At 45.6% G+C, this 64,914-nt stretch overlaps 1 protein-coding gene across 1 annotated transcript; it reads left to right on the top strand.

Annotated features, from left to right (window-relative positions):
* The first annotated feature begins 12,171 nt into the window (after positions 1 to 12,171).
* LOC115386802 (beta-1,4 N-acetylgalactosaminyltransferase 2-like) lies at positions 12,172 to 56,023 on the top strand. Its single transcript, XM_030089266.1, has 13 exons — positions 12,172 to 12,187; positions 12,247 to 12,584; positions 12,638 to 12,835; positions 32,034 to 32,158; positions 32,879 to 32,985; positions 33,409 to 33,446; positions 35,510 to 35,576; positions 51,106 to 51,219; positions 51,407 to 51,493; positions 51,902 to 52,083; positions 52,208 to 52,351; positions 55,499 to 55,727; positions 55,830 to 56,023. The coding sequence occupies exons 1-13, from the start codon at positions 12,172 to 12,174 to the stop codon at positions 56,021 to 56,023; spliced, it is 1,839 nt and encodes a 612-aa protein (XP_029945126.1).
* Positions 56,024 to 64,914: the final 8,891 nt, after the last annotated feature.

Below are 64,914 nucleotides of genomic sequence, written 5' to 3'. Positions count from 1 at the left end.
AGAGGGATCATTTGACCCTTTCATGGAATGGAGCATGTAAATGTACATGACGACCAGGGCTCAGGCGGTGCCAGGAAGTCTACCCGTGAGGGCATTAACGACTTTAGTTTTTTTTTTTTCAAGTCGACTTATCCGTCAATAAAGTCGAAGTCGAGTCGACAAGTCCTGATGACATCATCACATTGACAGGGGGGAACAACACGGACACACAGCTGTCCAGCAATGAGCAACTTGTATTAAAATTCACTGCAGCGTACTTGCTTCCGCGATTCAGAAACAGAAATAAAAGGCTAAACAAATTCTGATCCTAAATGACAATATATTGACAATGTACGTGATTCATTTTTAGAAACAATCTGTAATAAAGGAGCAGATAGACAGTTTGGAGTGCCGGAAAAGCTTCTCGAGGATGCGTGGATCCGTGCATCTGCATGGAACTCGCACAGCTGAGCCCAAAAATGTAGTGTGGGAGAAACTACCTGCGCATCGGCGGTGCACCAACGTGAACAAGACAAGTATCAACAGTCCTTCTGAAATTTTAATCTGAACAAAACAAAGGCTAACACCTAGAGTTTCTTTTAAATTTAACTGCACAACATAAAGTGCAATTACATCGGCAGTCGAGATGCACTCCATGAGTGTCCGCATCATGTTTGAAAAAAGGAGCTTGTTGTCTTAATGAAATAAAAAACAAAACAATCAAAACCCAATGCTGTCAAAATTGTAATTCAATACTGGTCTTGCTTGCACAGTTCACAGAACATTACTTAGACAACAGTTTTCAACGTGAAATAAATGGAAATTAAAAACCAGAACTGCAAATAGGCAGCAATCAGAAACCAACTTCAACTTGCAAAAAAAAAAAGAAAAAAGAAAAAGAACTCACCAGCCTCTAAAGCGAAAGGGTAAAAAAATTATCCTTATTGCTGTACTATTCTGAGATTACACTCAGTTTAGTAATCCCACTCTGGGTCATCTTCCCTCACATGGGCTTGTGCTTTTTTTTTTTTTTTAATGGAGAAAGATGAGCACATCCACATGGAGCGCTGTCGGGGGATCGGTTGAGAGAGAGAATAATCTGCGACTTGTCGACTCCTCCAAATTTACATCGACTTGTGCGACGGGAATCGACTAGTCGACAAGTCGACGGTTCTGTTAATGCCCTACTACCTGTCTCTCCTGTCATGTAAATGAGGCAATCACAGCTGCTTGAACAAGCTCAATAGTTAAGCATTGGTGTACAAAAAAGGCTATGAAAGGCTAACGATTTAATTTAAAGCCATTCAATTTCCCCTTTTGGTCTGGTGGGGTCGGGGGTCGAGCGCTGGGCCCCCAATATTAATGACCTTCGCCTTCTCCTGGTGTGAACGGCCCCACTGGTAGTGTTTTCCCACGATGCTTAGTGCCATGCCATGTCTCCTCTGCTGTGTGCAAATAATTCGGTGTGTGTGTGTGTGTGTGTGAGAGAGAGAGAGAGCGAGAGAGTGGGCGTGGACAGACACGTTCAAGTGCATATCTGGCTCAGAAGCAGCCTGTTCTGAGGAGGGCTTGTCAAAGCGACTTTTTAGACCGCTGAAACTCCAAAGGATGAATCAGGGGCAAACAAACTTAAATACTTTGTTTTTGGGCTTCTAAGACTGATATGATGTGACTGAAAAATAGCATAATATGCCCCCTTTAGAGGGAGTATTTCTTCAATGACAGGTGAAAAATGAGAATGATTTGAATAATATTTGTAGTAAAATCCGTGTATCATTCGTTCAATTGATATTCAATTAAGAATCAAAAAACTAAATATTGAAAAATAAGTCGTTTTTCCTTTTTTTTTTTTTTATTAAATGAAAACAAATAAATGAAAATTGGTTTGTTTTTCAATATCCCGTTTGTTAAGACAGATCAAATAAAGGAAAGTTGAAATACGGCCACAGAGCAGACTTTAATTTGATTTTTCAATTTCCTCGATCTCCGTGACCCGGAAGTTCTATCGTCTGTGTTTTGGTATTTGTCTGCGGGACAGTGGGCGGGTCACGTCAACCTGTGGGCCAGTTTAAGTCCAGCACACACTACAGGATGATCAGGCCGAATTTTGCCCCGATCTTCTCCTCCTGACCGAAGCCGACAAGGTCCGACAGTCGGGAGTATGCGGGACCAACCTTCGTGTAGTGTGCGGTGTGTTCCCAGAGATTTTTTCCGGTCGGAGCCTTCACGCGAGGCGTCAGAAGGGAAGATCATAGATAATGAACATGTTTAATATTTCTGATCGCAAATGCTGTGGTGTGTGGTGCTCTGAGAGGAGCTGATCAGCTCCGAGCTGACCTGTCCACTCCCTCGGAATAAAGCTCCCTGATTGGCTGGAGCTGCTGCTTAAAAAAATCCCCTCTCAGCTGTCAGAGATCGAGACATACGTGAAATATATTTACTATATGACAGTGAAAGAGAAAAGTCAGAACTCCTAAACTCAGCAGTGCAGAAGTATCATGAAACTTACCAAAGCTCAATGAGATTTTATTGTGGTGTGAACTATCCAATCTGGGGACAAAAAGAATGATTTAAGATCTTTGGTGATTCAAAAAAGTACCACAGACTGCTACCAATATACTGATGTGAATGAATGAACAGAGGGAATGAATGAATTTTCCCTTATTATTGAAAATGGAGATGAATGTAAACACAGGAATGAAGGGAAAGGCACAAAGTCACGTTGGACTAGCGAGATTTGGAAGACTGAGGAGCGATTTTCTGATGAAGAATCTGCTAGTGAGCGTTCTGCTCCAGAGCGACACCACACACTAAAGATCAGGAGAGGAAGATCTGGTGCGATCTGTCCTCTGTTGTCTTCTCGTGTGTGGTCTCTGAATCGAGGAAGACTGAAAAAATCCTGTAGTGTGTGCTGCCGAGTGGAGCAGTAGAATAAAGTTAGACTCTGACAAATGAAAGCTACTTTTTTAAATCACCAAATATCTTAAATCATTCGTTTTGTCCCCAGATTGGATAGTTTACACCAGAATAAAATCTCATTGAGCTTTGGTAAGTTTCATGATACGTCGCTCTGTCGCTCTGAAGGCACGGAGTCAGGGAGGTTTTTTTTTTGTTTTTTTTTTTCCATGTATTTTTTTTTCTCATTCTTCCGTGATGGTTAATAATGGAGATGAATTATTACTTTGGAATTATTGCAGGACTGGCGATGCAGATGAATGAATCAGATCGGAGTTTGGGTCTGAATGGAGGAAATACAGTTTATCCAGGAGCGATCCAGTTATTGAGGATTAACCCCTCATTATCTGCACTGTTGAGTTTAGGAGTTCTGACTTTTCTCTTTCACTGTCATATAGTAAATATATTTCACGTATGTCTTCATCTCTGACAGCTGAGAGGGGATTTTTTTTAGCAGCAGCACCAGCCAATCAGGGAGCTTTATTCCGAGGGAGTGGACAGGTCAGCTCGGAGCTGATCAGCTCCTCTCAGAGCACCACACGGGATTTGCGATCAGAAATATTAAACATGTTCATTATCTACGATCTCCCCTTCCGATGCCTCCCGAGAGGCTCCGACCGGAAAAAAATCTCTCTGAACCCCCGCACACTACACGAAGATCAGACCCGAACTCATTATCATACTCCCGACAGTCGGACCTTGTCGGCTTCGGTCAGGAGGAGAAGATCAGTGCAAAATTCGGCCTGATCATCCTGTAGTGTGTGCTGGACTTAAACTGGCCCACAGGTTGACGTGACCCGCCCACTGTCCCGCCGACAAAAGCCAAAACACAGACGATAGAACTTCCGGGTCACGGAGATCGAAGAAACTGAAAAATCACATTAAAGTCTGCTCTGTGGCCGTATTTCAACTTTCCTTTATTTGATCTGTCTTAACAAACGGGATAATCAAAAACAAACCAATTTTCATTTATTTGTTTTTATTTTAAAAACAAAAAAAGGAAAAACGACTTATTTTTCAATATTTAGTTCTTTGATTCTTAATTGAATATCAATTGAACGAATGATACACGGATTGTAGTAAATTTCTTCCTTATTGCACCTCTAAGTTCTAACAAAAAAAGTTTGCAATCATAAATTTGGGAATATATTCATATTCATGTATAGGCAGAGAGAGTGAGAGAAAGCATAAAAATGTACCTCTCAAAAGGACCACGGACTCTGTGTATCACTTGGAACATCAGGATGTCGTCAACAAGCAGAATCTTGTCTTCCAGCCTAGAAGCGCAGCGGCCTCAGGCAGCCAGCATTGGCCAAGTACTCCTGAAGTGGTTCTGTTTTTGCTAGCAGATCTTTGAATGATTTACAATCTGCAACCTTATAACAGGTAAACAACAAAATTTGTGCTGTAATAAAACCTCTACCCCTCTATGCTAATCAAGAGTGTATAAATAGATGCACATACCATAACATGTCAAACTGAGGAAAAAAGATTCCCCCCCCCCAAAAAAAAGCAACAACACACAAATCTATAACAAGAATGAATAATCACATTAGAACAGTCAGTGCATTCAGTGTCTTATGTTGAAAAAACACCTGAAAACCTTTTTTGTTGTCACTTGGACCAAAAATACACAATGACTGAACAGTATTAGGCTCAATCCAGTCTTTCAGTCTCGCTTTGACCAATGTGCCTATACTGCTAGCTCTAGTTTGGAGCCACGACTGCAGTGTTTTTGAACCACCAACTTCCCTCTCTATCTTTGACCTCTGTGTGCGTGGTCATTTACGGGATAAATGTATAAGATGACTAGCAGGCTGATATTTAGAAAAAAATAAAGGAAAAAAACAATGCTTCTTTTAAATATGAACTTCCCGTAAATGTCGAATGACAGAGTGCGCCTTACTATAAGCTAAACCCACTAATTGAACATGTATTGGCCGCATGTGTATAAAAGATAGGGTTGCCAACACCCAGAGGTTGAAATAAGGGACACCTCCCGTGGGCAGCTGAAAAAAATTGGGATTTTGGGGGGTCAAAAATTCATATATAACAGAATTTTGGCACAGTTATACTTATTACAGACTATGGAAACACATTAAGCTACTGCATTACACCTACAGTAACAAGATTGTAAGAACTCATGATCAGTTTAATCTGTTTGTATTTGAGGCATACAGTGAGACAGTTATCATTCAAGTATCATCCATCATGGACAACGGTTCTCACCCACTGCAAAGGACAGTAGAGGAGCTTAGCAGCTCCTTTAGTGGCCAGTGCAGCAAAGAGTGCTACAGAAGGTCTTTCATCCCCACTGCTATCAGATTACGGTGTAGAATATGTGCAATAACCCTGGACATTATAATATCCTGAACCCCCCCCCCCCCACCCCCCCCCGCCCACACACACACACACACACACACACACACCACCACCACCACCACCAAGAATATCAGCAACACTTTATAATCCATTCACTCTGCCGTATCCATTCACTCTATCATATTGTACATATTTGTGAGAATGCCTGAGGCATTCACACGATTACATTCCTCTTCTGACTTCTTAAGCCGTTTTTTGGCACGCTTCTCCTCCTACAAATTTTGTCCGATTTGAACCATTCAGATATCAAAATGTGCAGCTTTTTAAGGACATTCCGGCTATGTTCTGGCTTTTTAACATCTCTTAAACTTTTTGAAATATTTCAACTTTTGTGCAACTTTTTTCCCCATGTTAACGGATGGAGATTTTTTCAAACTTTGGAACCTTATAACTTCTTCAAATCTTAACCGATTTTAACCATTCCACTTTTAAAATATTCAACTTTTTAAACCCTTTCTTCAACCTTTTTCAACTTTTTCAACTTTGTTCAACTTTTTAAAATATTTCAACTTTTTAAAATATTTCAACTTTTGAAAATTATTTTTAACATTGAAGTCAATGGGAAAACCCTTCAACTGACCTTTAAACTCCTTCAACTTTGACCCCTTACAACTTTGTCATACTTTGACGTAGACACGTCATTTTACTTGCAAAATGTAGGCATTTCTGTCCTCTATTCAGGTGTGTTATATCATGTCCAGATCTTTTACCAAATTCAAACTGTGAGCCTTCAAGTACGGAGAGCATTTCAGCCGTTTTTGGAGTTTACAATGGGTGTGTATTGGAAAAGCTAGAGTGGGAGAAAGGAATTTAGAGTGCGGGAGGCTCTGAATTTAAACCGAAAAAATAATTCTTTTCTCGTCCCCCTGGCCACATTTCTAGCTCAATCTACACAATTACCTCTCTAAACATAGCCATTTTTCTTGTGACCCGTACAATTGAGTCACTTTGTCTCTATCTCAAACGGTTCTCTCTCCAGAGGCATTTCTGTGAGGAGAGCGCAGGATTTTCTCCCATCCACTCCAATGCATTTTGGAGAGAGATTTTCTAGCTCAAATCCAAAACTTCACTCATGTTCGCACCATCGCCGTGGCTGAATGGATGACCCTACAGACATGATTCCTGCACCATTGAATTCATGAAAGACTTCTGAATCTGATTGTGAAAAAATCTTTTTCAATGTCACCTCTGGGTTCTCGAGGAATGACATTTTCTCAACCATGCGCACTCCATAAGAACTGCTGGTTCACTGTCATGGCTGCTGTGCAGCTGGTCACCATAGCAACAGACACACCTGTTGTGCTGACTGCTGCTTGATTAGTCTGGATTTTTCCATTAAGACAGGAGCTCTATTGATCCTCTGTTACTCTGACACTGACACTACTGCTTCTTCAACATTCTTAAAGTTTTTTAAACTTTTTGCAACGTTTTCAAACTTTTTCAACCTTTTTCAACTTTTTTCAAGTTTTTGCTGCGTTTTTCAACTTTTCAACGATTTTCAACTTTTTGCAGTGTTTTCAAACTTTTTCAACCTTTTTGAAATCTTTTCAACTTTTTGCAGTGTTTTCAACCTTTTTCAATGTTTTTCAATTTTTTGCAGCGTTTTCAAACTTTTTCAACATTTTTCAACTTTTTGCAGCGTTTTAAAACTTTTTCAACCTTTATAAATGTTTTTCACCTTTTTGCAGCGTTTTTGACTTTTTCAACTTTTTACAGTGTTTTTAAACGTTTTCAACCTTTTTCAAGTTTTTGCAGCTTCTTTCAAACTTTTTTCAACTTTTTACAGTGTTTTCAACCTTTTTCAACCTTTTTCAACTTTTTTCAACTGTTTACAGTATTTTCAAACTTTTTCAACCTTTTTCAACTTTTTGCAGCGTTTTCACACTTTTTCAACCTTTTTAAACTTTTTGCAGCGTTTTCACACTTTTTCAACCTTTTTAAACTTTTTGCAGTGTTTTCAAACGTTTTCAACCTTTTTCAAGTTTTTGGAGCCTTTTCAAACTTTTCCAACCTTTTTCAACTTTTTGCGGTGTTTTCAAGTTTTGTCAACTTTTTACAGTGTTTTTAAAGGGACTTAAGGCAACTTTTCAAAATTTACCTCAGTGCTGCCGCGATAGGTGTTGCGGGGAACTGCAGCCACCAGCCAAGGCGGCACGGGAGCGCGCACAAACATTTTACAGAATGTCCGGCTTCACAGCGCTGCACCAGGGATGCTCCTGCTGTTTACTACGTCGCGGATTACTGCAGGACCACAGCGCATATTATGTGATTTTTGTAAGCATCCATTTTCACTCCCAAATGCAGCTGAAGTTCCCTCCATGAATCAAACGCATATCCAATATTTATTCGGGTGCCTGCCCTGCTTCGGTCATATTTTTATTTTTTTTTATTTATTTTTTTGACTCACGAGATAACGCTGATAATAGGGCTGCGTTAAACGATTACTTTTGTAATCGATTAATCTAGGAAATAGTTCTTCGATGCATTGATTAATCTAACGATTCATTTTTAAATCCGTCGCGGAGCTCCTCTCCGCCTCCGTGTTTATGCGGCGGGTCCCTGCGCGCTCCGCGGCCGGCACGGAGCGCGTCTCCGCCCGGGAGCAGAGATCCGGAGCTCTCCCGTCAGCCTCCGTGGGGCAGCTCCACTCGGCCCGTGGAAGCCGCCGCCTGCTTCACGCGCCTCCGTGGAGCAAGCCGCGGCGCGGCAGCTCCGGATCTCCGCTCCCGGGCGGAGACGCGCTCTGTGCCGGCCGCGGAGCGCGCGGGGACCCGCCGCATAACCACGGAGGCGCGTGAAGCAGGCCGCGGCTGCTGGAGCTCTCCCGTCGCCGCCGTGGAGCAGCTCCGCGCCGTTTACCCAATCGGCCCCAACTCAGCAGGGAGCGCTGCTGAGACTGGCCGCCTGTGAGTGCTTTGGGATGGGGGAGAGGCTCACGCAGCACCCGCTGCTTGCTGAGAACAGCGGAGACGTCCTGTCACGTCTCCAGAGCACCAGAATAAGCCGCTAAATTTGTCGCTAGTTACTTTTGACAAAAAAAGTCGAAAAGAGGCTTTGGAAAGTCACCAGATTTAGCGAGAAAGTCACCAAGTTGGCAACACTGCCCGCCCCTGATCCCAGCAGTGTTTGAGTCCGTGTCCATGGCGGCCATGTTCTTCCTGTTCCAGAGCTGTCGGCAGCGCGCATACAGCGTCAATTTACGTCACATCCCCACGATTGCGTGGGAAATTCGGACCCCGAACAGCAACAAATTATTTGGCACACAGCCTGTAAAAGGCAACAGACAGATACGTGGATTGGCCTGTTATTTTAGGTTTTTAATGCTTCACGACCCATTAGCATTGAATAAAGTGGAAATGCATGTGTAGTTTTTCACAAATCTTGCCTTAAGTCCCTTTAAACTTTTTCAACCTTTTTCAACTTTTTGCAGCGTTTTCAACTTTTGTCAACTTTTTACAGTGTTTTTAAACTTTTTCAACCTTTTTCAACTTTGTGCAGCGTTTTCAACCTTTTTCAAGTTTTTGCAGCATTTTTCAAACTTTTTCAACTTTTTTCAACTTTTGCAGCGTTCTCAAACTTTTTCAACTTTTTTAAACTTTTTACAGTGTTTTCAACCTTTTTCAACATTTTTGCAGTGTTTTCAACTGTTTGAACCTTTTCCAACGTTTTTCAAGTTTTTGCAGCGTTTTCAAACTTTTTCAACCTTTTTCAACTTTTTTTCAACTTGCTGCAGTCTTTTCAACCCTTTTCAACCTCTTACAACTTTTTTGCAGTGTTTTCAACCTTTTTTAACTTTTGCAGCGTTTTCAAACGTTGTCAACCTTTTTCAACATATTTCAACTTTTTGCAGCCTTTTCACCTTTTTCAAGGTTTTTCAACTTTTTGCAGCGTTTTCAAGCTTTGTCAAAATTTTTCAACTTCCTTTTCAACCTTTCTTCTTGAACTTCTTCTGCATTACAGTTTAGCATTTTCAGCTCAGCATTCACACTTGCAGTTTCTTCAGGAACTGCAAATTTTTCTAGTATATATCGTATTGGGTAATTATATTGCATCTTGTATTATATAATATATGAAATATATACATTTCCTGTTATATTTTTAAGATTCATGTTGTACATAAAGTTGTAGATACTTCATTGTCTTTAGCTTCTATTATCAATTCTACTACAATTTGCACTATTTCTTGTTCTTTATTGCACCATTCATTCTACTTCGTAAGTGCTTCGCCCGCCTACGGGCTTCGCTAGTGGCACTCCCCTTGGCGCAGCCAATCAACTGAGACAACAAAAGCTCAACGCACCAATCCCCTGCCGCCCGATGGCGCGGCTCCACGCCCCCCGAGGGTACACCCCGAGCAGGAGGCAGCCATTCTCCCTTCTTCTTCCTCAGCATCACTTGAGACATTAAGAAGCCACAAGTTTCTTCGGATCAAGATTCTTCGGATCAAGATGGATGGACCTGCCCGTGACCAGTCGCCATCGGGCGTCGGGCCTATCACCCTGCTCATCGAGCAAGATCATTTCAAGCGCTGCTTTGTCTGCGTCGGCTGACGGCATCACTGCCAGCGGCCTTCCTGCCTGCCTGCCTCACTCTGCCACTCGAGGTAACCCAGTGGCGAGCGGCCTTATGGGCGCCGTCTCACCGGTTCCCGCGCATGTGGCAGCAGCAGCAGCAGTGGCGTCCCCGCGTCTATGGAGCCCACGCAACGCGACTGCGCCTTCTCCACCTTATTCAGACCACCGTGAGACAGGTTAGTTTGCCCTACTCATGATGTGTTGTTGCAGTACTCCTGCCTGAGCCCCCCGCGAGCCCGTGGAGCACCTCGCGGGGCTCTTCACCTCCGCCGCTCAACGCGGCCTCGCGCCTCCGCCGTAGCCTCCGAGCCGGCACAGCGCGGCTTAGCACTCGGGCTAACAACCCAGTCACGGACTCGGTCCCGGACTGCGGTGCTGTGTCCCGCCGTGCCACCGGTCCAGGCCTGCGTGCGGCGTGTCTGGGACGCCCCGCTCACCGCCAAGAGGACGGTGAGGGGCTACCATTAGCACGGCTGTTGTGATACATCACTAAGGAGCAGCTAGCCTCCCCTCTTCCCGCGCAAGCTGGAGGGGCTCTCTCCCTCCCTTCTCTCACTACGTGATAAAGCAGAGAATGGCGAGCGGAGCGCGCGCGAAGCAGCCCGGACGCACGGCGCTATCACGGGCTCTCCCTCCACGTGCTCGCCGCACTGCTGCCGTGTAAGCGGGATGCAGCGGCGAGCTTGACCACTGGCTCTCCCGCCGAGCGCAAGGCGCAAACGGAGCGCCTTTGAGGTCCTGCACGGTGCCTCGCAACGCTCCAAACTACTTTCCGCCGGCTTCCGCCTGTGTTAAGCAAAGTGAGGCGTCAGAGCGGCGGAGCCACGCGGCCGGGTCCCCGCTGATGAGCGCCCCGCCCTGGTAGCATTACCGCGGCCGGCGGCCCGAGAAACTTCGGGACCGCACCGCCTCTGCCGGGTTCGCCCCCAACAAAGCGCTGGTCCGCGGCCCAGGAGCGGCCGCCCGCGCTCTTCATGGGACGCCCTCTCCACAGCTGCATCTCTCAAGAGCAGCTATCCTCCCCCTTCCCGTGCTTGTATGACTGAGCATCAAGCTCGGCGGGGCTCTTCCCTCCCTTCGCCCCGCTATGTGATAAGCGGCGTAGAACGGTGAGCGGACTGCACACGGAGCCGCCTGGCCGCACGCACCATCACCGGTTTTTCCTCCACGCTCTGCCGCGTGGCGGCTGTGGACGCGGGCACAGCAGCGAGCTGGGGCCGCTAGCTTTCCCCGCCGTGCGTGTCACGCAAGCGGAGCGCTGCCGATGTCCTGCCGGCACCCCGCAAACGCTCCAGGCTGCACTATCCGCCGGCTTCGGCTCATGTGAGTACGATGAAGCATCAGAGCGGTGAAGCTGTGACAGCCCGGGGTCCCCACCGTGGGGCATCGCGGCCCCGGCGGCACCCGTAATTTCCGCCGGCGTATGCTCGTGTTAGCACAGTGACGCGTCAGAGCGGCGGAACTTCACCGGCCCGGGTCCCCGCCGTAAGGCGCCCCGCTCCCGGCATCACACGCCACGCTCCCAGCTGCGTTTATCTGCCGGCCTCCGCTCGTGTTAGCACAGTGAGGCGTCAGAGCAGCAGAACTTCACCGGCTCGGGTCCCCGCCGTAAGGCACCCCGCTCCCGGCATCACTCAATGCTTCCAGCTGCGTTTATCCGCCGGCCTCCGCTCGTGTTGGCACAGTGAGGCGTCAGAGCGGCGGAGCTGTGCCGTGCCGCCCCGGGCTACCGCCGCGCAGCATCCCGGCCCTGGCATCACTCATACCACCTCCAGCGATGTCTCTCCGCCGGCTTCCGCCTGTATTGACACGGTGAAGCCTCAGAGCAACGGAGCTCTGCCGGTCCGGGCTCCCGCTATTGAGCGTCCCGGTCCTGGCATCATCACCGAGGTTCAGCGGCCCGGGAAGCCTCGGGATCACGCCGCCTCCACCAGGTTTGTCCCCAACAAGTGCTGGTCCGCGGCTCCAAAGTGACCGCCCGCGCTCTTTGTGGGACACCCGCTCACCGCCGCGCTGCGGCGTTTTCCGCCAGCCCTTGTCTGTGTTAGCACAGCGGAGCGACAGAGCGACAGACTTATGCCGCCCCAGGTTCCCGCCGTAGGGCGCCCCGGTCCCGGCTTCATTCATTACGCTCTCAGTGACGTTTCTCCGCCGGCTTCCGCCTGTATTGACACGGCGATGCCTCAGAGCAGCGGAGCTCTGCCGGCCCGGGCTCCCGCTATTGAGCGTCCCGGTCCTGGCATCATCACCGAGGTTCAGCGTCCCGAGAAGCCTCGGGATCATGCCGCCTCCACCAGGTTTGTCCCCAACAAAGCGCTGGTCCGCGGCCCCTAAGCGGCCGCCCGCGCTCTTACAGGGGACGCCCCCTCTTCGTCGCACTGCGGCCGTGAAAGCGGGTCGCAGCAGCGAGCTAAGGCCGCTGGCTCACCCGTCGTGCGCTACGTGCAGCGTCCCGGCCCTGGCATCATCACTGAGGTCAGCAGCCCGAGAAACTTTGGGATCATGCCGCCTCCACCGGGTTTGTCCCCAACAAAGCGCTGGTCCGCGGCCCTGGAGCGGCCGCCCACGCTCCTTCATGGGACGCCCCCTCATTGCCATGCTGCAGCCGTGGACGCGGGTCACAGCAACGAGCTGAGGCTGCTGGCTCATCCGCCGTGTGCTATGCGCATGAGGAATGCCGTCGAGGTCCCGCCGGTACCTCGCGAATGCTCCAAACTTCTTTTTCCGCTGATTTCCGCCTGTGTCAGCACGGTGAAGCGTCAGAGCGGTGGAGCTATCCAGCCCGGGTCCCCGCCGATGAGCGCCCCGGCCCTGGCATCATTCATAAACGCTCCAAGCTGCGTTATCCGCCGGCTTCCGCCTGTGTTAGCACAGCGAAGCGTCAGAGCGGCGGAGCTGTGCCAGCCTGGGTTCCCGCTGATGAGCGCCCCGGCATCGTCACCAAGGTCAGCGGCCCGAGAACTTCGGGATCACGCTGCCTCCACCGGGTTTGTCCCCAGCAAAGCACTGGTCCGCGGCCCCGAAGCGGCCGCCCGCGCTCTTAAATGGGACGCCCCCTTCAGCCCTTTCGCCGGGGGTCCCCCGTCTCCCGAGGCCGGGAGGACGGGTGGACTGTCCCCTCAGGCCGTGGTACAGCCACTCACACTCCACTTCGGACGTGGCGTGCTATGTTGGGGACCGCTTTCTCCCTGGTTGTTCAGGACGCTGAGAAGCGGCTATGCCCTGCAGTTCACCTGTCGCCCGCTTCTCTTCAATGGGGTTCTTTGTACGCGGCTCGCATGCCCTGTGGGGCGGCCGCTCTCGAAACAGGAGTGTCCTCGCTCCTCCGCCGGGGCGCGGTTACGGAGCTGGACGCGGAGGAGGTACATTCGGGCTGTTATTCTCCCTTCTTCTTGGTTCCAAGAAGAGCGGAGTCATGAGACCCGCTTTGGACCAGCGGGTCCTAAACACTCACATAGCCACCAGGAGGTTCCGCATGCTGACGATCAGACACCTCCTGGAGAGCTCCTGGGGTTCTTGGTGAACCGGGACAAGAGCGCACTCACCCCAGCTCAGCACATGGCTTATCTGGGTTTGGAGCTGGACACGCTCTCTATGACGGCCCGCCTCTCTGCGGACAGGCGAGCCTCCCTCCTCTCAGCCCTGAGGTCTGCAGTGACCATGCCTCTGGTCAGGGTCTGTTTGGTCAGGACCGTCCTGGATTTAATGGCCGTGGCCCACCTGGTGGTACAGTTGGGCCTTCTGCACATGCGCAGGCTGCTATGGTGGTTTGCACGCCTCCGCTGCTTGGGGAAGCGGGACGGATGCAGAAAGGTCTCGATCCCGCCCCCGGGCACGCCAGGATCTCCTTCTCTGGATGGATCCTGCTCTCCTATGCTCGGAGTCCCCCTGGGCTGCGCATCGCATCACGTCGAGGTGTTCACGGATGCGTCTCTTGCAGGGTGGGGAGTCACCCTGGACCACCACGCGGTGGGCGGTGCCTGGGATTCCAAGGAGTTCCTCCAGGCCCTGTTGGACGGTGGCTGCGCTGCATCCACACTGCGGTGTTTGCATCGGCCATCATAGCGGGTTACGGCCGCTTCTCTGCACGCAGTCACCCGCTGTTGAAGCGGTTTCTGTGTGGGGCGTGTTGGCTACGGCCACCCCCCAGGCATGGGGTCTCCCCGTGGGACCTCCACGTTGTGTTGGAGGGTCTTGGGGGGCTCCCCTCTTCGAGCCTTTGGAGAAGGCGCAGGTCCGCTTTCTCTCCTTCAAGGCCGCCATCTTGTTCGCGCTAGTATCCGCCAAGAGAGTTGGGGATCTCTGCGCCTTGTTGGTCCGCCCATCCTGTAGGCTGTTCAGCCAGGATGGGGGACTTGTGCATCTTTGGCCTAACCCGGCCCTTAATCCCAAGGTGATCACTTCGGACTTCCGGTTGCGAGTGATCCGGATCCAAACGCTTGCTCCCGGCCTGGCTCATCTGAGGACGACCCACGGCTGCGGTTGCTGTGCCCGGTTAGGGCCCTGCGTTATGTCCAGCGCACAGCTGGTTTTCACACCACGGACCAGCTGTTTGTGGGGTTTGGAGCCTGGGGGTGTGGGGCCCCCCGACCTCTCAGTGTCTCATCCACTGGGTGGGGGGCGCTATTGCAGCTGCCTGCAGGGCACAGAATCTCTCGCCACTGGCAGTGATTCATGCTCATTCCACACAGCGTGTGGCTGCCTGTGCGGCCCTGTGCAGGGGTGTCACGATGACATCTGCCAGGCTGCCTTCTGGGCCTCCGCGTTCATATCTGTTGGATATGTGAACTGACTCTGTGGCCATGTCGGTTTCAGCGAGAACACGAGTTCTGTCGCTTAACCGTTTTGGTCCTTCTGGCCTGTTTGCCGCGTCCCGAGTGGGGTCGCGGACCAGGGCTTTCCCGCCCGCCGCTTGGTTTTTGCCGCGGCCTGCTGATGTTGTGACTGTGACGGTGCTTAGCGGGAACGGGAGTTCTGCCGCTTGCCGTGTTGGTCTTCTTGCTCGGCTGCCACATCCCGGGTGGGGTCACGGGCCAGAGTTTTCTCCCCGCCTGCCGCTTGGCTCTGCCACGGTGTGCGGATGTTGTTACAGTGATGGTGTTTGTGGGAACAGGAGTTCTGCCGCTGGCTGTATTGGATTCTCTAGCCCGGCTGCTGCTTCCCTGTGTGGGTCGCGGACCAGGGTTCCCCGCCTGCCGCTGTGGCTTGCCCTGGCCGGCGTGTGTGTGTCGCTGTGGCGATGTTTGTTCACGTCGCGGGCGGTGCTGCGGCGCATGGATGCCCGCCTCGTTCTTCGGGGGTTCTGCGACCGTTCTGGACGTACGGTTTGTTTACTTCCATCTTACGCACCAATCCCGTCAGCATGCCAGCTGGGAGTACATTCATCGACCTACGGCCTTCGCCTGGGTGTGTGCCACTAGCGAAGCCCGTAGGCGGGCTAAGCACTTACGAAGTAGAATTAGTAGTTACTGGATGTAACTCCAGTTCTATGAGTAAGTGCGTGCCTGCCTAGCTGCTGGCCCAGCTGTCTGCTTCCCTTACTTGGCTGATTCAGAAGAAGGGAGAATGGCTGCCTCCTGCTCGGGGTATACCCTCGGGGGGCGTGGAGCCGCGCCATCGGGCGGCGGGGGATTGGTGCGTCGAGCTTTTGTTGTCTCAGTTGATTGGCTGTGCCAAGGGGAGTGCCACTAGCGAAGCCCGTAGGCGGGCACGCACTTACTGGTAGAACTGGAGTTACATCCAGTAACTACTAATTACTTTTGCACCCCCGCTGTGTGTTCTATGAGCCAATACACCTGGAAATTTCTCCACTGTGATATTAATACAGTCTCCTATTCTATTGTATTCTATATTTATTGCTAAATGTGCAAAATACCAGGCACAAACTTTCCACTGCGTTTCCACCTCCCCTACTCTACTCGGCTCGACTACATGTGTACAGACGCACACACAAGCGACAGATCAACAGATAAAAATTGAAACTTGAACTTTAACGAACAGACAGAGACACCGGATCAAACTCCACAGAGCAACACCATCGTCAGTAGTCTTCTTCTGAGCCAAACGGAGTAGCGCTTTTTTTTTTTTGCTCTGGCAGAGTTAGCGCAGCCTCTCTGTCGGACCTTAGCTCACTTCAGTGCTCAGACGCTCGTTAACGCGCCCTGCGCCGCTTCCCTCCTCCCTCTGCTCTTCACTGCCGTGTCAGAGCAGCTAGAGAGAGAGAGCGACAGAGAGAGAGGAAAAACAATGGTGGACGGATAAAGATGCGCTGTGTGGACTTATTTCACAGCTTCAGACAAAGACACTGCATCATGTGTGCATGAAGGTAATTCGCTGCTGCGGTAACACCACCAATCTGCACAAACTTTGAAAAGCAGTGTAAACGGATCAGACCCCGACACAGACAGAGGTCTCTGCCTGAGGTTTTCAACAGAAGCCTCCAGAATATCCAGGGAGCTGTTTTAGAGAAGCCAAGTTAAGATTTTGGTATTTCCAGCATAATTTGACGTTGCTTTTCAATTGGTGGTCAAAGATGTCATTTTAGCAGTGATTAAACTATTTTCATATATTTAGTCAATTGAAATAAATCCTGATTGTGTTAATGGAACTAAAAAAATATAACATATTTCAAAGGTAGTGGTGAATGACAGCCAGCTATAGTTTACAGTATATTTACACTAATGACTGGAGTTGTTTAATGTGGTTCAGCATATGACTCTGAAGATGCTGTGTCTTGACACAGCTTGTGTGTTTTTAAAGTTTTGTTTATTGTGTTATTGCTGTGCATTTTCAGGTATTTTTTTTTTAAATGTATTTATTTACTGTAGTATAACTGCTCACGATATACAGGGGCGAAAAGCAACCTCAGGGTATAAGCTCATTTTGCACCTTATTTGCACTAATGACTTTTTTTCATAAATACCTGTGGGTAATGGTACTTTTTGTTGTACTGCTTATACTGTTACATTTTTTTTAATTATATTTTCAGTATTGACATTTTCTGTGTGTGAAAAAGGCAAAAGGAATTATTTTTATTGAAATGTTGACATTGTTGTAGTAATCTTGTGTTTTTTGATAAAAACTGTTCTTTTATTTGGTTAAAATCTTGGTCCCGTGTTTTATTTTCCAGGTGATTACAAATAGCGCTCCTCTTTCTCTCTCAGCTCACTCAGGCTCAATGTGCAGCTTTCCTTCTCCTTCTGCTGATCAGACAGACAGACTGGTTCATTAATGGCAAATTTAAGATGAGGAGCAGGAACTGTTAGGAGCTACTTCAGAGCGTCAGACAGCAAAACTGCTACCTGTGATGTATGTAAAATAAAAATAAAAACTTAAAAAAAAAATTTTAAAACCTAGTAAAAGAAGTATCGGTATCGGTATTGGTATGGGCGATACTGGCCCAGTATTTACTTGGTATCGGATCAATACCAAAATTCGGTATCACACACCTCTACTGCTTGGTGCGCGACTGCTCTGGTTCTAGCGTCCCTAGTGGCTGGACCCTTGATTTACATGCCGTGCCATACAGCCTTCAGAACACAGAAAAAATATTTGCATCTTGCCTTTACCCATGCGGCCGGGACAAACGACGTCCCTTACGGGACATGCCTCTTTTGGCTCAAATACGTGATGTCCCGGCTAATACGGGACGGTTGGCAACCCTAAATAAAAGGTGCAGGTGTCTACTTTAAAATATGCAATTATGCAGGCGCTTCTGGATATTTTACAACTCCAGCAAAAGACAACGGAAGAAAAAAATACAGTCGCCTACTAGTAAAAATATGAATTGTTCTATTTGTTCCCCTCCTGCCCCTCATCAAGTGTTAACCTCTACTGACACCCTGTGGCATGAAGTGACACGACACTTGATCATCACATGAAGATTTTAAAACCATCAAAATTCATAAATAAACCACATCAAAACGTGAGGCAAAAGTAGTGGCCGTCATTTACAAAAATATATATTATTTATTTTAATTCAAGGTTTTGTACTATTTTGATATTACATTTCCAAATTAATTTTATTTAAAAATTTGTATATGATCTTCCTCCACATACCACCAGTAGGAGCTCGTGTACCCACAGTTTGACAATCAATGTACTAGTATGAATAAAAGGCTTGTTTGCTTTGGGTGTCTTCTGTTGTACACAGAATCCATTTCATCAAACTTTCACCACTGGAAACGAGTTGAATGATTTTTCATTTAATATCACAGTTTGGGCTTCTTATAATTAACTCAGTGTACTTTATCACAATATTCTAATTTTCTGAGACAGTCCTGTATACGAGGGGGTACCCAAAAATTCCCGGAATTTGATTGTAGCTTTTTATTTCTGACATTTCTAAATAAAACATCACTGTCGCCGTCAAAATAATCTCCATCCGCATTAATGCAGCGCTCCAGCCGTGTCTCCCACTTCACGAATGCGTCGTCAGACCCGCGCATAATTGTGCCATTTTTTGCCGGCTGCGATTTTTCTGTCACCTCCTCCACATCTGCAAACCGCCGTCCCTTCAGCTCCTTCTTCAACTTGGGGAACAAGAAAAAGTCACTCGAGGCTACATCTGGCGAATAAGGTGGATGGGAGAGGAGATTCATCTCATTCTTCGCCAGAAACTGCGTGACGCGCAGCGCCGTGTCCGCTGGCGCACTGTGGCGGTGGATCAACCGGGCTCCACTCTGCCACTACGCGGGCCGCTTCCTCCTCACATCCTCACGGAGCCGTCTGAGGACTTCCATGTAGTAGTCCTGATTTACAGTCTGACCTGGAGGGACAGACTCGCTGTGGACGATACCCTGGACAGCCGAAAAGCAGATCAGCATTGTTTTCACGGCTGAGCGGACCTGACGCGCGGACATCTGGCCCTTCTTAAACCACCCGAACCACTCATGGACCTGATTCTTCCCCAGAGCATCATCCTTGTAGGCTTGCTGCAACAAGGTGAGTGTTTCTGCTGCTGTTTTTTTTCCCAGCAAAAAGCAGAATTTAATGTTTACGCGCTGCTCTGGCTTCCCAGTCAATGTCGCCATTTTGGAAAAAATCGCAGATCTCCTCTGCACTCTGTTGCTATAAATAGCGCCTGACAGGCGTCAGTGTAACTCTCGGAGCTCAAATTTCTCACAGATGTGCATGAGGCTTACCTGCAGCACATCTGACGGCCAGAAGTCGGAACTCATTATTATTATTGTTTTCTGACCAAATTCCGGGAATTTTTGGGTACCCCCTCGTATTCCCCTTTACATACTGTCAACAGTTTTGTACCATTTTCTGTCAAGATCTGCATCCTCCTCCTATTTGCTGTTAATGAGCTTTGTGAGATCAAATGAAGCAGACCACATCAATTGTTGGAGGCGTCCAACTACTCAATGTGAATTACATCCCTGTAGAATTAATTTTGGCCTAAAAACACAGTGTGAACTGCCCTGCCAAAACATGCATCCTCATTTCTTCTGTAAATGACTGCGCTCAGGGCATGTTTTTCAACATTTGGAATTACATTGTGAATTTCCAACATTCTCTTCTGACTTTATTTCTGGACAAGCCTGAATCACATGCTTTGTGATATTGCTTTGGCTGAATCAAATGTGATTTATGCAGATGTGATGCATCACTTGCCTCCTAGAAGGTACAATCCCATTACTCCTTACATTCCAGATAGGACCCATCAAATAACTGTCGGTGAGGAATAAAGAACCAAGTCTTCAGCTGTTTCCAATGGTAGATTGAGTAAACGTGGTAATAGACAACAGCAAAAGTTCTCCATCCAATGGAGCGTCATTAAAATGCAAATTAAAACGCTAAGAAATTCAACCTTTTTTATACTATGTATTTTGAATGTTTTGCAAGTTACTAATAAAGCCGTCAGAAGAGAGGAGCGTCATTATCAAGGGCGCACTTCCGACCTGTATGCAACTTTACTGGATTCTGCGCAGCCTGAGCGTCTGACGTCACTCCGGTGAGTGTTTTCCGTGTTGGTGAAGCTTGCTGAAGCCTACGAGCGACTGAAGTGCTTGCTGTCTCTCTCTTGCTATTACTGTTAATTCACGAAGCAATCAAAAATCGGGGTTATTTACGCCCCCGGGGTTACTTTCGCCCCCGATTGACCAGCGATCTCTCGTGAATTACATTTCTTCTCCGCCGTTAGCGCCACCGGCGTGCTAACTAGCTTAGCGTGCTAACTAGCTTGGTCCGCCGGGACCGCTATGGCGTCCTCCCCTCTGTCTTCTTTTCTTTCCTGCTCAGTGTGCCGTATGTTGAGTCAGAACCCTGCCTCCCTTGACGATAGGGGTATTTGCGTAAAGTGCAGTGTATTGACAGCGCTGGAGGCCAGGGTAACCGAGTTAGAGGAGCGGCTGCGCAGATGTGAGGGGCAGGGCAGCGCTAGCTACAGCGAGGTAGCGGCAGGACTCGCAGCCCGTTCCCGCAGTGAGAGGAGTGTTAGCAAGCTTAGCCCCGCAGCATGTCCCGAGCAGCCGGGACAAGACCAGGACCGGTTTGTGACAGTCCGGAGGAAGGCTAGTGCTAAGCACCGCCACGTAGCACTCCAAGAACCGCTTCACGTCTGCAATAGGTTCTCTCCCCTCAGCAACGACACACCGGCTGAACTGGACGCGCTGGTGATTGGCAGCTCTATAGTTAGAGACGTGAAGCTGCCAGCGGTGAAGGTTAGGTGTTACCCGGGGGCCAGAGTGGGGGACATCGAGGGGAACCTTAGGCTTTTAAAACAGGAAGGTAGGAGATTCCGTCGAGTCGTGATTCACGCAGGCGGTAATGATGCCCGGCGGAGACAATCAGAGGTGCTCAAACTACAAGTAGCCTCGGTGTGTGAATTGGCTAAGTCGATGTCTGATGCCGTAATATTCTCTGGTCCCCTGCCCAATTTGGTCAATGATGAAATATATAGCCGACTTTCATCATTCAATCGCTGGTTGTCTAGATGGAGTGAGGAAAACGGAGTTATTTTTCTAAACAACTGGTGCACCTTCTGGGGAAAGCCTGGGCTCATCCGCAGGGACGGCATCCACCCAACTTTGGATGGTGCAGCCCTTTTAGCTCACAATATGGCTGATCGGCTCAGCACACTAAATTGACAATCCAGCTATGAGCCCCGGGCGCAGAGCAGTCGTGTAGAACGCTCCTCTGTTGATCTTGTTGATCCCGTCACTAATCCTGCTCCCGGATTTTTACAAGTCAAGCATGGAGGTTTACCTAGGCTAACAGAGACTGAGTCTGTCCAAAGTGCTCAAAGCATTAAAAAAAAGTCAATGGGTAAAAAGCTTAACACCTGTACAAGACAGAATAACTCTTCCAGTAGGAAATACATAAAATGTGGTCTACTAAACATTAGAGCAATCTCCACTAAATCTCTGTTAGTTAATGACCTTATCGGTGACAATAACATTGATCTCCTTGCTCTAACAGAAACTTGGCTCCAGCAAGATGACTATGTGAGGCTCAATGAATGTACCCCTCCAACCTATGTTAATTTCCAAACAGCTAGATCAACAGGTCGAGGTGGAGGTGTGGCAGTGATTTCCCACTCCAGTCTTCTTCTTAAACCCAAAACTAATGTTAAATTCAACTCTTTTGAAAGCTTAATACTAACGCTTACTTGTCCAAATTGGAAGAATCAAAAAGCTGTGCTATTAATTATTGTGTATCGACCTCCTGGTCCTTACTCTGACTTTTTAACTGAGTTCTCAGAGTTTTTAAGCAATATAGTATTGACTCATAACAAGATCCTTATAATAGGTGACTTTAACATCCATGTGGATGATTCTGGTGACAGTTTGAGTTTATTGCAGTATTAGATAGTATCGGTTTCACTCAAAATGTTGATGAATCCACTCATAGTCACAAGCACACCCTGGATCTGGTCTTAACATATGGGATAGAAGTCAGTGACCTAAATGTTCTCCCTCAGAACCCTATACTCTCAGACCATTTTTTAATTACTTTTCAGGTTTTGATTGAAGACTACTGTGCTCAAAAAGATAAAATTCAGCTGATACGGACATTATCTGAAAAATCTGTGGCTCGGTACAAAGAATTGATCCAGCCTGCATTTGCTGCATTATCTTGTGAACTCACAGAAATGAGCTTATTGACCAGTGGTGATAATAGTGATCAGTTTGTTGACAGTGCTATGCACTCATTAAAATCTGCCCTTGACGTAGTGGCCCCGTTGCAGCTGAAAACCAATTGACCCAGGCGCGTTGCTCCATGGTTTAATTCTGAAACCCGTGTTCTCAAACAAAAAACTCGGCAATTAGAAAGACTGTGGCGTAAATCTAAATCAGAACAATCTCTGAAGGCCTGGAAATGTAGCTTGCTAAGCTATAAACAAATTCTTTTTAAAGCCAAGACATTATATTACTCTCGTTTAATAGAAATAAACAAAAATAACCCTCGGTTTCTATTCAACACTGTAGCCAGACTGACAAACAGTCATACTGTAGTGGAACCAGTAATCCTAGAATCTTTAAACTGCCATGACTTTCTTAAATTCTTTAATGATAAAATCATAACCATTAGAGGTAAAATCAGTGAAGCGCTTTCCTCAGATCAAGCTCAGGGAATCCAGCCACTGCCTCCACCTGAAATACCTGAAATACTAGATAATTTCTCATCAGTAAATGGGGCTGAGATTACTTCGATTGTAATGTCTTCTAAAACCTCGACCTGTCTACTAGATCCAATTCCAACTAAGCTTTTCAAAGATATTCTTCCAGTTATCTTAAATACGATCATAACTATAATAAATACCTCTCTAGAAAATGGCTATGTGCCACAGTCATTTAAATTCGCAGTAATCAAACCACAGCTGAAAAAACCTAATCTCGATCCTGATATTCTAGCCAACTACAGACCGATATCAAATCTGCCTTTTATTTCAAAAGTCCTGGAAAAAGTCGTGGTTAAACAGCTTTACCGCCACCTACAGGACAATAGTTTATTTGAGAAATTTCAGTCAGGATATAGAGCTTATCACAGCACTGAGACTGCGTTAGTTAAAGTCACTAATGACTTGCTATTGGCGGCTGACGCAGGTCTAGTCTCAATCCTGGTTCTCCTAGACCTCAGTGCAGCTTTTGATACAATTGACCACAATATTCTCCTGCAGAGGTTAGAATGTGAGGTCGGCATCAGAGGAAAAGCCCTCTGTTGGTTCAAATCCTATTTATCTAATAGGTACCAATTTGTTCACGTTAACCAACAGTCCTCACCGTGCTCCCAGGTCAGTTATGGGGTTCCTCAAGGGTCCGTGCTCGGGTTTACAGTCAGGTCGGCACCACTCCAAGTCGGCCCCGGCCAACTCGGCACCGCCCCGGGATACAGTCAACTCGGCATCAAGCCAACTCGGCATCAAGCCAAGTCGGCATCAAGCCAAGTCGGCCTCACGGGCGGGGGGGGCTCTCGAGTGACCGAGTTGGTCGGTGCGGACTTGACTGTAAGCTGCTTACCAACTAGGCCAAAAGCGTCTTTCTTTTTTTTTCAATCACGATGGTGGATAATGTACCTGGGAGCTTCATGTTTGACGTCCGAGTAGCTTAGCTACAAGCGCGCAGCGCTTAGCGGATGTCTGGTCATGTGACCGGTCCCAAGGCATTCTGGGAATCGTAGTGCAGCGATGCCGGCTGCGCCGCGACGATTTGCAGTTTTTTTCGTGCCGGCAGCGCCGCTTCTCCTCACGTAGCAGGCAGGGGACTGGAGGACAAACTGTGTGGTTATGGTGACTGACAGGTTAGAGGTGGAGAATGGACCTGGAGCTTCATGGTTGACGCCCTGTTTGAACCGAGTAGCTTAGCTACGAGCGCACAGCGCGAGCGGCTGTCTGGTCATGTGACCAGATCATGTGACCGGCATGTGATCCGCGAACGCCGCCTGATCAAACTAGTCGCCTGCATTATAATTTTATTGTAATGTTCTCCACCCCTGAAGTTTGGTCAGCCAGTACAATTAATTTATTTTTACCCAATCAGTGGAAACCTAGAAAGACCGAAGCTGCATGACGAACTCGATCATACTTGTTGTATTTCATCCCAACCACAACATAATACCTGTATTGCATTATGCTTATGCTGATTTGTTCATTTCTGATCAACATTGTTAGTTTATCAGTCATTATTCTTTTCTTTAACAAACATTGTCATTTGCAAAAGCATGTATTTTGTTGTAAATGTTGTTTGCCCGCCATCTAGTGTGCGTCAACAGTAATAGCAACTGGGACTGTAATATCAAACGATTACCAGTCGTACATGTTAAGCTGTTCATATGGTTTCTTGGCGTTCATAAGCTCATAAACGTAGCCCTCCGGTAAAATATTATATACATTTCATTTCACTGAAATGACGGTCGTCATGTTTACATTTAAATCACGTGTCAAACTCCAGTCCTCAGGAGCGGTGATCCTACATGTTTTAGATCTAATTGTAAATCTAACTGTACTGGCTGACCAAACTTCAGGGGTGGAGAACATTACAATAAAATTATAATGCAGGCGACTGGTTTGATCATGCAGCGTTCGCGGATCACATGCCGGTCACATGATCTGGTCACATGACCAGACAGCCGCTCGCGCTGTGCGCTCGTAGCTAAGCTACTCGGTTCAAACAGGACGTCAACCATGAAGCTCCAGGTCCATCCTCCACCTCTAACCTGTCAGTCACCATAACCACACAGTTTGTCCTCCAGTCCCCTGCCTGCTACGTGAGGAGAAGCGGCGCTGCCGGCACGAAAAAAACTGCAAATCGTCGCGGCGCAGCCGGCATCGCTGCACTACGATTCCCAGAATGCCTTGGGACCGGTCACATGACCAGACAGCCGCGCTTGTAGCTAAGCTACTCGGACGTCAAACATGAAGCTCCCAGGTACATTATCCACCATCGTGATTAAAAAAAAAAAGAAAGACGCTTTTGGCCGAGTTGGTAAGCAGCTTACAGTCAAGTCCGCACCGACCAACTCGGTCACTCGAGAGCCCCCCCGCCCGTGAGGCCGAGTTGGCGAGATGCCGACTTGGCTTGATGCCGACTTGGCTTGATGCCGAGTTGACTGTATCCCGGGGCGGTGCCGAGTTGGCCGGGGCCGACTTGGAGTGGTGCCGACCTGACTGTATCCCCCGTGCTCGGGCCAATTTTATTTCTGTTATATATGTTTCCTTTAGGGAACATAATTAGAAGTCACGATATCAATTTTCATTGCTATGCAGATGACACACAACTGTATTTATCTATGAAACCTTATCAAACTAATCAAATAGACAGACTCAGTGACTGTATCAGAGAAATTAAAACCTGGATGACTACAAACTATCTCCGTCTGAATCCTGGCAAAACAGAGGTCATTATACTAGGCCCCTATAAACTGAGAGAGTGTCTATCCAAACAGATTATCACATTAGATAACGTCAGTATATCCTCCTCCTCTACTGTGAGGAACCTCGGGGTCTTATTTGATCAGGATATCTCATTTAAAGCACACATCAACCTGGCTTGTAAAACAGCATATTTCCACTTGCGCAACATAGCTAAAATAAGAAACATTCTACCTAGAAGCGATGCAGAAAAACTCATCCATGCATTTGTTTCTACTAGATTGGACTACTGCAACTCCCTTCTCGCAGCCTGCCCAAAAAGTGTATTAAAAAACTTTCAGTTGGTTCAAAATGCGGCCGCCAGATTATTAACTGGAACTAGAAGACGTGAACACATTACTCCCGTTCTAAAATCTCTTCACTGGCTTCCAGTCGAGTTTAGAGTTAGATTTAAAATCCTTCTCCTCACTTACAAAATCCTAAATGGGATGGCTCCAACCTATCTCCAAGATGCTTTAACGCCTTATCAACCAATCAGAGCACTTCACTCTCAAAATGCAGGGTTACTGGTGACTCCTAGAGTCTCTAAATGGACACTAGGTGGAAGAGCCTTTAGCTATCAGGCACCATTTTTATGGAACCAGCTTCCAAGTGGTGTCAAAGAGGCAGACACAGTCTCCACATTTAAGGTTAGGCTCAAGACGTTTCTCTTCGATGCAGCCTATGATCAGGTCAGCTAGGGATTCTAAACTAAACTAAACTAAACCAAACCAAACCAAACTAAAGTAAACCAAACCAAACTACAGTAAACCAAACTAAACTATAGTAAACCTAACTAAATTAACCAAACTAAACTAAACTAAACTAAACTAAATTAAGCTAAACTAAACTAAACTAAACCAAACCAAATTACACTAAACAAAATTAAACTAAACCAAACTAAATTAAACTAAACTAAACTATACTAACTAAATACTAGTTTAAACAGTTAAGTATCCACAAAGCTGCCCTAGGAGCTAGAATGCTGTGGGAAGTACGGTGCACTGAGCCCTATCCCCTAATGTCTGAATGTTATTCCCTTTAGTCCGTTCATTGCTTTTCACCTGTTGTCCCCCCCTTCGAGGGGGAGTCTTCTCCAGTTTCAGTTGCTGACTCCATTACTACGAGGGCCTACGAACAAGCTCTGGCCGGACTGGGAGGACACTCCTGTCGGTCCTGCCCGTGGACTGGCTTCGGTTCTACTGCTGGGATCTGTGGTTCTTGTGCTGGACTGTCCAACGGACTGTACTCAACATTGTCCTAGGCTTTACTTCTTATTGTCTCATTCTAGCTGTTGCCAAAGCTGTCCGTCCCTGGGAGAGGGATCCCTCCATACTGTGGTTCTCCCCAAGATTTCTTCTTCTCCCACTGGGTTTTTGGAGTTTTTTCTTGCCGGATGTGAGGGTCGAAGGCGGTGGTTGCTTCGTTCTGTCTCGTTACTGTAAATATTGACATATTACCATTATGCTTATTCACTGTTTTTACTTTTACCGACCAATGTAACATCTTGAAGCCCTCTGAGGCAACTGTTGTTGTGATACTGGGCTATACAAAAATAAATTGATTGATTGATTGATTGATCCCAGCATGCAGGCATAACTCAGCACAACAGCCGCCTGCATAAATTAGATTGACAATTTACAGTTAAATTGTCAGTATGTTTGACTCACCTTTTTCTTGAACGGGAGTTCCAATTTCCGAAGTATGTCCGAGTCTGATAACGCAAAGACTGCCTTAAACCTCCAGTTGGTTGTTGTGTTGCGTTAGCATTAGCTGCTGGTTCTGATGAAATGACTTGAGAGTTGACAGGTCTGAAAAGCTGTCTCAACTCATTTTCCACCATGCTGTGATTTACGTTTGGTGCACCTGTCACCTGACGCTCAAGCGACGAGGAGAGGGATCGCACCGTCTCTTGAGACGATAAAATATGTGTTAACACACCAGTAACTTGCTGCAGTGCACGAGACTCTTCTCCACCCGCCATGCTGACTATATGATTTGAACGGGACCTCCCGTTCAAGCTTCTCGGCCAGTCATAGCGCAATAAATGATGAACTTCCTTCTCCACTATACTCACTCACACACACATACATACTTCTCTTACATACATATATTCTCTTTTTACATATGCATATATGCCTATTTATTGAGGAGAATGTATGCTTGTGGGAGGATAAAGTATATGTGTGTGTAAGAGTGAAAATATATGTGTGTGCAAGGAGAATATATATGTGTGTAAGCATGAGAATATATGCATGTGCAAGGAGAATATGTGTGTGTAAACATGAGAATATATGTATGTGCAAGGAGAATGTATGTGTGTGAGAGGGCCAGAATGAATTATGTCTTGTACGGCCCCTCATAGGATTAAGCTGAGTGTAAACATCCACCATCAATATTGCACAACAACCAAAATATAACTTTTTTTTTCAAACCAGTAGTTCTGTAAAACAAATAACGGACTCTTATATATTTCACTAACTATAACGATAATAAAATGTGCAAAAGGGTCCTACACACCATGGTTGGACAAGGATTAATTATTTGCATCTGGCAAAAAGGCTCAAAAAACGCTCCGTTTTGGCTTCACTCTCTTTGTGGCACTTCTGCTCCTTTGCACTTTCCTCTTTCAAAAAGTGAATTAGGTTGTTGCTCTTCTTCCCCTTCTTATTCTTCTTCCCTGTATAAAAAGTAAAGTGAAATATGAGTGAAAAGTTATGACACAAAAGAGGGGTACAGCTGTTATATGTGAATAAAAGCACAAGTAATATGCTGTTGTAATATGCTGCCAGGCTGGTTATTTTATTATATGACGTTTTCACAATTGTCTAGTAGATATGCAACACTGTTGTGAAGGAATTATTCGTTCACAACCCAGACGTTTCATTCTTCATCAATCATATTATCCCAGCAGTGCTACCGTCCGTGATACCGCTAATGCTCCGGTAATGTTTACTTTACTAGCGGAGCGCAAATGGCATATTTTCGGGTGTCTTATATGCTCAAAGCAGAAAAGCAGGCTACGGTAATATCAATAAAACGTGTCATGGTCGTGCAGAAATTCAAACAAGTTAATCGTTAACGTTATATGAGCAGATGCACGTAACGCTACACAGCTGTCACGTAACTTTGCAGAGACCTTAAAATAGCGTTTTTTGTTTTGTTTTGTTTTTTTAACAAAAAATACTCACATTTGTAGATTTCTTTGGCTGCCGCTGATGTTTTCTTTGCTATTTTGCCGGAATTTCCCAGCGCAATGTGGGAAATTTCACATAGCCCTCGTTTTCTAGTGTGCCCCCGGAAAATCTCCGTTTCGAGGGCCAGATAGCCCTAGCACTCCGCCCTCCCCCTCGGTCTGAAGGGGTGTGAAGTAGAATCAATCGCCAACCTCCGCTCATGAAACATGAAGATAATGCGGAAGTGCAAAAAAGCTGTAGTTCCGGAGAAATTCCAGCAGGGGGCGATGATGTTGGTTTCAAAAAGAGCCGGGGTCTCATTGGAACCCATTCAAAATGCCGATTTTCAGAGTGCAAATAAACATATAAAGCGCCCGGTTTCAGAACATGTTTTGGTCTCTGACACTAGTTTCTATAACTGTGCTGGCTTCACCAGACTCAGATTTTCACATAAATCATCTGTTGATTTTATATTACGAGTTAAAGTTCAGCATAAATCGCTCTGTCACAGCGCCTCCTCTGTCCACGTGATGCGGTCACGTGACGGACGGGACCAATCACATTTACATCCGGTTTCAAATATTCAATGTGGAGACGTCCTGCTGGACTCGCTGAAGACTTCAGAATGGCGGTTGGGAACGCAATGGGTGACGTCACGAAAGGTCTATCCATTTATTTACAATCTATGAGTAGAATCGGGACACCCCTGCCACTTCACATGAACGCGCAAAACGAAGCATTAGGGCCAAGGGCAAGGGCTAAGGGGAGAATTGGAATTCACCCAATGTCTTTCTTATTTTAACTGGTTGGCTATTATGTGCTTGACTATTCAGTGCATGATTTGGTGTGATGTCTCAACTCACTCACAAGAAAGAACACCAGCACCCTCTTCAGTTGCAGTTAGAGCACTGAGCTGACACTTTGTTCTTTCACCTCCCCTCCTTCCTTTGAAATGTCCCTTTGAGTCAGTCAGTCAGTCATTTGTGACACAGACAGGATAAGACTGGGACACTAGAAAAAGGTAAGAAAAACAGCATTTACATCCCAAAAAAATGATTATTTATCAGTAAACGTTCTCACCAAATTGGATGTCTTCAAAAGGAGTTTCAGTACTTTCAGGTGTTTTATGATCTTTTGTGATATTTTATGTATTCCCAATGATTTCCCATTTTAAAACGAACTTGATTCAGTGGAGTACCAGAACATGACCAAACATCTTCATTTTATTCTAACTACAGATGCCTGGATCAAACAAAAGATGGATTCTGGTTGCTGTCATGTGTGTGATCACACTGCTGATGCTTCTCGTGTATTACAAGACCATAAACAGCTTTTCACTCACTTCACAGCAAATGGTCATCCAACAAAAATACAAGTAAGATCAGTACTGGATGTGTGTGTCTGTGTGCAAACTTCTCATTTATCCTTTGCATTGTTTGGCAGTATTATTACTTGATCTGATTGAATTTTTTACTTGTAAATTCCAACTATGTATTTTCATATATTATGCAGCCAGCAGGTATCTTGCATTTGTCACACCAGAGTGCTGCATTGCATTTACAAACAAAATCAAATTCATGTGCCATCACATGTTGTCTCATATGTTTGTTGAAATATCTGAGAGATGAGATGTCTCAAGAGTGCAAGAAGCAAAACTAACATGTGAACTGATTGGACAAACGAAAATGGGTGAAATGTTGGAATTTCAGGATTTTTTAGTCTTCCAGAAATTTGGAGTTACTGAATGATGATGATGAATTAAGTGCCATTAAACAGAGGTACAAACCGTTCTGACGTACTTTTTTCAAGCTGAAGGGGAAAATATTTATAAAAGTCAAAATGTAGCTTACTTAAAAAAAAAAAAAAAAAACAGTATAAACTCCTTAATGTACTCCGGTACAAGAGTAAAAATACATGAACGCATGAAATACTGAATTACTGAATTGAATAATGTGACATTATAAACACTTTAGTTCTTGCCCCACCTACTACTAATAAACTCTTATCACTCTTTAGTGTATACAGCTGCACAATGTGACTGAGAAAGGGCTGATTGTTGAATTATTTACCTTTGGTCTATTTCCTCTGTTAACCAGCCAAGTTTTGTGATAACTGAAGAGGAACTAAGTTCTGAATGTACAATAAATGACCTTTCAGTGGAGTTTCAGCCATTTCTCTCTCTTGTCTTGTGTGTTTGGTGCTGTTCTGACCCTGTCTCTTGTTTCAGGCTCTGTGGCTCCTTCTGCTCATGTCTGATTTCTGTTCTCTACCCTGATGTCTGTCACCTGTGCTGCCATGTGTGATTGCAGTCACTCGGTTTTATCAGGGGCTGTCCTTTTGTCCTCTGTCTGCCTGTGTTGTGCGGTCAGTCGGTATTTCTGTATTTTCTATGTTTCTGTGTCTCCGCCCTCTGCTGCGGCTGTTCATTGTTTCCTGAACCTAAATCCAGAGTCCATGGTGGATTACTCCTTTGGTTGGTTTTGAATTTTACTGTGGATTTTTTGATTTTTGGTTTCTTCTTGGATGATGAAATGAGTCGGAACTGCAGCAGTGACTGGCTCGTTGGGTCCTCATCCCTTCACCCCCTTCCTCACCTAAACATGACAGTGGTCTCCAACCATCTATCATCTTTGAGCTCCTTTCACACACTGGAAGTGCCGGAGAGCTTCTGGTGGCATGGAGTGTTTATTCACACCACAGAATTCTATACTGAACAGGTAAATGTGCTTGTTCTGCAAAAAAGACATTCTAAAATGTTGATGCAGAACACATATTATCCAAATAACAGCTGGAAGGAAGATCTAAAACTCTTAAATAGCATAAAGTAACTGAGAACTGACAGGCATCAAAGCCCACTAGATGACTTATTTAAACTGCTCCAATGTAAATCGTTGATGAGAACAACACCAGTAAAATTGAACAAGTACCATAGCTACGTTCCAGATTTATGTGTAACATGTAATGAGGCCAAGGGAACCTGATGCCGTGTGCAACAGAGGCAAATCCAGTAAGAAAACAACTGAGAGTCCTCCTGAACTCAGTCCTTCGGCTGAAGTTCCTCTGCAGGACAGGTGTGATCACCTGGCTCTGAATGAAATGTGTGATAACAGACCAGCCATAACTGAGGGAGGCTCATCGCACAACTGGCAGAAAAGACAAAGACAAACTCGTTAACAGAAATAACCCCAAAATCACAACTAAACCAAGGGCCACAAAAACCTGAGAAATGCATCATTTTCCATTTCAAGACCAGATCTGTGTCACCTGTGATTTTGATTGGGTGAAAAAGATCAGTTCACCAGTTTACTGAGAGACCAAACAAATGTCATGTTATTGATTCTTTGGCAAGAAACTGGGAAGAACTTGGAGCGAAATACAAATAGAAATGGGTGTAAATAGTTTCTAAAAACTAAAAAATATTGTGAAAACCAGTCTAAATTTTATCAACCTGCCCATTGCTATTTTTTTCCAGGCCAACAGGTTCAAAAGAAGCCCAGCTGAGAGGAATCCTGCCCAAGAAAGATGAAGGGTTTTTTTTTAAAGGGTGGAAATATTGATCTTTCAAGGTGGCGTTATGTCTTTCAACCCTCCAGGTCCACATTTCCCCGTCAGCCTCCACCTTCTCCACCCTGTGAATGCACTAATCACCCAGTGCTTCTCAAAGATCTCCTCCCCAAGGAGCAGCGTGAGGCCATCATGCAACGTCGAGCAAAGGAGTTCCAGCAACACAAAGCAAGGTAATGGCTGCAGAGACTGGCTCAGATCCAACAAGATGGGTGAATGAATGACTTCCCAGCAACTGAGAATGGCGGATTGTTTCTTTGTTTTATTTTTTGACATCTTGCACAATATTCTTGTATTACAGTACATTATTTAGGGAGGCATCCTCTCATTTTATTTCATGCATTTGTTGATTTCAATGCGACTGCCTGGAGGTCTTTGTTCCTTCTTGGACAGATATGGGAGCTGACATTAAAGGAATACTCTGAAGATTTTGGACCCACGCCCTTTCCCTATCATTGACAAAGTGACATAAGCTCATAAATACCTTCTTTGTGTCTCTGCATCCAGTGGCTGGATCCTAGCTGTTGGCATCGTAGTTAGCTTAGCTCAATTGCTGGAGGTGAATAGGAGTCAGAGCCGGACTGATGAAAGTGGACAAAATACTCCTTCCAGTGGTCCAGGGGAAGGCGTATTAGCACGTGAAGTAAATACGAATGGTTATAAAACATTTTAAAAGACGTGTTTTCTTTTCAATCCGTGAAAATAATGTTTTGATCCACACAGACCTGCGCATGTGCAGTGCTCCGCGGAAGGATATACCGGCGCACAGCAGTAGAAGCCATAGACTCAGCCGCTGTGTGCTGGTATATGGGCGTGGGTCCAAAATCTTCGAAGTATTCCTTCAAGGAGTGGTATTGATTCTCACAAGTTCCTTGCATCCCTCTCCTCCACAGGACATCATCTGTTCTGTCCAAACTCCTCTATGCTTTGCCAAACTCTCCTCTGCAGTATCCCATCCAAGGCTACACAGTGCGGCCTTTGACCCCAACACTAATACCAGGTACTTTTTAGCTCTCTTTTTGCTGATTAAGATCTTTAATATCAATTGACCTAAAGTGTAATCTGAAATCTGTTTTTAAACATGTCGCAATGGATAAGAAAATAAATCACACATTACCTGTAAAGTGAGACATTTTTATGGATGTAATTTCCCTGAATGTGTGGCTGTTAGTGTCTCTGGGGCCTTTTTCACCAAACTGGTTCCCGGGCCAAATCGGGGCCGGCACCCACAATTGAACCGCTATTAGTCTTATAATGACTCGTGCCTTGTGCAGGGTGGGATGGGTTTCACCTCCCTGAGACTCTGAGTTGGGTGAAGCAGAAGCAACTTACTATGAAGCCAAACAGAAACATCCTTTCAAATGAATTTCATGAAATGAAATTCTTAAAATTGAATGGATGAGATGTCCTTTTGTGTTTTCAGTATTAGGGCTGCATGCAGGAGAAAGAGACAGCTACAAGGTTGGTTATGTTCCATTGACTGATCCTTGGTGGTGGGACGCAGGTCTGGTGGGTTCCTGCATGTTTGCTCCACCTTTCTGGGATTCTTCTGCTGGGACAGGGGAGATGCATCATTGTTCTCCAACCTCCAGGCTTCCAATGTCTTCAGTTTCTGTGATTTTGCTTCTTTTTCCTTGTTGAACCAATTTGGTGAGGACCCACAATTCTGGTGACAATTCTGTAAATTCCAAACAGATAAAACAGTTGAATGTGGCCCTGGACGTTCAATTAATGAGTGTAACATCTGTATTTCCATTCAAAAGCTGCCTTTGAATGATTTGGCTCTCCATGGCTATATCGCTGTCTGCTCTGCCCTGTCACAAGCGCTCACTGCATTGTTTGCACTGCAGTGTTTGAGAGAGAACACCCGCCCAGGTCTGCCTCTGATTGGCTGACTAAGACAACATTAGTCTTCCTCAGCCAATCAGGATTTCTCATGTGATTGTTTCACCCTCCAAACTCCCAGTCAGATGATGAGAGCTTCATCGGCCATAAGCTAACCAGGATTATCATTCTTGCTCTAACCTTTGTGAACCACAACATCCTTAGCTCTGTAAAAAAAATCTCTTTTCACTCACCTTAACGCCAAAAGTTCAAGCGAAATTCTATAGCAAATTGTTACTATTACATTCTGAGCATAATGACATTTTGTTCATGAGTCGTGGCACGGTCGTGACATGATGCTCTTGATACGGTTTCTGCTTTCTCGACACACACTTCATGCTCCCCCTTCCTTTGTTGTAACAGTCGGACTCCAGAGGAGAAAAAAACAACCAGAAAGTATGCTGAACTTCAGTAACAGAGCCAAACCACATTTTATTGACAAGAAGGGGCTTGTAACACTGATTACTGATTCCCCGTCACTAGAAAAAGTAATGCTGTTTATTTTAACGCCGTTATTCCCATCACTGATTAACAGACGACACAACTGGATGCTTTATTTTAACTCTACTTTAGAACTTCCAAGTCCCAGGAGAATATGGACTGGGAGTCATGACACTCTGGAGGCCGCCGTTGTTGTTTTTGCCCATCTATTCATGACTGTGCAGATAAAATATTGACTATGGCCATGTTCTGCATGCACAGCAGCAGCGTTTCCAGGGTCTCCATGGAAATGGAGCAAAGTGTTTTCATTTCGTCCTGTTTGTCAAACATTTTCAACTTGGGAGTTGTTCTCAAAAAGTTACTTTTTCAGGTGCTTCGAGCACTGTTGGTGTGTAAACCAACATCCAAAGCTCCAGAAAAGTTTGATGTTTCCACTTGAAAACAGCTCTTGTTGGTGGATGTCAGGGGATGTTTGCCAGCGAGCCTCAGTTACTCTTTAGTCCTTTGCTTGAATTCAAAACCAACATTTACTTACAATTAAATATGCATTAAAAAAAAAAAAACAAAAAAAAAACTTGTGATTTTTTTTTTCAAAGGTGATCCTAAATTAAGAGTACAGCTCTCAATGTAGCCACAGTTCAGGGTTTGCAATCGGGTCAGGGCATCGAATACAGAACCAATACAGACAAAAGCTTCCTGGGGAGATGCATATGCTATATCGGCTGCAATCTGAATGCAAGAGGTATTTTTTTAAAGGCATCAAGGGGTTGAAATACTGTTTCAACCTCAGGCAGGTTGAAAGAAAAGTGGCTACAGCATTTTTTATCATTTCTCGTAATCGGTTGAGACAGTACACCTTTCCCAAACATCGTTAACTTCATTCCCGGATCCCAGATCTCAAGGACATCAATGCCCAACCCTCTTTGTTGAAATAAATGAAGCAGTTGGTAGAAGATGTTGCAGCACCTGTAAATTGAACTTTGAATTGGTCAGGTCATGTTTCTGACGTCAGTATTCAGTGCAGCTGTTGATGAAGCAGGAGAAAGCTCATGAGAGCACAGTTAGTTGAAGACATATTAATGGCTTTTCTGTCCTCTTTCTCATACAGATGACAGTCTGTCTTTAATTGTAGTGAAAATCTGGTTTGGTAGTTGTGTTGTTGATCTTTAATCAGTTTCATTCAGGTGTCTCTATCGTAGGTGTTCTTGAATGTGTCCAAAGGCATCCTGACGACAGCGACTGCAGACACACAGGTGACAGTTAAAGGTGAGTACCTGTTGGGAAAACTAATTTCAAATAATAATATGTTTATTTAATTTCCATGCTTGTCAAGGCATACCTCATGCCTCCCTTGTTGGGGGTGCTTTCACACCTGTACTGAGCACTTAAAAACTGTATTTATCGGTAAACGAAAGAAACCTGAAGTAAAAAATAAACAAACTTTCACACAAAATCCACGAGTTGTGTTCTTTTCACGACACCACTCCTCAAACACCCTTCACTTACAGTCATAAAGAGACCGAGTGGAGGATGCTCTGTGTTGTTTTTGGCAGCGTATTTTGATTTAGTTTTAGTCTTAGTCTTTTGGACAAAATGCTTATTAGTTTTAGTCACAGTTTAGTCATTTCTACACTTCATAGTTTTAGTCTAGTTTTAGTCTAGTTTTAGTCGACGAAAACCAAATGGGTTTCAGTCCAGTTTTAGTCATAAAAAAAACCTTAAAAGGAAAAAGACAAAGGAAACTGTAAACAAAACAAACATAATAAAATATACTTAAATGGCAAAAACACAACACAACACATTGATGCCTTTGAATATTAAATAATAAACTGGACTAGTTTGATACTAACTCAATGCAGTGCTTATATAAGCTCCGCCAGACAGATTAAGAGGACTAATAGGAGTTTTGCTGATACTTTCAAGTTATTTTTATAATGTCCATAATGATATAAAGGCTAACATCTTTTATTAAAACTGGTCTGTTATGTTTCTATGTTACTGATTTGAACTGGTAAGAGTAACTGCCTGTTATTATTTTGGAGGAATGATAAAACCAATATTAAGATGGTTATTAGGAAAATACTAGCATTAAAAATACTGAAATAAACAAAATTAATTCCTTGGGTACACTTGACGGTATGAAACACTTGGAAGTCTTCAAAACTGAAACGACAAACATAACTTGAGTTTGATAAACTTTTAAGTATTCCTTACCTGAATTTTGTCTATACAAATATAAAACAAAAGTCAAAATACATTACTTCAAAATAAGACAACACCTGAATTATTAAAAAAAAAAGAAAGAAAGAAAGAAAGTAAAGATTTATTAGGTACTTGGGGAAAAAAAATCTTCACTAATCAATGGTGGGCTTCTATTGCAGGTTCACAGTAAGAACAAGCAGCCAAACAGTTGGATTAGTTCCTCCGTATCCCACTACAAGGCATTCTGTTTTATTTTCTGCTGGATTCTGATTGAAATACATCAATAAATCACTGAGTCTTTTCCTCCCGCTAAGCCCTGGCGAAAGTTGCTGCCATGCACCGGTGCATGCAGTGCAGGCATGGTCAAACAGGAAGCAGCTCGTGAATTGATAATATTTTCAGAGTAATGCAGCCGATCTGTGTGAGCAAGCTGGGAGAATCACATTTGTTCTAATTTATTTTGAAAGTCAACATACTGACATTTTCGTCTCGTCTCGTTAACGAAAACAACAGATACGTCTCGTCACATTTCCGTCTTTTAAAGAGATATTTTTAGCCCGTCATGTCTTGTTTTAGTCACGGTAAAAAGGGGCGTTGACAAAATATTTTCATTGTCGTAATCGTTAACGAAAACAACACTGGATGCTCTAGCACTCTGAACAGTGTTAAAGGTAGGGTAGACGATGTTGAAGAGCCTGCAAGATTTGAAAGTCGCACACCTCAACCCATCCTCCCTAAGCTCCTCCTACTCCAATCAGTGCTTGCTCCAACGCCACACCCGCACAAACATGACCGCGCCGTGACCGTCCTCCTTTACCCGGACATGTCCACTTTTTACGTCCTGTCCGGGGCGTCCGGGCGGGTTTTCTAAATTCAAGGAAATGTCCGGGGTTCACTGTTTCTCATAGCACATAAACGTAAATTGACCAGCGCTTTGCACACAATACTATGATACTTTGTTGCACGACATAGTTACCAAGAGGCGGTCTTGTGAGCCGATCTGCGCCGTGCGCTCACACACACACACACACACACACACACACACACACACACACACACACACACACACACACACACACACACACACACACACACACACACACAGAGCTGAGCAGACGGGGCTGTTCAGACAGCGGAGCATGGCATCTGATTGGTTTCTTAAGAGCGGGCCGTGCCTTACGATTGGTCGGAGTTTTTACAGTCCTTTGACCGCTACAGTTGTCAGATTTTTTTCTGCACCTTTTTCCATACACATAATGTATTGACGTCTCCCAGGGGGCAAGGAGCATTTCACTCAGTATGACAAAAAGTGCTGTTGGACAACATCGCCTACCCTATTTCTAATCACATTCTGAGGGAGTCCTGCAGCATTTAAATTACACCACTGAGGGGCCAGGCACTCCTGGTGAATACTGCTCCCCCTGCCTGTGACAGCATGTCCCTGCAGAAGGGAAGCTGCCATGGCTGACCCGACAGGAGGTGAAAAATGTTTGCCAATCAGTGCATGGCCAGTCAGTGCATGGCCGGCCAGTGCGGAGCAATCAGAACCAGCATGTGGCGACACTCCTTAACTGTGTCCAGAGTCAGGGGAATCAAAGACAATGGGGGAAAGGCGTACAGGAGGGCCAATGGCCAGATATGCGTGAGCACATCCACGCTGAGCGGCACACCTGGATCGCGTATTGAGAAAAACAAAGGACATAGAGCATTCTCTCACGATGCGAACAGATCCACAGCGGCTCTACCAAAGCGGGCCCACACCGGAGTCCTGCACAGGTCCAAATTTCGATATCTGCCCCGGCCCGACCCGGGGACGTACAAACCCGCAACCGAACCGCAAACCCGCGCATCAGCCCGATTAGTACCGCGACCCGATCAGACCCGTTGAAACACGACCCTCAGCCCAACCCGTAACCCGTATTTAAAGTGGACCTATTATGCTATTTTTCAGTCATGTCATATAGGTCACAGACGCCTAAAGACATAGTATATAAGTTTGTTTGCCCCAAATTCATCCTATGTTCGGAGTTTGAGCGGTCTAAAAAGTGGCTCTGAGGAGCCCTCTTCAGAACAGCCTGTTGTTGACAGCCTATTTTCCGTGATGAACTTGAACGCATCTGGCCACACCCACCTCGTAAATTCACTGTTGTTAAGAAAGCACCCTACAGGAAGTTACACCGGAAGTTTCAAAATAAAACACAATGCACGACCTCACGGACGTAAACTTTTTCCTATATGTTGTTATTACGCCACCTCGGGAGGCACGAGAATCAGCTGAACAGGGTCCCAGACAGTAGCAAACGCGGAAATTACCGTTTTTATATAGAATGAACCATACAAAAGGAAGCACTCATTTCAAAACATAAACCATGTACTCATCCTTGTTGGAAGTACTATAAATTACAGATCAATGTGGCTGGACGAGCAGAGCGACCTTGCAGAAGCGAAATGAGGTGTGTGGTTTTTTTTTTTTTTTTCTGTTTATATCATGTGTTGTTCCTGTGATATCGAGAGCACGACAGCCTCTCAGAGGAGCAGCCCTCTTCATCTGGACGGCGCTGCCGGTGTGTGCTGACTTTGCGCCCCGCGCGCAGTGCGCCTCCACTGGGCTCCGGAGCTTCGCAGCCTCCCGGCGAGGAGAGGAGCGGCCCATCAGCCCGTTTACCCAATCAGCCCCAACTCGGCCTGTGGAAGTCAGACGCCCGGGCGCTGTCACAGCCGCGGTCGACTCAAAGTGCCTCTCTGCTGGGGAGAGGAGCTCCGCAATGTTCCCATCCGAGCTAATTGTGGCTAAGTTAGCGAAAACTGTCAGCTCGTCAGCTAACCCACCTGAAGACGGTGGATGAGCTGACTTTATGATAACACTGGCGATGGATGAGAAAATACAGCTGAAATGAGCAACCTATCCGGGGGCCGGCCAAAGGCTGGATTCTCTTCGGGGGGGAGTGGTGTTCCTCTTCATGACGTCAGAAAGAGGAAGATTTCAGAACCGCGTGTTTGAGTGTATATTTTCTTAAAAGTGGAGTGCACAATTGAGGGAGGTGACTGAATTTTTCACTTCTGGGGGATCATACAGAGGCTCTGGGAGGCAATATGACTGTAAAGACACCTTTTTAAAGTGAATTTTGCATAATATGACTCCTTTAAAGTAATGATTTTGGGTCATATTGTCTGAATACTGAACAGCATATGCCACAGTTCAGGTGCCAGTGAGTAAACAACGCACCTGAATGAAGCAGCTCTTCCAATAAAAGCCTGACTTCAGTCATGAATCATCAACCCTGCGTGTTCTTCTCCCATACAACTGTAACCCCCGATGCACACTGGATGCGGTCCGGCTCCGGAACGGCTCCGGTCCGGACACCGCAGCTAATCCGTAGTCATTAAAATCAATGCTGTGATGCACACCGGCCGCGGTCCGGCTGCGGTCCGGCTCCGGTCCGGCTGCGGAGCCTCTGCGGAGCTCCGGTCTCTTTCCGTAGGGATCCTATTTTTCCGCATGCCGGAGCCCTACCGCGTCAATTCACACAGCAGCAAGTCGGGTGCCCGGAAGGAAACGCGATACGTATTCCAAAATAAGTCAGTTCAAAATAAAATCTGTGTCGTGTTTTTGCCTTAATATTCTATTTTTTTACTTCTTCTGGTAGAATACAGAACAAACAACGTCATGTAGTCATTATATGCATTAGAAGAATGAACCGTTTTGTACTTCGTCACTGCTGAGAAGCCAAATGACACCAAAATGGCTCAAAACAGCTCTGTGACCGGAGCAGCTCCGTGTTGCCAGATTGGATGGGTTTGTTCCAAATCAAGCGTCTTTTTGGAACACGTCGGACGGGTTGATGAAATGAGTATGTGTTTATGATGTGTTTTTTATCATACAAATACGGTTTTAACGTACATTTTCATCCGAGATGGCGGTTTGGGCTGCTTTCTACTGAGTAAAACGGGTTTCAAATTGTCTACGGGGGATAACGACAGATCTGGCAATGTCCTCCGGCTTGACTGCGGAGACACTGCAGGCGGTGTGAATCACAGTGCTGCGGTGTACCGTGCCGGAGCCGTTCCGGAGCCGGACGGCATCCAGTGTGCATGAGGGGTAAAAGTTCCACACTTCCACACCTCAGGAGGGCCTGACTGGGAGGAGGAGAGATACAGACTAATAATTATCTACAAAACAAACACAATCCTTAATTTCTCTGACCATAACTTAAATATATATCAAATACACAAATTAAATTTACTTTCTTAATTGGCTCCAACATTCCGGCCCCTAATTGTGACTCTTTAGCAAAACAATTACACAAACAAAAATACAAAGGAGCCAAAATAAAGCAAACAATCAAATCATCTTTTTCTTATTGTCCATTGAATCCACAGTTGCTCAGTAATCTTTTCTTATTACAGTCCATGATCATTCAGAGTCTTAGTCTTTTTGGTAGAAGCCGGAAATTCTCAGTCTCTTAGTTCATTCATCTGCTTCCATAAGAAGACAGAGCTTGTCTGTCGGTCAACGAATGGTGGATGTTTTGGTTTGAACCAAAACACTTCTCACGAGGCCATTCCTGTCTGGAAAAGTCTTTACAACACGTCCCATAATCCATGAGTTCCTTGGCGCTGTGTTGTCAATGACGATAACAACATCTCCAGAAGCCAAATTTCTCTTTACGCTGATCCACTTGTTTCTCTCCTGCATGACTGGACGGTATTCCTTTGCCCATCTTTTCCAAAACAGATCCCTAGGTATTGTACCTGTCTCTGTCTCTTTCGTGAATAAATATCTTCTTTTTCAAAGAGTCCTAATGGCATTATTGCTTTAGTCTTCAGCTGGAGCAGATGGTTTGGGGTTCGAGGTTCTAGGTCATTGGGATCATTTGATACTCTGGTTAGAGTTTGGTCCTTTAGGGTAGCTTCAACCTCTCACAGTGCAGTTGACAGAGTCTCGTCAGTCAGTGTTTGTTGTGTTAGGACTGATATAAGCATCTTTTTGACTAATCTAATTAGACTCCACCATAGTGAGCTCCAAAAGGAGTTCCAACGGAGATTCGGTTAGTTGACACTGTGACCTATCCAGACTCTTCTGCCACACTGCATCCATTGAGTGGTCCAGTCACCACCTATCCTAGTAAGGTCTGCATCGCATATGGTCAATTTCCTTGACTGTTAATAATATTCCAAGGCTCCATTGCCTGAGGAACATCAGTCCCAATCAGAAGATCAACAGCTGCTTTAATGTTCCTTGATGTTGTTGAGGTAGGGCCAGTTTGTCAGATCAGCTTCTGTAATAATGTATTCTTTTGATAAAGGAATTTTGTCTTGAGTGTAAACTTTGGGTAATTCAAGGTAAACATGTCCCTCTATGTCTCCTACTTCCAGTCCTCGCACCTCGTAGGTCTTTGCAGGCTTCTCTTGCCCCATGGTCCGCAAAAGAATTTCTGTTTTGCGTCCTCTTATATTCAGTCGATTCAGAAGTTTCTCTGTGCAGAATGTTGCTGTACTTCCAGGATCCAGGAATGCATAGGTTTGAATGTACTTGCTTCCTTTTGCAACTTTGACTCTGACTGGAACAATTGACAGTGCACAGTCTCTTCCGGCCGCAGTTGCATCACCTGCTGAAACCAGAGCGCTGCTAACTGAAGTTTCTTCTTTACGGTTAAGCGACCGAACCCCTGTTCGTGCCAAAAACCGACATGGCCACAGAGTCTGTGCACATATCCAACAGATATGAACGCACAAAGGTGGACGCGGAGGCCCAAGAGGCAGCCTGGCAGATGTCACCCACTGTGACACCCCTGCACAGGGCCGCAGAGGCAGCCACACGCCGTGTGGAATGAGCACGAATCACTGCCGGCAGCGAGAGATTCTGTGCCTCGTAGTAAGCTGCAATAGCGCCCCCCACCCAGTGGGCAAGACGCTGAGAGGTCAGCGGGGATCCATGCCCCCGGGCTCCATACCTCACAAACAGCGGTCCGTGGTGCGAAAGCCAGCTGTACGCCGGACATAAAGACGCAGAGCCCTGACCGGGCACAACAACCCCAGCCGCGGGTCGTCCCCAGACGAGCCAGGCATGGAGGTGAGCGTCCTGACCCTGATCACTCGCGACCGGAAGTCCGAAGTGATCACCTTGGGATGAAAGGCCGGGTTAGGCCAGAGATGCAGGAGTCCCCCATCTGCGCTGAACGCCATGCAGGATGGGTGGACTGACAAAGCGCAGAGATCCCCAACTCTCTTGGCGGATGCCAGCGCTAACAAGATGGCGGCCTTAAAGGAGAGAAAGCGGTCCTCCGCCTGCGCCAAAGGCTCGAAGGGGGGTCCCTTAAGATCCTCCAACACAATGTGGAGGTCCCACGGGGAGACCACATGCCTGGGGCGTTGCCGAAGCCGACACGCCCCGCGCAGAAACCGCTTCACAAGTGGTTTGGCTGCGCGCCGAAAAGTGACCGAAGCCGCCATGACCCGCCACGATAGCCGATGCAAACACCGCAAGAGTGGACGCAGCCCAGGCGCCATCCAGCAGGGTCTGGAGGAACTCCAAAACTCCACCGATGGCGCAGGGGACCGGATCCAAGCCACTCTCCGAGCACCTCCGAGCATCTCCACTAGCGTCACCTGCTCAGCCTCCAAACCAGGAGTCTCCTGCCCAGGAAGGGGCGGGAACGAAGGGCGCCCCCTGCTTGCAGCAGCACGTCGGGCCCATCGGGAATCGGCCACGGGTCCCCAACCACCAACTGAACCAGGTCCGGAAACTACCGTGCACTCGGGGTATCCGGAGCCACCACGATCACGTGGAGACTGTGCACCCTCACCCTGCGCAGCAGCGGGTTCAAGAGGTGGGCCGGAGGGAACGCATACAGGAGGCCCGGAGGCCAGGTCCTGTGTGCGAAGGCGTCTATCCCCAGAGGGGGTCCATCTGACGACCTGAGCGAGAACCAGAGTGGGCACTGTGCGTTCTTTGCACTGGCGAAAAGGTCTGCCACTGGGCATCCGAACCGGCGCCAAAGCTGGGCTGCGACCCACGGGGACAGGCCCCACTTGTCATAGAGTGGGCCTCCCCGGGACATCCTGTCTGCACCGACATTGAGAACCCCGGGCACATGTCGTGCTCTGACAGACTCAAGGTGCCGGTCCGCCCACAGGAGGATCTCCGCCTCTTTGCGGTGAAGAAGGGGAGACCGAGTCCCCCCCTGCCTGTTCAGGTACGTGACCACTGTGGTGTTGTCTGACCTGACAAGCACATGGCTGTCCTTCAGCCTGGCTTGGAAATGGAACAGAACCTTTTGCACCGCATTCATTTCCAGCACATTGATGTGAATGGGAGTGGAATCTCAAGCACCGCTCACCGCATGGTGGTATAGGGTGCCTCCCTATCCTGCGAGAGACGCATCCTTGAACACCTTGACGCGATGCGACATGCAGCCCAGGGGGACTCCTCGCATCAGGAGAGCCGGATCCATTCAATAGATGAGATCCTGGCGTGCGTGGAGCAGGATCAGGAGCCTTCTGCGACTGTCCCGCGCCCCCACGTAGCGGCGGCGTGCGAACCACCGTTGCAGCCTGCGCATGTGCAGGAGGCCCAACCGAACCACCAGGTGGGCAGCAGCCATCAAGCCCTGAATCGGACCCTGACCAGGGGTGTGGTCATAACAGACCTCAGGGCCAAGAGCAGGGAGATTCGTCTCTCCTCGGAGAGGTGGGCCGTCATGGAGAGCGAGTCCAGCTCCAACCCCAGGTAAGCCATCCGTTGAGCCGGGGTGAGCGCGCTCTTGTGTCGGTTCACCGTGAACCCCAGAAGCTCGATGTGGTGCAGGACCTGAGTCGTGTGCAGCACAGCCTCCTGCTGGGAAGATGCCAGTATGAGCCAATCGTCGATGTAGGTGAGGATCCTCAAACCGCGACGACGGAGGGGCTCCAACGCTGCTTCGACACACTTGGTGAATGTGCGAGGAGCAAGAGAATAGCCGAAAGGGAGCCGGGTGTATTGAAAACACCTGCCTCCCACGGCGAACCTGAGGAACTACCTATGCCTCCTCAGAATGGGGACGTGGAAGTAGGCGTCCCTCAGCTCGACCAACGTCATCCAGTCCCCGGGCCAGATGCACTCCAGGAGGACGGAGACCGTCAGCATGCGGAATCTCCTGGTGGCTATGTGAGTATTGAGGACCCGCAGGTCCAAAATGGGTCTCACTCCCCCGGACTTCTTGGGGACCAAGAAGTAGGGGGAATAGAAGCCCGAGTGCGCCTCCTCTGCGCTCAGCTCCGTGGCCGACCCTGGCGGAGGAGTGAGGCTATTTCCACTTCGAGAGCGGCTGCCCCCGCAGGGCATGCGAGCCGCGTACGAAGGATGCCACTGAAGAGAGGCAGGCGGCAGGCGAACTGCAGGGCATAACCTTTTCTCAGTGTCCTGGACAACCAGGGAGAAAGAGGACCCAACATAACATGCCATGTGTGAAAATGCCATGTGTGAGTGGTTGCACGATGGCCTGGGGGGACAGCCCACCCGACCTCCCGGCCGTGGGGGCGGCGTCCCGTGCTCGAGCGTGGGCAGCCGGTGCGGGGCCCCGGGCCGGCTCTTTGTTGGAGACAACCCGGGCAGAGGCCGCAAGAGTGCGGCGTTTCCCGGGTCGCTGGCCGTGGTCCTGAAATTGCGGCCGAGACGCTCCAGCAGAGGCCACGTAAGCCCGGAGTCTTCTGGGTCGCTGGCCGTGGTCCTGAAGCCGAGGCCGGAATGCTGAATAACGGGATGCCTCGTGGCGATAACCCGGAGCGGAACGGCTCTTACACCCCGACGCCTTGCCGTGCGTCGTGGCGAGGCTGGAGGGGAAAGGCTGCTGGGAGCGTGCTGAACAACGCCGACAGCTGGGTGCCCGACGGCGGAGACCCGAGTCGGCGAAGCTCCACTGCTGAGACACTTCGCTACGCTCACCTGAGCCAAAGCCGACGGATAATGCAGCCTGGAGAATGTATAGGGTGCAGGAATTACCTCAGCAGCGCTCCGTTTCCGAGACGCGCACGACAGGGAAGCCAGGGGTCTAGACGCGCTGCTGCATCCCGTATGCGTGGCAACCATGCAGCCACTGGAAGGAGTATTTTGTCCACTTTCGTCAGTCCGGCTCTGTCTCCTCTTCTCCTCCCGCAGCTGAGCTAAGCTAACAACGATGCTAACAGCTGGGATCCAGCCACTGGATGGACAGACACAAAAAAGGTATTTATGAGCTTATCTCACTTTATAAATGATAGGGATAGCGCGTGGGTCCAAAATCTTCGGAGTATTCAAATCAGCTGTTTTGTACCCGACCCAGTGCAGGACTCTGGCCCACACCTGCTCTACAATGGCTGAATGTAATATCCATGCCCCGTAGAGCGGCGCACTCCTGGACCACAGGTCTGTCCCCCTATTTCAAAGCCCTCGGGACATGGGTGGCTCTTAGAGACTAGAGGTACCTGCTGCTCCACAGAATCAATCTGTGTGCCAGTAACTGCCAGGCATGCAGACCCCCTCGATGATTGATACATGCCACCATCGTCGTATTGTCCATTCTCACCAGGACATGATGTCCTTTGAGAAATGGGAGAAAGCGTCTCAGTGTGAGAAACACCACCAAGAGCTCGAGGTAGTTTATGTGAGTGTACCGACGCACCAGTCGTCCCGACCCACCATACGCAGCAGGGATGGGTGTGTGAGCAACCGGAACTGATTTTCTCAGGTATTTGTTCAGAGCCCAGAAATCCAGGATTGGGTTCCTCGCTCTAACATTGTCCGGGAGGCACCACACATATTGCTCTCTTTTCCAATAGCGAGTGAATTTCCTCCTGGAGAACATGACCTGACTCTCCACATGCCTGAGAATGCACTATACCAGACAAACGAGGGGGGACGGCTGCACACTGAAGCCTGTAACCCCGTGATATCATTCTCTGAACCTAGGCTGAGCTAGGGAGCACAGCTCACTGCTCACTCATCAGGGTGTGACCCTTAGTGACAGCCTCTGTCACACCGCCTGTCACTGGAGACTCCAATAACGGTGTTATGGCACCCCTTAGTGACAAGATGCGGCTGCGACCAACATGCGCCACTGCGCCGGATGTTAGTGCATTGACAGGCCCGGTGCCACTCCGGATCTGGGACCGGCACCGAACTGTTTATGCGGTCTGGATGCGACAGTGAAAAACTTTTTATTGAACAAGAACACGCAGTAGCGTGCTCCAGGGCTCTGGAAATCAAACCAAGCATGCTGAGAAAGAAAGACGGGTGAGGTTGCAGAACTTGCAGCGCCAGTACCAGTCTGAAGAAGGAGATCATCAGGTTGGTTGTGTTCTTCTTTCTGACCTGCTCACCGGCAGTCTGCGCGTTCTGTGATGGCTGAGCTGCTGTCGCTGCTGTCGCTGCGGTCGCTGCGGTGGCCTTTCTGGGCCAGCTGGTCCTCACCTCCTGTCTGGGGGGAACAGCAGGGGCAAGATGCCCCTTATCACGGTAATCTCATCCCACGCTGCTGGATCAATGTAGCACACAAGTGCCACCGTAGGTCACCGTAGGACACAGGTGACTCCACAGCCAGTGAGTTCAGACTTATTTATTGCACGTGTCAGTGGGCCCAATCCCCACATCTCAGTCCGCGCTTCCCTCCTCATCCCCGAGGACAGCCTCAGCACCTAGTGCGGCAAGCTGAGCGGAGGAAATGAGGACATCGTCCTCACTCCAAGATAGTCTCATAGTCATCCTCATAGTCCAACTCCAGCACGTCTTCTGCGAGCAGAGTCAGAGCGGCCAGGTCCAGCTGGGAGTCCCAGCTGCCACTAGTGTGTGGGCTGAAAACCGTGTCATCACCTTCCTTCTCCCCACTGGTAACAGCCGTGTCACTCGGAAGAATGAAGGGGTCCTGACCAGACGAGCTAGCTTGGTGTGCTAGGCGTCGTCTGAGACTCTTAACGGAATGCGCAATGCTCCCAGAAGCCCGGGGCCTCGATAGCTTCCCGGGCATGTTGCAGCCTGAGGCATAATGAGTAGACCTGGTGTGAGTCGCGGATTGACATCTTATTGCCGCTGACGCAGAGCCAGGCCCCGGAGTCTCCATCTCCTGTGAAATAATCCATGTCTCTATTGCAGTGAGCTCCTGAGAAAAGACACATATTGAAATAAAAAGAGGCCTGGCATAGTTTCTCCCCTCAGCATGTTGTGTGGTTAATGAGCTTCTATAACGTTGTAAAAGGTATGTGAGTCAGAGACACACACTTCAGTTCGTTAATTATCAAGCAAGAAGAAGCCATGCACAAACAAAAACCACTGCAAAACCTTCTCACCTGACCATCAGGTGTTAAACCCAGTCCTCTCTCTGGTTCTCAGGCGAGCAGAGCTAACACTGAGCTCCAGGACAGTCTGGACACCTCAGGGTGGTGAGAGACAGTTATGTGATTACGCGATCGACCGAAGAAGGGATCAGCAATGCTTGGATGTTGAAATAATGTTATTTTTTTATTCAAATATTTTTATTATTTCCTTGACATGAAAAAAAAAACATGCTTAGTTTACAGAACTTTGTCGTTCTATACAGAGTATATTGCACGGGAATGGCTGTACACTTTCTTTTTCCCTTCCCCCCTTTTCCCCTTCCCCCCTAACCTGACAAGCCAGATGGACAGTTTCATATGTCTGCCACGGAAATATTTCACAAGTCCATCTGGGTAGCCGTTCTTCCGATTTGATTTCAGAGGCGGGACCTTCAAAACAATCAGTAGCTGGTGATTGGACGACCGTTCGAACCAAAGAAGAAGACGATTGGACGACCGTTCTGATTGACACGCGATTTACTCACCACAGACCAACCCACATCAAGCCACGGTGTGACATAGCTTATGTGCGCTGCTGTTGAGAAGCAGTAGACATCGTTTCCTGACAAAAAGGCTTGATGTGATGTTCTGTGCTCCTCTTTCAAAGAAGAAACTGAGTCGCTTTCTTATAAAACTGCAGACATTCCCGTGTCCACGGAGATCGCTCCGCATGCCGCCATTGTTTTCGAACTTTTTCGAGCTTCCCGCTGTAGTCACGTCTTTCGTCACGTCCGCTCCTCCCGCAGCTCCCGCCTCTTTCCCCTGATTGGGCAGGTGAAATTTTAACTGAGTGAAACCATTGGTCTATGGAGCGCTACAAGATGGGATCTGCAGGATTTAGGAACTGAATCAGGCAGGCCCATCTGCTATGCAAGGTTAGTCCCCCCCCCCCCCCACAAACACAAAAGAAAAACAGAACAGAATCCACCTTGTCCCACCTACCATCCACCCACTGTCACTGCCAAAATGGAATGTTAATTTCAGGAATTGGTACAATCTCATGAAACTGGGTCTAAGTGATTAAAGAACTGGAAATGCCTTCAACAGAGAGCCCCACGTGTCTTGAAAGGCACCAGGAGTTTGTTTTGATGAGCATCTTATCTTTTCTAATTTCAAGCAGGACATGACATCCCACAGCCACTGACTGTGCGAAGGAGGAGAAGCGTCCTTCCATTTAAGTAAAATTGCACAGCATGTTAATAGTAAGGCAAAGGCCAAACACTGTTTTCTAGAGGAGCTAAGACGATATTGTTTCCCAGGGACTCCAAAGAGAGCTAAGATTGGGTCTGGCTCAAGCCTTAAACCTAACAGCTGAGATAAAGTGATAAAAATTGTCCTCCAAAAGTTGTCCGAAAGTGGACAAGACCAGAACATGTGACTCAGGGAGGCCCCTGTCTGCCTGCATCTGGTGCATAAGGGGTCAACCTCAGGAAACATAGATGATAACCTGGCCTTAGAGATGTGTGCCCTGTGCACAATTTTAAATTGAATTAATTGGTGGCGTGCACAAGATGAGTAGACTGATTTGAGTGGATCAACCAAGACATCCTCAGTTATGACGGCACCCAAATCCTCCTCCCAGGCCTTTTTAAATTTGTCCTCTGGGGGAGTTTTAAGTTCTGAAATAATATTGTACAGTTTAGAGATTAGACCCTTGGACGGCTTCAGTGATAAAATTGTATCGAGTGAGTTTGAGAAATCAGACAGCAGTGGCACAAGAAAGTTTCTGATCTGAAGGTAGCGAAAGAAATCAGACTTTAAAAGATTGAATTTCTCTGTAAACTCTGTAAATGATTTAATGGTACGGGATTCGACCAAATGTACAAAACGAATGATCCCCTCTTGATGCCATCTCTGAAAGCCCATGTCTATTGTAGAAGGTTTAAAGAGTGAGCTAACAATATGACTCCAGTCAGAGAAACTAACAAGGCCGAAATATTTCCTGAATTGACCTCAGGTTTTTAACAAATGTTTTACAACAGGATTATTGAGTTCTTTAATTGGAGGTATAGGTAAGGCAGAACATGCATAGGCCAAAGGCGAGTTACCCGAGGAGAACTCTAAGTCAATCCAGTCAGTTGAAACTGTTCGTAGAAGGAGGACCAATACACAAGACATCTCAAAGTGGCTGCCCAATAATAAAATCGGAAATTTTGGCTGTTTGAAGATATGTTTTACCTAACCTTGGTCGTTTGCCTTGCCATAAATAGGAGGATATGATTGAGTCGAGTTGCTGAAAAAATTAATTGGGAATATAAACTGGCAAAGTCTGGAAAAGATATAAAAATTTAGGAAGAATGACCATTTTAACAGAGTTCACCCGACCCACTTGAGACATTGATAGAGGTGACCATTGAGATGTCAATTGCTTGGTCTGATTTAACAGGACAGACAAGTTCTCCTTGAACAGATCCTTGTGCTTTTTGGTAACCGTTACACCTAGATATATGAACTTATTTTGCTCAACCTTAAAGTTTAAGCTAGAAAAATCTAAGGCCCTTGCCAAATCATTTATTGGGAACAATTCACTTTTGCTGATATTTAGTTTATAACCTGAGATAGTACCAAAGTGATCTAATAGTATTAAAGCATTATTACGTGATTGCAATGGATTAGAGCTATAGAGCAAAAGATCATCCACATAAAGGGAGACCTTGTGCTCCACGCCTCCTCTCCAGATCCCGGATACACCTGTGCAAGTGCGAAGGGCTATAGCCAGAGGTTCTATCGCTAGGTCAAAGAGTATTGGACTGAGGGGCCACCCTTGTCGTGTACCGCGATGTAAATTGAAAGGCTCTGAGCGTTCACAGTTGGTGCGGATCGTAGCAGTAGGGTGGGAGTACAGCAATTTGACCGACGAGGTAAAGAAGGGCCCAAAACCAAATTTGTTAAGTACAGTGAACAAGTACGACCATTCAATACAATCAAATGCTTTCTCTGCATCGATGGAAATAATACATTCTGGTTTATCCTCCTTAGCAGTATAAAGAATATTAAAGAGTCGACGGGTGTTATAGAATGACTGCCTATGAAATAATGTTATTTTTCAACTGATGTATTTCAGCAAAATTTTTAGAAGTCATAATTGTGAAAATAATGATGATTAGATCTACAGCTAAAGAAATGTTGATATTTCAATGTTGAATCCATAGTGAGTGAGCAACACTACTTGAATGTTTAATGTCCGTCTCATGCCAGCTGTGGTTCCACTCAGATGAAATCTTTGTTGGTGGATGATTAATGTGCATTTTGTACTCATGCCTGACAGGTGCTGGTACGAGAGAATTGTCCATTGAGTCCAGCAGCCTGGTGTTCCTGAATGAACTTCTGGCTAAAGTCTCATACACCAGCAGTATCTACCACATAAAAAGTGGAGACCTGGGTATGTGTCCAAGAACAAATGAAGACAAGAAATAAAAGCTGGAAATGAGAGTTTAAATGCAAAATGATGTCATTTGCAATCAATGGTGCCGGAAGTGTAATTAAAATGGGATGGATTGATGGATGAATGGATGCATGCATGCATGCATGGGCCTTACTAAGCCCATTCTGTATTCTTCTGCATTCAGCATTCTTCAAGTTTGAAAATCATGAAGCTGTGTTTCCCATTGCCATCAAACAGCCCCAAGTCCCAGTTCTGTACGACATGGGAACAGGTAGGAAAACACTTCTCATGAGTTTCTATACAACTCGTATTGTTTGTGTTGTGTGTTACAGAACAGTCCCTGTCTGTCTCTTGAGATGTTTATTCTGACTAGACTAATTAAGAACAACAATCCTCCATGGAGTATTTGATGTTAACAGGAGCCCCTGCAGTATATGAAGACAAAACTCATGAACTAAAGCTTTTGATGCACATACAAACTGAAAAGCCTTCTGTTTTGTCCTGTAATCAAAATGACTGAATTGCATGAAATTATTTAATTGCTTATTGAGTTAGGTTCCCAATTGGTCCCAGCTTTGAACAAAATAGATGCAACATGACGTACATAAAAAACATGAACATTTTCAGAGGTCATCAGTGTCACATGTTAATTTATCTGTTGTCTTCTTTCATCTATCAGACATTCGATCTCAAGTCACCATCCTCACAAAGACTTTCCTGAGATACCCACAGTTAAAGGTGCTGTTGGCCAGCATTCGACAGTTCTACCCTAACATAACAGTCATAATCGCAGACGACAGCTTTGAACCAGAACACATCTCTGGAGAAAATATCCAGCAGTACATCATGCCTCCAGCTCAGGTCTGCAAACACACTCAAACTGTGACACACATTCATCTTCTTTTCATTTTCTGCTTAGTTTCATTCAACTTGATTCACAAATACATTCAGAGTAAGATGTTAAAGACTGTGTTTTGACCCTCAGGGCTGGTTCGCCGGTAGGAATCTGGCTGTTTCCCAGGTGGTCACCAAATACTTCTTGTGGGTGGATGATGACTTTTTATTTACACAGAACACAAAGATTGAGGAATTTGTAAAGGTGATGGAGGCTGTCCCAGAACTGGACGTGGTAAGAATCTGCGGGAAATAACTAAACAGACGAAACTGCAGGCCAATTTCCTCCCCTGATTAGAAAATTTTGGAATGAGCTCAAGGGAGGACGAGCGTTATCTGATTTTCTGCTTTATTACTGGTCTTCAGTGATTCAGACCTTTACCTTTTCGTTAGATATACCAACACCGTTATCTGTGTGACTAAACATTGAGTGAGAGGACTGCTTCCCATTAGGGCTGGACAATGTAAAAAAAAAGCATGTTGATAAAAGAAAAAAAAATCATATTGATCGATCTCAGTATTTTTTATTAGTTATCAAAAAATTTGATAAAATATATTTTAAGTGCAGACTTAGCTATGTTATGCTATTCCCTCATGACCTTCTTTTAAAGGAGAACTATGCAAGATTTGCTTTAGCGCTCCCCCTACAGGGTCTCCTGTGAAAGCTCACTGTCGTAAATGTTCTCCGCATCACCCCCCTCCCCCACCCCCGTCCCTGCGTGCAGAGGGCGTCTCACTCCCGTTTCCTTTTTTTCCGCTCGTCAGACAAAGGTTTTTTTCTGTCCTTTTGGTTCTGCCATCCGTGAGCGCCTAAGGGTGGCGTTGCTAACGCTAGCGAGGGTTTCATGTTTGTTTTACGCGCTTTTATACTTGTACTCCTGTAAGAGTGCCGTAAAGCAGGTTTGTTCTTGCGAGATGTAGTCGGTTTGGCTCCTCTGAAAGTTGCAAGCGCTGTTTTCAGGACACAGACCCCGGGAGTGGAGGGACCAGAGAATCACCGTGACAAGTCTTTGTTTAGTCTTTGTTTAGGAGTTCTCCTCCCAACCCCCAACCCCCCTTGTGTGTTAGATGCGTGTATGAATTGCTCATGTCTGGATTGTTGAATCCCTGTTGGTTGTAGGGTGTGATAAGTTGAGTTAAGGGGGGCTGTGGGGGGATGGGGAGCGTGGTGCCCCCCCGTTGCTAAGACCCAAGTCTCAGCTGCACCCCCCGTGCCTTCCTCCCCAACGCCGAACGGCCACACCAGATCCAGGGGCCACGCCCACCCCGACAAGGTCCTCCGCCTGCCTTCATCGCAGTGCGGGTGAACGCAATAGGTCAAAACAATGGCAGTGAGATAAGCTGGGGGAGGGGCGTATGCCACTCACACAGCGGGCGCGACAGTACCGAGTCCGTGAGTGCCAGCTGGGGCCGTGCTCGGGAGAGGGGACAGCCACCCAGCGGAGGCGGAGGCTGAGCCACAGCTGTAATATCCCACCAGGGCAGTACTCAGGAGAGGGGGCGCCCACGCAGCTCCCATCCAGACAGCTAGCAACGGGGGGCTCCTCATCTCTCGGCCCTAGTGGCCTCAAGCTACTACCAGCCATGCAGCCAACGGCCACGACAGAACTCCAAACCTACACACACAACCACAACAGTCGGAAATACAGTATCACACCAGTCCAATCACTGCTTCCTTCTGAAGCCTGGCGAGGGACGTGAGCGGCATCCCTGCACTCCAAAGCTAACACCAACCACGCCGCTAACGGCAGCGGTCGTCATGGAAACAAAGCCCCGGGGGGGTTTCACAGAAACCTCCCATAGAGCAGAAGGGCAAAAGCTCGCTTGATCGTGATTTTCAGTTTGAGTACAGACAGTGAAAGCGATGCCTCATGGTGCTTCTGACTTTTTGGGTTTTAATCAGGAGGTGTGAGAGAAGTTACCACAGGGATAACTGGTTTGTGGAAGCCAAGCGTTCATAGCGACGTTGCATTTTGATCCTTCAATGTTGGCTCTTTCTATCATTGTGAAGCAGAATTCACAGAGCGTTGGAATGGGGAATAGGGAACATGAGCTGGGATTAAACCGTCATGAGACACGTTAGTTTTACCCGACTGATGATGTGTTGTTGCAATAGTAACTGCTAACCCCCGTCACTCAATATGAATAATAGTACGTAGATTCAGCAACATTGCCGTCTGCCCGGAGGTTATGAATGAATCTCTCACCCCAGGAGACGCTGCATCAGCGGCATAGACTTAGGTGAATGGGACCCTGCATCACGCCGCAGCCTTTTGGAGGGCCAATGTGCAGCTCCCACCGACACGGTTGCAAGGCTCCCAGCAGATGGAGCATCCTGATGCCGTACAGGCTCATCCCGTAATGTTAGAGCTGTATGCAAACTGAACGCGAGAAGAGAAAAGGAGCCGAACCTGGGGTTGGATACCGGAAATTATCCTTGCTCCTGGGTCACCCAGGGGTCACAAGTGACGTTGTTGGTATACATACTCAAACTGCGTGTGCGTGAAGGGAACATTCCAGTGCTTTCAGCACCACCTCTGGTCAGTAGGGATTAAATAGATCTGCGTATCACTTGATGGGTATGCACTGAATTGGATTTGTAGCACAATAAAATAACATTTGAATCTAAAACAGATCTCCCTTTTAAATACCTATTGCCTGAAATCCAATTTCTGATGCTCCTTTCTGGACAGAGCCCAGAAAAAGGTATTCACTGTGTTGGAGATTTGTATATATAGATGATATCATTGCTTTATTCACACAGCTACAGAGGACAATACAGGAACAGTTTTAAAAATTAAACTGAAGCATGTATGTTTGAGAAAAATGCTCGATAAAAGATATTATCAACAAAAGTTCAGTGTAACAAGCTTTGGTAGTTACAAAGTAACATGTAGCCCCAACGCACTGCAATCTCCACTTAATTGTGCTCTCTTAATCGTAGTCAAACAAGACTGAAATGTGCAGAGTACACCATGCTGCATTATGAAACTTGACATACGAGTCACCGATATCAAAGGAACCAGGCGTTGCTTTGAATGTTTGGTCACCACAAACCAGTTGTAATCCCTGTAGTCACTTTACTGTAAATATTCAACACCACATTCAAGAAGGTTTATGAAATTATTTGTCATTTCTTTATAGCAGCAAAAGCTTAATTATCACGTTTCTACATAGAGATTTGTGGAGCTTCTTTCTAGATGTGATAACATGAATACTGAAACCAGTTGCTGTCCAGAAGTCCACAAGATTAACAAGACACTCACACAAATTCAGATGGATTAAAATGCATTCTCCATCTTTTCTCTTGTCGACCTGGAGATCATGAAACACATTTCACCGACCAAGCTGAATGACTTTGTGGTGTCTCTTCTCTCATCAGGTGGGAGGCTCAGTCGAAGGGAGTCAATTCTACTTTTCTATTCTCTATGAGGAAGGAGACGAAGTGGAAGGTGGCTGCCTGATCAGGAAGTCTGGTGGAAAGTTCCACCCACTTCCTGGTTTCCCAAAATGCTCTTTGGCTGATGGAGTGGTAAATTTCTTCCTGGCTCGGACAGATGCAGTACGGAGGGTGGGCTTTGACCCTCAGCTGCAGCGGGTAGCTCACTCAGGTAGATCCGTTTAATTACAAATCTAAACCCATCCAGGTTCTTTCATCCATGACACAATCGTGTTTTGATATGAAGATTACCAATCCTTCCCTGTGTTTTCAGAGTTCTTTATGGATGGCCTGGGCTTACTGATGGTCGCCACATGTAAAGACGTGAAAATCAGCCATCAACGCAAAACTGAGGAAAACACCAATCCACGCTACACAGAATTCAGAAGACCTAAAAACAGCGACAATAACTTTAAATCCCAGCTTCACTATTTCAAAAATCATCTCAAGTGTATTCGTTATTCGTAAGACTTAAAGGTTGTATAGAGGATTTTCCATGGAGAGAGAAATCCAGTGACAGTTAGTCCTTTTTGAAATGCTGCGCATGTGTGACCCACACCCCCTCCTCCCTGGAGGAACGCCTCTTCCTTATGCAGAAAGTAGCACATAGCAACTTAGCATCATAGTGCTAACACATAGCTAATCCTTTTGAACAACACAAAACACAGCGAATATGAGTAAAATCCTGCACTTGCGCCAAATCCTGTCCCTGACCCGTCCCTGCTCTCGGGTGGATCAGAGGAGGACGGGGAGGTTTGTGTGGAGCTGCATGACTGCAGCAGACGCTTGGAGCTCACAGCTGATCTGTGTGTGCGCTGCAGCATGCAGGCGTAAACAAACCCACCCCCTCCTCCTCTCACTCTCCGGACTTTTTCATACAAGTCTTGTTTTAAGATTAAAACATTCATTGTTGCCAAATGGCAAGCACGTTGCAGCTATGATTAAGGAAAATTGTCTCAAGTCTACGGGTGAAAAGGTGTTGATAGCGGCAGCAGAGCCTAGCATGGGTGGAGCGTGTGGAGGAGGGTGGTACGAAAAGGGCGTAGGAGCATGACAGTTACGCTACAAATGTAGAGAGGTTGATTGACATGTTAGAAAACCAATAGATAACGAGGCTACCTCGTTATTGATTGGCTAAAGTAATGTTGGTTTTACAACCTCCAGAGTTGATTGTTTATTTTTCTTTTTTTAATCACGATAAAAACAAGGCTGCTACAGCTTAATAACGCCATTTTTTTTTAGCTTTAATTCATTTTTGTTAGTAATAAAGATCTTCTATACAACCTTTAAGAACAAAAGAAATGTTGGTGTGAGCTCTGCAGCTGTCTTTTATCCAACCCTTTATTGTTTTAATTTGGGCCTCAGAGCACATGATCATGATGATATCCTGTTTATGACACTTGCAGTAATGTAATCCCATATTTTTGAAACAATAAAAATGTGATGAAATATTTGTTTGTGTGTGTGAGTAGGTTTGAGAGTGTGTGTGAGAGAATGTGAGTGTGTGTTTTGGGTCTATTGCAGTGTGTAGGCTGCACGCTGTATGGTTTGAACACGTGGCTTAATGTAAGCAGTAAATGTATCTTTTTCTCCTGGAAATGAGCACAGATAATTTCTCACACACCGACACCAGAGGGCAAAACGTTTGACCTTCTGACAACAGGAAGGTAAGTTGTGCAATCATGAGACTTCACCACTTGGTGGCAGTAATAAATCTCTTGCTGAGGAAGCTGGGGTTAATGCTATACTGGACTTTGTAGTCACCATGTCCCCAATGTGTCCATTCTAACTTGTTTTATGGTCAGTACCATCATGTTGTCAAATGATTTTATATTTAATAAGATTTTTCTGAATATAGGGCTATCTTGAGAATTAAGAAAAGCACACCGTGATTTATGACCGTGACAAACTCAGTTTGAAGCGAACAGGAGGGAATTTGGAACTGAACAAACTCCTGAGCAGATCTCCGATGACACTACTTTCTACAACTTTCTATCAGCTGAAATAAGAGCTTGTTTGCCTTTGGTGTTGTTACCAACTTGAAATAGTGTTCTCAATTGACCACTTGGTGATTTCATGGCCTGCCTGTCTGTATTGTTTCTTTCTCGATTTCAGTGTCTTTGGGACTCTATTAAATGCTTGACAGGCAACTCCTATTGTAGGGATTTTTCTCATTGTTTATTATTTAATCTTGCAAACAGGCAGCTTTATTACAGTAATTTGACTGTTAATGTTGTCTGGTGTAACATCTGAGCTCACAAGAAAGAACACCAGCACCCTCTTCAGTTGTAGTTAGAGCGCTAAGCTGACAGTTTGTTCTTTCACCTCCCCTCCTTCCTTTGAAATGTCCCTTTGAGTCAGTCAGTCAATGAGTTGTGACACAGACAGGATAAGACTGGGACACTAGAAAAAGGTAACAGCATTTACATCCCTAAAAATGATTATTTATCAGTAAAAGTTCTCACCAAATTGAATGTTTTCAAAAGCAGCTTCAGTACTTTCAGGTATTTTGTGATTTTTTGTGAAACTATATTTATTCTTAATGATTTTCCTTTTTAAAGGGAACTTGACCAGTGGAGTGCCATTACATGACTTCATTAACAGAATATAACCAAACAGCTTCATTTTATTCTAACTACAGATGCCTGAAGCAAACAAAAGGTGGATTCTGGTTGCTGCCAAGTGTGTGATCACACTGCTGTTGCTTCTCATGTATTACAAGACCATGAACAGCTTTTCACTCGCTTCACAGCAAATGGTCCTCCAACAAAAATACAGGTAACATCAGTAATCTGGATGTGTGTGTCTGTGTGCCGACTTCTCATTTATCCTTTACATTGTTTGATCTGATTGAATTTTTGACTTGTAAATTCCAACTACATCTTGTCATATATTATGCAGCCAGCAGGTATCTTACATTTGTGACACCAGAGCGCTGCATTGCAAACAAAACCAAGATCATGTGCCATCAGATGCTATCTGTGTTTTATTCAAATGTCTCAGAGATCTCCTGAGTGCAAAAAGCAAAATTAACATGTGGACAAACGAAAATAGATGAAATGTTGGAATCTCAGGATTTTTTAGTCTTCCAGAAGTTTGGAGTTGCTGGGTGAATTAAGTTCCATTAAACAGAGGTACAAACCATTTTGACATGCTTTTATCCAGCTGAACGAGGAAATAGTGATAAAAGTAAAAATGTGGCTTCGTGGTTGACGAAAAAAAACAAAACAAAAAAAAAACAACAATAGCGTAAACTCTGCAATGTACTAGGTACAAGAGTAAAAATACATAAATACATTAAATACTGAATTGAATAAAGTGACATTCCCACCTGCTGCTAATAAACTCTTATCACTCTTTAATGTATACAGCCGCTCAATGTGACTGAGAAAGGGCTGATTGTTATATGATTTACCTTTGGTCTCATTCCTCTGTTAACCAGCCAAGTTTCGTGATGACTGAAGAGGAACTAAGTTGTGAATGTACAGTAAATGACCTTTCACTGGAGTTTCAGCCATTTCTCTCTCTTGTCTTGTGTGTTTGGTGCTGTTCTGACCTTGTCTCTTGTTTCAGGCTCTGTGGCTCCTTCTCCTCATGTCTGATTTCTGTTCACTGCCCTGATGTCTGTCACCTGTGCCACTGTGTGTGATTGCAGTCACTCGGTTTTATCAGGGGCTGTCCTTTTGTCCTCTGTCTGCCTGTGTTGTGCGGTCAGTCTGTATTTCTGTATTCTCTATGTCTCTGTGTCTCCGCCCTCTGCTGCGACTGTTCAGTGTTTCCTGAACCTAAATCCAGAGTCCGTGGTGGATTACTCCTTTGGTTGGTTTTGAATTTTATTGTGGATTTTTTGATTTTTGGTTTCTTCTTGGATGATGAAATGAGTCGGAACTGCAGCAGTGACTGGCTCGTTGGGTCCTCATCCCTTCAACCCCATCCTCACCTAAACGTGACAGGGGGTCTCCAACCATCTATCATCTTTGAGCTCCTTTCACACACTGGAAGTGCCGGAGAGCTTCTGGTGGTATGGAGTGTTTATTCCCAGCACAAAATTCCATATTGAACAGATAAATGTGCTTGTTCTGCAAACAAGACACTCTAAAATGTTGACGCAGAACACAAAATTTAAACAGCTGCAATGTAAATTGTTAATGAAAACATATATTACACCAGTAAAATTGAACTCGTACAATAGCAACTTTATATAACATGTAATGAGGTCAAGGGAACCTGTTGCCATGTGCAACAGAGGCAAATCCAGTAAGAAAACAACTAAGAGTCCTCCCACACTCAGTCCTCCAGCTGAAGTTCCTCTGCTAGGGTTGCCAACTCCCAGAGATTGAAATAAGGAACGCCTCTCGCGGGCAGCTGAAAAAAACTCGGTTTTTGGGGGGGTGAAAAACGCATATATAACAGCATTTTGCTACAGTTATACCTATTACAGACTATAAAAACACATTAGGCTACTGCATTCCACCTACAGTAGCAAGACTGTAATAACTCATGATCAGCTTGATCTGTTTGTATTTGAGGCCTACAGTGAGACAGTTATCATTCAAGTATCATCATCATGGACAGCAGCTCTCAGCCACTGCACCGGACGGTAGAGGAGCTCAGCAGCTCCTTCAGTGGAGACTGAGACCCTCAGAGCAGGAAGGAGCTACCACAGGTCTCTCATCCCCTCCGCTGTCAGACTGTACAGTTCTACTGTGCAGAATATAACCTAATCCTGGACATTATAATATCCTGCACCCGCCCTTTCAGAAATTCAGCGACACTTTATCATCCATTCACTCTGCTAAAACATATTATACGTATTATATCATACTGCATCATATATTGCATATTGTATTGTATATATATAGGATACAGGATATATATATATATATATATCCTGTTACATTTTTAAGATTCAGGTAGTACATACAGTTAAATCTTCATTGTCTTTAGCTTCTATTGTCCATCCTAGTATGATTTGCACTATTACTTGTTAATTATTGCACCATGCATTACTTTTGCATTCCGCTGTGGGTTCTATGAGCCGATACACCTGTAAATTTCTCCACTGTGAGATTAATAAAGTCTTCTATTCCTATTCTATTCTATATTTATTGCTAAATGTGCAAAATAACAAGCAGCTGCTGTCTCTTCTGGATTTTAACATGTTCTTTTTTTTTTTATTTTCAACTAAAAAAGTGCAAAATCAAAACTGAAAAACCTTCTGAACAAAAAAACCAACAAGGCTCCGTTTCTAAACTGAAAACACACCAGTCTGCAGCAGCAGACACAAATCAATGAACTAAATATGATATATCTGTCTCTGGAAGCCAAGCTGCGCTGCTTTAATGTTTTGATTTACTTCTACATTTCAATAGCAGAAGCCTATATGCTAACTTTGGCCATATCAAGGAATATCTTAGCCACTTCACTAATCCATTCAACATCATAGCGGTGACTGAAACGTGGATGAATACTGACAGAGGATCTGATTTTAGCTTGGATGGTTACGAACTACAATATATCAACAGACCAAATAAAACAGGAGGCGGTGCAGCCATCTTCATTGAAAGCTCTCTACAATATAAAGTTGTTGAGAGAATGACTACTGTCATTGAAAATGTTTTGGAGTGCATCTCAATCGAACTCTGTAATAGAAAAAAGAAGAATGTCATAATTAGCTGTGTGTACAGGGCACCTGGTACAAGCCTTGAAGTCTTTAATAACTGGATTGAATCCACTTTCTTGCATACTTTTGATAAAACCGCCTAAATTTGTACCCCAAAATCATAAGACCTACTAGAATAACTACTGAAAGTGCCTCTTTGATTGACAATATATTTACAAACGACATAAGTATTAATTCTGTAAGTGGGCTTCTAGTTACTGACATCAGTGATCACCTACCGATATTTACAATTTATAATGATGACTATAAACAACAAGTGAACAACAGCAACACAATCTGGAAAAGAATAAAGACAATAGAGACTCTTAATGCCCTAAAAACAGATCTGCTTGTGCAAAATTGGAATGAGATTTACTGCTGTAATGATGTTGATCGAGCTTATGCCACATTTTTGAACTTGTTTAAAACATTGTTTGAAAAACATTGTCCTTTAAAACAATTAAAAACAAATACAAAGTTTAAGAATTATCCGTGGATCACTGGAGGAATAAGAAATGCATGTAAAAAGAAAAATAAACTTTATAAAGATTTCATTAAAACAAGAACACTTGAAGCTGAATGTAAATATAAGAAATATAAAAATAAATTGACAACCATAATGCGGAATGCTGCGAAGGAGTATTACCACACACTACTAGAAAACAATAGAAACAATGTACAAGGCATGTGGCGTGTTCTAAACTCCATTATAAAAAATGAAAACTCTATGAAACGCACTTATCCCTCTTATTTTACTGATAATAACAAAACACTTGATATGAATCAAATTGCTAACAAGTTTAACGAATACTTTGTCGGCATTGGACCAAAATTAGCAGGTGAAATCTCTCGTTCCGCGAGTCCAGATTACTCTTTAATTGAAAGGAAGAGCAACTCTATGTTTCTTGCAGATGTAGATGAGAGGGAAGTAATCAATATTGTTTCAAAGTGTAAGTCAAAAGTGTCGACCGATTGTGATGAAATAGATATGAAAACTGTGAAATGGGTTATTGAGGGGATTGCAAAGCCTTTAACATATATATTCAATTTGTCATTTTCATCTGGTAAATTTCCTCTTGAAATGAAAACAGCAAAGGTCACTCCCCTTTATAAAAACTCAGACATGCACCTCTTCACAAACTATCGTCCTATAGCTCTTTTATCACAATTTTCAAAAATATTACAAAAGCTATTTGATGCCAGACTGGAGTCCTTTATTCAAAAATATAATATATTAACCGACAGCCAATACGGTTTTAGGAAAAATCGGTCAACATCCATGGCAATAATTGATACAACTGAAGAAATAACAAACACTATTGACAATAAAAAATACACGGCTGGAATATTCATTGACTTAAAAAAAGCTTTTGATACCATTGACCACAATATTTTAACAATCAAACTGGAAAGATATGGTATTAGAGGAGTTACTTTGAATTGGGTCTAAAGTTACCTCAGCAACAGACAGCAGTTTGTGAAGATGGGCAACTTCAAATCTTCATGCTTGAACATTTCTCACGGAGTCCCCCAGGGGTCAGTATTGGGCCCGAAATTGTTTAACCTTTATATTAATGATCTGTGCAAAGCTTCAAGGCTTTTAAAAATGGTATTTTTTGCTGATGACACAAATATGTTTTGCTCAGGGGAAAACCTGGAGGACTTGTTACATTTAATGAATATGGAAATGAAAAAAATTAAATTCTGGTTTGACTCTAATAAATTGACACTTAATCTGAGTAAAACCAAACTTATGATTTTTGGTAAGCGTAACAAACAAACTAATGTCCAAGTACAAATAGACGGAATTTTAATTGAAAGAATACACAAAACAAAATTTCTGGGTGTAATTATTGATCAGCAGATAAGTTGGAAAGAGCATATTAAATATATTGAAAATAAACTTGCAAAAAATATCTCAATTATGTATAAGGTAAAGTATCTTCTCGACCACAAATCGTTACATATATTGTATTGTTCCTTGGTGTTACCATATCTGAGCTATTGCGCTGAGATATGGGGAAGCAACTATAAAAGCTCAACATTGCAAATCTCGCTTTTGCAAAAGAAGGCCATAAGAATAATTCATAAAGCTGGTTATTTTGACCATACAAATATATTGTTTCTTAAATCCAAAACACTAAAGTTTCAGGACATTGTAGAATCTCAAATAGCTCAACTCATGTATAGAGCACAGCAAAACTCCTTGCCAGAAAACATTCAAAAGCACTTTCATCATCCATATAATGTTTATCATCTCAGAGACATTGGTTGCAAATTTCTTATTCCCAAACATAGATCAACAATGAAAAGCTTTTGTGTCTCCGTTTCAGGTGTAAAACTTTGGAACAACTTAAAGCTATAGTGCGTAGCTTTTAAATGTCTATGAACGTCTGTTTTAGCCAAGCCACTACTAGTGGAGATGACAAAATGCAGATTAAGCCGATCGGCTCCTCTAACATGTCGCGGGATTTTTCAATATATATATTTCTTGCTTTGCGTGTCGACCGGCGACATTCCCGCGCTGGCGAGCAGGAAATTACGCATTTTACGTCACAACAAGAAGGGAGGGGGAGGACACGCGGAGGGTCTCATAGCAACAGGCTCAGCTCAGGCAGAATGAGGAAGCGGCATGGCGGATAATCCAAAGAAATGGCCGAGAAAGAGTCCTGGAGTGGATCCTACCACCAGAAAAAAAGCCTGGACGGTTGGGAGAAGGAAAGTGACCGACGGAGAAGGCAAACTTGTCAGGTACAAATTAGCAGGCACTTTGTCTCCCGTTTGTAATAAGCTATTTGCGTTTCTGTGGCAGAAAAAAAAAAAAACAATAATTACCTCTTCGGAAGAGTCCGTCTTTTTTTCACCAGCTGTCCTTATTCACACACAATAAAAACCGTTTCCAACGGTGATTGGCGCTGTGGAAACGCGAATCACTGTGGCAGATTGGGGGGAGAGGGGGAGGGGGGGGGGAGGAGGGGGAACACCGGGGTGTACGTCATGTGGAAGCGCCGGCTTTATTGTTGTAAGAACGCAGAATTCCGCTAGAGGGCGACCGAAGTTACGCACTATAGCTTTAAGTCCAGATCTGAAAAAATGTTCAAGCATGAGGATATTTAAGAAAAAAATAAAAGAATCGATACTAAAGAATTACGATCTTAAGGAAATCAACTAATTTGAAGATGTTTTCTTTGTCTTTGGAATTTATGATATGTTACTGATCTGACACAGGAAACTGATAATGATAAGTTTCAATTGGGAGAGGGGGTGGGATTAAATAAGCTCTGCTTCTTCCCACTCCTTTTCAGACATGTAGGATGGCATCTATGTTCTCTATGTTTGGTATATTTTGTTTGAATTGATGTCTGTTTTGATTGATGTCTGCTTTACAAAGTCGCTATTTAGATGACTTTTCAATTTTGAATTATGGTTTGCATGTTTGAAACAAATAAATTCATTCATTCATTCATTCCCATGAGCTCTGTGCCCGAACTGACTACTGGCCAATGAACTGCCGTAGCCTCCTAGGAACAGTCTTTTTTTGACCAATGAGATAAGAGTGATTCTGTGTTGTCAAGCCATCTCTGTCAGCTCATTGGTCACAGAACCTCAGAGAGCCGGTGAACAATTTACCGTAAGTTTTCAAAAAAAAGCGCATGTTCCATTGCTCACGTTTTGACTCTCACAAAAATACGGAACA

Source organism: Salarias fasciatus, chromosome 4 (assembly GCF_902148845.1).
Source record: "Salarias fasciatus chromosome 4, fSalaFa1.1, whole genome shotgun sequence".
Taxonomy (NCBI): Eukaryota; Metazoa; Chordata; class Actinopteri; order Blenniiformes; family Blenniidae; genus Salarias; species Salarias fasciatus.
The sequence above is the reverse complement of the archived record's forward strand: the minus strand, read 5'-3'. Positions and strand labels throughout refer to the sequence as shown.

What these genes read in the sequence shown, in the direction of transcription:
- LOC115386802 (XM_030089266.1), top strand. An exon ending in GCCCCGGCATCGTCACCAAG is followed by an intron (nt 12,836 to 32,033) that starts GTCAGCGGCCCG and finishes TTTCCCCGTCAG; the next exon opens with CCTCCACCTTCTCCACCCTG. An exon ending in GCAGCGGGTAGCTCACTCAG is followed by an intron (nt 55,728 to 55,829) that starts GTAGATCCGTTT and finishes CTGTGTTTTCAG; the next exon opens with AGTTCTTTATGGATGGCCTG.